The sequence below is a fragment of the Mobula hypostoma genome, chromosome 12 (genome assembly GCF_963921235.1).
Source record: "Mobula hypostoma chromosome 12, sMobHyp1.1, whole genome shotgun sequence".
Lineage (NCBI taxonomy): Eukaryota > Metazoa > Chordata > Chondrichthyes > Myliobatiformes > Myliobatidae > Mobula > Mobula hypostoma.
The window spans coordinates 74,178,201-74,250,289 of NC_086108.1; the positions used below are offsets into that span (position 1 = coordinate 74,178,201).

Below are 72,089 nucleotides of genomic sequence, written 5' to 3' on the forward strand. Positions count from 1 at the left end.
GGCAAATTCATGGCAGATGCAATTTAATGTGGATAAATGTGAGGTTATCTACTTTGGTGGCAAGAACAGGAAAACAGATTATTTTCTGAATGGTGGCCGATTAGGAAAAGGGGAGGTGCAACGAGACCTGGGTGTCATTGTACACCAGTCATTGAAAGTGGGCATGCAGGTGCAGCAGGCAGTGAAAAAGGCGAATGGTATGCTGGCATTCATAGCAAGAGGATTTGAGTACAGGAGCAGGGAGGTACTACTGCAGTTGTACAAGGCCTTGGTGAGACCACACCTGGAGTATTGTGTGCAGTTTTGGTCCCCTAATCTGAGGAAAGACATTCTTGCCATAGAGGGAGTACAAAGAAGGTTCACCAGGTTGATTCCTGGGATGGCAGGACTTTCATATGATGAAAGACTGGATCGGCTGGGCTTATATTCTCTGGAATTTAGAAGATTGAGGGGGGATCTGATTGAAACGTATAAAATTCTAAAGGGATTGGACAGGCTAGTTGCAGGAAAATTGTTCCCGATGTTGGGGAAGTCCAGAACGAGGGGTCACAGTTTGAGGATAAAGGGGAAGCCTTTTAGGACCGAGATGAGGAAAAACTTCTTCACACAGAGAGTGGTGAATCTGTGGAATTCTCTGCCACAGGAAACAGTTGAGGCCAGTTCATTGGCTATATTTAAGAGGGAGTTAGATATGGCCTTTGTGGCTAAAGGGATCATTGGGTGTGGAGAGAAGACAGGTACAGGGTTTTGAGTTGGATGATCAGCCATGATCATACTGAATGGCGGAGCAGGCTCGAAGGGCCGAATGGCCTACTCCTGCACCTATTTTCTATGTTTCTATGTGAGGAATCATTAACAATGCTAAGAGGTCTGTGTACACAGCGCTCTTAATAAATTATTTTGGTAGGGGAAAGAGAGACCCCAGTAATCCTCTCAGAAATCCTATGTAGGGTCTTGCAGTCAGATGCTTTGCAATTCCCATACCAGACGGTGTTGCAGCTGGTCAGGACACTCTTGATGGTGCTCCTGTAAAAATTGGCTAGAAAAGGGGAGGCAAGGGAGAGGAGTCTCCCTTGCCTCAATCTTCTCAGCACGTGGAGACACTGCTGTGGTTTCTTGACTAAAGAGGTGCTGTTGAGGGACAAGGTGAGATCATTCGCTATATGCAGTCCCAGAAACTTGCTGCTTCGAACTCCTAACTCTCTCCACGGAGGAGCCATTTATGTATAGTGAGGAGTGGTCAGCCTGCACCTTCCTAAAGTCCATAATCAGTTTGTGAAATATCCGCCACAAGAGGGACTTCCTAGTGGCCAAACATTTTAATTCCGATTCCCATTCCTGTTTCGACGTGTCAGTCCATGGCCTCCTCTTGTACCTTCCAGCTGGCCTCCTTCCCCTCCTCCTTTTTATTCTAGCATCTTCTGCCTTCCTTCTCAGTCCTGAAGAAGGGTCACAACCTGAAATGTCACTGTTTAACCCTTTTCCATTAACGCTGCCTGCCCTGCTAAGTTCCTCCAGTGTTTAGAGTCTGTTGCTTTCGATTTCCAGCATCTGCAGACTTTCTCGTGTATTATTATTCCCGTCCGCGATGTGACTCAAGTTGTTGTGCTCACACCATTCCACCAGCCACTCCCCCTCCTCTATGTATCATTGTTATTGTTGATGAGGCCAGCCACTGCTGTTTCATTGGTGAACCTGATGATTCGGTTTGAACTGCGAACTGCGTATAGGTCAGTCAGGCTTCAGCAGCACACAGCTCTGGGGAATGCGCGGTGCTCAGCATGCTGAAGCTAGAGATGCTTCTGCCAACATGGACTGACAGTGGTCTGTCTTTACTTTATCGTCGCCAAACAATTGATACTAGAACGTACAATCATCACAGCGATATTTGATTCTGCGCTTCCCGCTCCCTGGAGTACAAATCAATAGTAAATATTAAAAATTTAAATTATAAATCATAAATAGAAAATAGAAAAGGGAAAGTAAGGTACTGCAAAAAACCAAGAGGCAGGTCCAGATATTTGGAGGGTACGGCCCAGATCCAGGTCAGGATCCATTCGGCAGTCTTATCACAGTTGGAAAGAAGCTGCTCCCAAATCTGGCTGTATGAGTCTTCAAGCTCCTGAGCCTTCTCCCGGAGGGAAGAGGGACGAAGAGTGTGTTGGCTGGGTGGGTCGTGTCCTTGATTATCCTGGCAGCACTGCTCCAACAGCGTGCGGTGTAAAGTGAGTTCAAGGACGGAAGATGGGTTTGTGTGATGGGCTGGGCTGTGTTCACGATCTTCTGCAGCTTCTTCCGGTCTTGGACAGGACAACTTCCATACCAGGTTGTGATGCACACTAGAAGAATGCTTTCTACAGTGCACCTATAAAAATTAGTGAGGGTTTCTTGACTTCTGTCAAGAAGTCCAAAATCCAATTACAGAGAAAGGAGATGAGACCCAAATGAGGACAGAATTTCTATTTTCCATCCTGATCACTTTCCTTTCTAATTTATCTCCTCCCATTCCCACAGGCAGTTATCCTTTTTCCAGTCCAGAAAAAGGGTTTTGACCCAAAATGTCACTCTCCATTTGATCTCCCACACTCTTTGCAGATGCTGCCAGACCCTCCAGCAGTTTGTTTTTGCTCCAGACTCCAACATTTTCAGTCTCTTTTGTCCGTCTTTTCTCTTCACCCTTCAGTTCTGTCTCCTCTTCACCCCTTTTGATATCCTTCCTACCCCCAACCCATTTTCCTTCAGATACAGAGCGTACACGTAGTTGAGACACTCCGAACATTTGTTTACTTTGTTTGAGTGTCGTTCGGTTCGGCCAGCCACAGCGCCACCTGCTGCCTTGGAAGGCACGGTACCTCCGGCCATTTGTTCGATTGCTCTTCCTGCCAGGGAGAGTGAGCTGATGGTTGGTAGGTAACTGGATTGATCGCTTTTGGTACCAAGAGGAAGGGCTCGGTGCGAGCAGCGGTCGGCCCGAGGGCCCTGCCGGCCAGGTGACAGGATCATGGCATCCTGCGCGTACCCGCGGCCGGGGTCGGGATCGAGCCCAGTGTCGGAGCAGGGTCGGTGGGCGAGTGACACACACGCGCGGACCCTGCTGGCCCAGATGAATCGCTTGAGGGCCCGCGCCGACTTCTGCGACGTGCAGCTGCAGGTTGAGCAGCAGGTCTTCAGCGTCCATAGACTGGTGCTGGCTGCTAGCAGCCCCTACTTCGCCGTGCTGTTCGCAGGAGGTCTGCAGGAAGCCGGCATGAGCTTAATCCAGATCCACGGCATCGAGGCAGAAATCTTCAAGCTGCTGCTTGACTTTATTTACACTGGTTGGTACTTGAAGAGATGGTGTTCAGTCGCTTCACAGATGAAAGCTGTTGGCAATGTTCATTGGTTTGGGGAAGGAAAACAGTAGCGCTGTCAGCATGGGAAAGAGAAGATTCGAGCGCAAATTGTAGGAGAATTTCAAACTTAAAATCCTTCTGTTTAATCAAACTTCTGGTCACATTCTTTATTTTCATATCTTTGGTTGTTTGGATTAGTAGTCCGTTGCAGGCAGCTGTGTGGTATTAACTCAATAAAGTTACAACACAGGACTCCCTTTAATGTCAAACATTGACCAACATGATCAAAATCTGTGTTGCAAAAGGGCAATTATTTGTGGAGTGTACGTTTAAGAGATGTGGATGAATTAGTAAACTAAAGTGTGAGTGGGTTTCAAGTTTCCCATAATCGTGACCTGTTTATTCTCTAGTCAATGATTTCAGTGCAGTCAACAATAGAAATTAAAATCCGGCATTGGATCCCAACAACAGGTCAAGTAGTGATCAAGGGCTGTACTGCCATCATCAGTGTAATGAGTAATAGTATGCACTATTCAAAGGATATTCCTCAACAATGTGCTGGCTTACTTTGACACGCTTCCCTTTCCGGTCATCTGTATTAACAGGAATAACGACTAGCAGTATCATTAGAGTTATCTCCAAGTTGTCATTCTTATTGGACATATTGATCAGCATTCACTTTTAATCTAAATTCCTTCTGGTGATAACATTCTGGGAGCCCACCACCACTTTAGGTCAGATAAGATAGATAGATGGATAGATAACTTATTGACCCCAATGGAAATTGCAGTGTCACAGTAGCATTACAAATGCACAGATATACAAATATTAGAAGGGAAATAAGAAAGAATAGAAAATATGTTTACCTCAAACAGTCTAACAGGAGGGGTCATCAACTTGGCTGTAGGTTGACTCATTATAGAGCCTAATGGCCGAGGGTAAGAATGACCTCATAGAGCACTCTTTGGAGCAGCACCTTTGCTCAGAAATGATTAAAATCAAATCTTTGATTGTTCCACTGAACTGTTAATTATTATTTTTCACTAATATACCAATAAACATGAGGGATATATTAACTGATACACAATGAATTTCAATAAGCGCAGTATATGCTAATGTCTGTCCATTCAATGTCTACAATTAAAACAAAGTGATTTACAGTAGAGCAACTGGATTTGCATCCTTCCATTTGGAAGGCCTATCAGAGTGAACCTGGAGTAGAGTCTTCTATTTTGCAAAGAAGAGAAAATCTGCAGATGCTGGAAATCCAAGCAACATACACAAAATGCTGGAGGAACTCAGCAAGCCAGACAGTATCTATTGAAAAGGGTAAACAATGGACACTTTGGGTGGGTCTCGGCCCAAAATATCAATTTTTTTTTACTTTTTTTTACATTGATGCTGCCTGAGCTGCTGAGTTTCTCCAGCATTTTGTGTGTGTTTGTTCTATGAGTATTGACATCGAAACTTTACCCTCACAACAGACTATTGTAAGCTTCAAATACAAGACCTTAATTTGCACTTTCTTTTGTTTACTTTGTCCGCAGGTGTCATCAATGTCAGCATAAAAAATGTACAAGAATTGATCCTTGCTGCAGATATGTTACAGTTGACTGAGATTGTGAACATGTGTAGTGAATTTTTAAAAGGACAAATTGATCCCTCGAACTGTGTTGGAATTTACCAATTTGCTGAGCAAATTGCCTGCCATGACCTTGTGGAATTCAGTGAAAGTTACATTTATGTCCACTTCTTGGAGGTCTGTAAAACTGAAGAGTTTATGGGATTAGCAAAAGATCAATTGGTTAAAATTTTAAAAAGTGAAGAACTCCAGATTGAAGATGAATATCAAGTTTTCACAGCTGCAATGGAATGGGTTCTCCAGGACATGGTGAAAAGGAAAAAATATGTGATTGAAGTTCTGGATCCTGTTCGATTCCCTTTGCTTTCTTCGCGGAGATTATTCAAATATATTGAAGGTATTGTATGAATTTGAGTATTTTGTATTTCCTAGCTGATGTTGCTGATCTTTTCACAATAACATTCAGAAAAGAAACATGATAAATGTGGAAGTTGTTGTGCACAAATTGTTTGCTGTATTACCCAAAACATAATTAGAGATTATGTCTAATGTGTGGATTCTTCACATTTAAATTTACACAGATTTCAAAGGAATATATTTTTCTAGAGCTCTTCACACACTGGTGCTTTGGAAAATTATGGTTTGTTGCAGACCACAGAGCTCTTAATCATATGATACGATTATTAAATAAATAGTTTTCCTATAGAAATAATTATTGTTCACAATCTACATTGCATACTACTTTCCACTTTCATTTTGGATCTTCTTACTGGTATGGTTTCCATTACACTGAACTTGCAAATTCCCCACGTGTTGTTAGAATGGGTTGAACTCCAGACCCATGATATTCTCTCATCATTGCTATTGTCAACAATATCACAGGTTGACTTCTCTTAACCCTTTGTTGTTAAATTATGCTACTATACCACACCTTGCTGGGAAATTTAAGTTCTTGTGTGAGCTCAAATACCATCTATAAATTTGCTGATGATATAACCATTGTTGGTAGAACCTCAAATGGAGACAAGAGGGGCTACAGGAGTGAGATATACCAACTAGTGGAGTGATGTCACAGCAACAACCTTGCATTCAATGTCAGTAAGACGAAAGAGCTGATTGTGGACTTCAGGAAGGGTAAGGCAAAGGAACACATACCAATCATCATAGAGGAATCAGAAGTGGAGAGTGTGAGCAATTTCAAATTCCTGGGTGTCAGGATCTCTGAGGACCTAACCTGGTCTGGTCCCAGCATATAGATGCAGCTATAAAAAAGGCAAGACAGCAACTATACTTCATTAGGAGCTTGAAAAGATTTGGTATGTCAACAAAAACACTCTGAAACTTATATAGGTGTACCGTGGAGAGCTTTCTGACAGGCTGCAACACTGTCTGGTATGGAGGGGTGGGGCTACTGCACAGGACCGAAAGAAGCTGCAGAGGGTTATAAATTTAGTCGGCTCCATCTTGGGTACTAGCCTACAAAATACCCAGGACATCTTCAAGGAGTGGTGTCTCAAAAAGGCAGCGTCCATTATTAAGGACGCCCAGCACCCAGGAGCATGCCCTTTTCACATTGTTACCATCAGGTAGGAGGTACAGAAGCCTGAAGGCACACACTCAGCGATTCAGGAACAGCTTCTTCCCTTCTGCCATCCGATTCTTAAATGGACATTGATCCGAACACTACCTCACTTTTTCAATATATATTATTTCTGTTTTTGCACAATTTTTAATTTCTGATACACATACACTGTAATTTATTTAATTATTTATTCTTCTTCTATGTTTTGTATTACATTAAACTGCTGCTGCTAAGTTAACAAATTTCACGACACATGCCAGTGATAATAAACCTGATTCTGATTCCGAGTTATGACACCTTATCCTGTTTCTATTTTGTCTTTTAAGTTTTCCCTTCAAGTTATATTCAACAAGGTTCCATCTCATTCTGAGTCTCCCGTTCATTAACATTTCCAAAGGAATATCATAAACACAAGAAAGTCTGCAGATGCTGGAAATCCAAAGCAACACACATAAAATGCTGGAAGAACTCAGCAGGTCAGGCAGTATCTATGGAAATGAATAAACAGTTGACGTTTTGGGCTGAGACCTTTCTTCAAGCCATAATAGGTCTACGACGGATGCAATCTTACTGGCTCTCCACTCAGCCTTAAATCACCTGTATAATAGTAATACCTGTGTCAGCCTTCAACAGAATCATACTTTCAGTTGTAATCAACAAGCTCTATAATCTGAGCCTCTGTACCTCCCTCTGCAACTGGATCCTTGACTTCCTCACCAGGAGATCAGAGCCTGAGTGGATTGGAAATAACATCTCCTTGCTGCTTGGCATACTGCTCTACTCTGGATACCCAAAAATCTGTGTGGCTGGGCACAGCTCAAACACCATCTATAAATTTGTGAATGTCACAATATTGTTGGCAGAATTTCAGGTGGTGACAAAAAGGCACAGAGGAGCGAAATAGATCAGCTGGTTGAGTGGTGTCGCAACAATAACCTTGCACACGACATCAGTAAATCCAAGGAATTGATTGTGGACTTCAGGAAGGAGAAATTGAGGGAAGATACATAAGTCCTCATCAAGGCGTTAGCAGTGGAAAGGGTGAGCAGTTTCAAGTTTCTGGGTGTCAATATCTCTGAAGATTTATCCTGGGCCCAACATACAAGGAAGACATGACAGTGGTTATATTTAATCAGGAATTTGAGGAGATTTGATATGTCACCAAAGACACTTGCAAATTTCTGCCGATGTACTGTGGAGAATATTCTAACTGGTTACATCACAGTCAGATATGGAGGGGCCACTGCATAGGATTGGAAAAAGCTGCAGAAAGTTGTAAACTCATCCAGCTCCATTATGGGCACTAGGCTCCCCAGATCGGGGACTCCTTCAAAAGGCGATGCCATTATTAAGGACCTCCCTTGCCCAGGACATGCCCCCTTCTCATTGCTACCATCAAGGCGGAGGCACAGGAGCTTGATGACACACGCTCAGCGCTTCAGGAAGAGCTTCTTCTTCCCCCACCACCAGGTTCCTGAATGGACAGTGAACCCATAAACACCACCTCACTTTTCCCCTTTTTTTTGTACTAATTATTTAATTTAATTAAACTTTTACATACTTATTGTAATTTATAGTTGTTTTATTATTACATATTGCAATGTACTGCTCCCGCAAAACAAGAAATTTCACAACATATGCCAGTGATATTAAACCTGATTCTGATTCAGAGGTAATGTTGCAGCTCTATAAAACCCTGGTTAGACCACACTTGGAGTATTGTGTTCAGTTCTGGTCACTTCATTAAAGGAAGAATGTGGAAGCTTAAGAGAGAGTGCACCAGCATACTGCCTGGGTTTGAGAGCATTCCTGATAAGGATAGGTTGAACAAACTAGGGTTTTTCTCTTTGAAGCGGATGAGGGTGAGAGACAAATTGATAGAGGTGTACAAGATGATAAAAGGCATGGATTGAGTGGAAAGGCAAAGACTTTTCCCCAGGGCAGAAATAGTTAATACGATGGGGCGTAATTTTAAAATGATTGGAGGAATGTACAGGGGCAATGTCCGAAGTCAGTTTTTTTTACACAGACTGGTGGCTGTGTGGAAAGTGCTGCCATACATAGAAACATAGAAACATAGAAAATAGGTGCAGGAGTAGGCCATTCGGCCCTTCGAGCCTGCACCGCCATTTATTATGATCATGGCTGATCATCCAACTCAGAACCCAGCCTTCCCTCCATACCCCCTGACCCCTGTAGCCACAAGGGCCATATCTAACTTCCTTTTAAACATAGCTAATGAACTGGCCTCAACAGTTTGCTGTGGCAGAGAATTCCACAGATTCACCACTCTCTGTGTGAAGAAGTTTTTCCTAACCTCGGTCCTAAAAGGCTTCCCCTCTATCCTCAAACTGGTGGTAAAGGCTGATACATTAAGGAAATCTTTATACAGGCACATGGATGACGAACAAAAATTGAGGGTGAAGTGGGAGAATAGAATTAGATTGACCTTAAGAGCAGGTTAAAGGTTGGCACAATATTGTGGGTCATAGGGCCTGTACTGTGCCGTAATGTTCTATGTTCTATGAGTTTTTCAGACAGATCGTGTTGCGCTAAGATAGATCTTAATTCAATCATAAAGTCCACTGCCATGCAAGATCCGACTTATTTGACTTTGAGCTACTTCAGATAACTATCATTTAGTCCCAACAATTGACCCAGCATTCGGACCTTGTGGTAATGAAGTAAGATGGTGCATTTCTGTGTTAAAAACAGAAATGCCGGTCAAGTAATATCTGTGGAAAACTTTTTTTTGCCTGTTAAGCTGCTGCTGTTTAGAGCAGCAATGGAAGTCCACAACTCTGTCTGTCCTTAACTAATTCTGGTCTTGGTTTTGGTCTTGCAATGTTCATGGTCCCCTTCATCATGACAGTAGCTTTCTCTCAGTTGTCCCTGCTGTCAGCTATGCAAGCACCTGGTGGAGACTTGGGAATACTATCGCATGCAGATCTAGAAGGATTTTTCATTGCTGTTTGACCAGTCAGTGTTGTTAGCCCTGAGCTAAACCCTGAACCTGGAGGACTGGTGGACCACCCTTAGTCTGGCACTACCCTTTGACCTGTTTGGCATGAGTGACCCTACCAAGAGCCAAAGCATAAAGCCTTGACTCCAACCAACATAGCTCTTTAAGGTGTACAAGCCTCCAAACCACAACAGGGGTATGGTCCTCTTGGAGGATCTGTAGAAAGAGAACCCAATCAATATTTCAGGTCGAAGATCCTTCATCAAGAAGCAAGGAAGAGAGAAAGCAAGTTAGTTTAAGTAACAGAGAAAGTGGAAGGCATCGGGTGGAATAAAGGTGTCAGTAATACAGTGAAATGACAGTTTAGCTCCTTTGTGTAACATTTTGCTAATGTTGTGAAGTCTGGGTGATGCTTTCTGGTCTGGCTTACTAGTATATTCAGGGCAGACGAGAATATGCAAAAAAAAGGAGAGAGGAATGGCCAGTACTCTGTTTCATTAGGAGTTTGAAGAGATTTAGTTTGTCACCTAAAACACTCGAAAACTTCTACAGATGTAACATTGAGAGGCTGCATCATTGTGTGGTATGGGGGTGGGTAGGGGGTGCTACTGCACAGGATTGAAAGAAGCTACAAAAAATTGTAAAACTAGTCAGCTCCATCATGGGTATGAATCTCCGTAGTAACCAAGACATGTTCAAGGAGCAGTGCGTCAGAAAGGCGACATCCATTATTAAGAACCCCCATCACCCAGGACATGCCCTCTTCTCATTGTTACCATCAGGAATGAGGTGCAGAAGCCTGAAGGCATACACTCAGAATTCAGTAACAGCTTCTTCCCCTCTGCCATCTGATTTCTAAATGAACATTGAACCTATGAACACTACCTCACTTATTTTTTATTTGTTTTTTTTGCACTATTTTTAATTTAGCTATTTAATATGCATGTAGTACTGTAATTGATTTATCTATTTATTTGTTTCTATATTTATCATGTATTGGTTTGTACTGCTGCCACTAAGTTAACAAATTTCACGACATATGCTGGTGATATTTAACTTGATTCTGAAATGAAAAGTAAGAGCAAGTTATCTAAGTTGAGAAATTCGCTAGTGAGCCCTGCAGACTGCGACATGCTCAGACAAAAGCTGAGTCATAGAGCAATACAGCATGGGTTCAGGCCCTTCAGCCTAATGGGCTTCGGCTCACTCAGCTCATCCCAGTTTCCTGCATTCAGCCCAAACTGCCCAAAATGAGATCAAGTTCGTCGAGCTTGTAGTAGCCCATACATGAGCCAGAGAAGTCAGAGTGGAATGGTGAATAAAAATGGCAGCTTTCCATCTGTAGTGGGGTTGGGTCCAAAATTCACTGTCTGAAAGAGTGGCAAAGGCAGGATTGCTTACCATGTAAGGTCACATTTGGCTGTGTTGTTTAAAAGCTGTGACATGGAGGTTGAGATAAGGTTGGGCAACTCCCCTGTGATCTACAGAACTGTGCAAAAGTCTTAGGCACATATACAGTATATAGCTAGGGTGCCTAAGACATTTGCACAATACTGTATTTGTCAACATGGAGCGGAGAGCGAGTGTAAATCTGGCAGGAGCAAAGGATGTTGGAAATGGCGAGGGTGGATTGCTGCAGGAGTAGTGTGGGACAGGTGGCAGAGAAGGACTGCAATGGGCGAAGAATGGCACTTGTGCCTAAGCGCACAGCCCTAAGACACCAGTCAAGGTCATTTGATTCCAAACAATTGGTTTATTGATCATTAGAGAATGTCTCTTTGATACCTCCCTCTTCCTTCCCCCTTTCTCTGGCCCCTTTCAGTCCACAATAGAGACCCATTATCAGAATCACGTTTATCATCACTCATATATGACCTAATTTTTTTTGCAGCAGGACAGTGCAATACATAAAATTACTACAGTACTGTGCAGAAGTCTTAGGCACCCTAGCAATGTGTTTGTGCCTGAGACTTTCGCACAGTTCTGTTCACAGTTCATAATGTTAACATGCTTCTGTAGTCAATACACTTGTACATTTTTGGATGACAGAAATTTAGTTATCCTGTAAGCCTGTTTGAATATGGTATTTTGCATATTAGCAAATTTGATTGGATAATTCCATCCATAAGTCCACATTTGAATCTTTCTGTCAGCGTGTGATCCAAGAATTACAATGTTGTGATGTTTTTCATTACAATTACTCCATCGCTGATCAATTCCCCTGACTTCTGATAGTGGTCCTGCACTTGCATCACTACATAATTTCTGATGGCTAAGGGTTTGAAGTGATTTTGCAGCTTTTCTGCTATTTTGTTAAATGAGACATTGAATGTAGTAGAAGATTCAGTTGATTTGCGAGCATCAGAAATTATTGGGCTCTCTTTCTTCTAAAAGGATCACATTGCATTCATGTATGGCCTTATGGGAGAATCTCTATTGATGTCTTCAATTTCAGTAATGTTTTTGGCCTAGGAAAATAACTCAGTCTTTTTACTATATGAACTGCAAGGCAGTACTTTGTTGTAGGCTCTGAAATAGATATTGCCTTCAGGGACTGGTTTGCTATATTGTATTGTCAACTGCTCTGACAGTTCTGAAGCAAGTATTTTACGAGCAATCAATTTTGTGTTTGTTACTATGTTTTTGCATGCTCACCTCACCACTTTAACTTGGCATGAGTGAGTTTTTCATATGTGAGAAGATAATTCTTATTGAGATTTAACTTGTCACTTGATGTTCATTGTCCTTTATTTTGAAATCCGTATTACCAATGCAGAACATGCATTCTCTGTGGTTTTCTATTATCAAACTAAATCCAGTTTCAGAATGGGCGGAAAATACATAAGAATTTCATGGAGGTTAAAGCAAACTATATTCTTTTTCGAGAGCTTTTCACCAACTATCACTGAAATATTCTATGAAACCTAGTTGTACTGCAGTTAGTTGTGACACAATCTAAAAGAAAAAAAGCCTCAAAAGCAAAAGTAGCAGTTATTGTTTGTAAAAAATAGTGTACGTACTAAAGCTGTGAAGAAATTTGAATTTCCTTAAGTTGCAAAAATTGCCTTGTAAGTGAAGGCCATTCCTTCACTGTGCACAGGCAGGAATGCTAACATTTACAGCAGAGATACAGCGTGAAAGAGTTCCTTCCAGCCCAAATAGCCACACCATCACACAGACCACCCATTTAGCACTAGCCTAATCACAGGACAATTTACAATGGCCAATTAGTTTACTAACCAGTACCTCTTTGAAACTAGAGCACCTGGAGAAACCCACGTGACGTGGTTAGCAAGGTGAATGTATGCGGCAGAACTCTGAAATGCCTCGAGCTGTAATAACAACGCGCTAACTCCTATGCTACCATGGCACCCTATCTTCCCATCAGATATCAAATCAAAGTGCTAACTAAAATAGTCGTGTTTTTACTGTTAGATATTTTTTATCAAATACTATTATTAATGCATTTGAATTGCTTCTTTTGTTTCAGTTTGCTCTACTGGTGCACTGTAAGTGCATTTTAGACACAAGGTCTCTCATCTTCCCCACCCAACTACCTTCTCCTTCATCCTCAGCCAATGTCTGCTGTTAATGTGAAACTGGAATCTGTCTTTGGTAATTGGCAACATTACTATTATTCCGCCATTTATGTGTAAGGCCTGGTGCCAGGCAAATAACCTCTTCCTCAATGTCAACAAGACAAAGGAGGTGGTTATCAACTTCAGAAAAACTCATACTACTCACACCTTTCTTCACATTGGCAGCACAGCAGTGGAAACTCCTGGGAGTGCGCATCTCACACAACCTCTTACAGTCCCAGAACACACCCTCCTCAGTCAAGAAAGTTCACCAACACCCCTACTTTGTGAGGAACCTGAAGAGTGCTGAACTCTGCATATCAGTACTCAGGACCTTCTATGGATGCTCAGTTGAGAGCATTCTGAAATGCTGCGTCACTGTGTGGTATGAAAACTGCGCTGCAACAGTTAGGAGGGCTCTACAGTGGGTAGTTAAATCTGCCCAACGCATCATTGGCAACAGTCTACCCACCACCAAGGGCATATATATAGAAAGGTGCTGGGAAAAAAGGTAGCAATATCATGAAGGATCCCAATCACCCAGCTCATCGACTGTTGGTCCCACTCCCACCAGGGGAGAGGCTACTCAGAATCCATGCCAGGATCATCAGATTCAAAAACAGTTACTTCCCCAAGCCAATCAACATGTCCAATCATTAACCCACCAAATATTGCTGACCTACCACCATTTTATCAATTCCTTTCAGAGTCACCTTACATACAGATACTTCTGAACCTAGAGTCACTTTATTTACATACAATATATGTATATAAAAAAAGATGGTATTATTTATTTTTTGTGTTTTCATTGCATTCTTTATCTGGAGTAACAATCATTTCATTCTTATTTACCCTTCTATATTGTCATTCTTAAGTATACAACTTTGGATCTTGAATCTGAAATTATTGTAATATCCCTGTAAAAGAATTGACATAAGAACATAAAAAATAGGAGCAGGAGTAGGCCATCCGGCCCATCGAGCCTGCCCCGCCATTCAATAAGATCATGGCTGATCTGTCCGTAAACTCAGCTCCATCTACCTGCCTTTTCCCCATAACCCTTAATTCCCTTACTAGTAAAAACCTATCTAACTGTTTCTTAAATATATCTAGTGAGGAAGCCTCAACTACTTCCCTGGGCAGAGAATTTCACAGATTCACTGCTCTCTGGGAAAAACAGTTTCTCCTCATCTCTGTCCTAAACCTTCTCCCCTGAATCTTGAGGCAATGTGCCCTAGTTCTAGTCTCACTCACCAATGGAAACAACTTTCCTACTTCTATCTTATCTATCTCTTTCAAAATAGAACATAGAACATAGAATAGTACAGCACATTACAGGCCCTTTGGCCCACAATGTTGTGCCGACCCTCAAACAAAAATTTTGTATGTTTCTATTCATTCTTCTGAACTCCAGAGAGTATAGTCCCAGGTAACTCAATCTCTCCTCATAGGTTAACCCCTTCATCCCTGGAATCAACTCCTCTGCACTGCCTCCAAAGCCAGTATATCCTTCTTCTAGTATGGAGACCAGAACTGCACGCAGTACTCCAGGTGCGGCCTCACCAATATCCTGTGTAGTTGCAGCATGACCTCCCTGCTCTTGAATTCAATCTCTCTAGCAATGAAGGCCAACATTCTGTTTGCCTTCTTAATAACCTGTTGACCAGCAAGCCAACTTTTTGCGATGAACAAGCACTCCCATGTCCCTCTGCACAACAGCATTGCTGCAATCTTTCACCATTTAAGTAATACTCTGCTCTTCTATTATTCCTTCCAAAGTGGATAATCTCACATTTAATAACTCCTAATACAGGAATATTGAATCCAATTGGAAAGTATCCCATGGATACTTCAGAGCAGTGTCTCAAAAAGGCAGCGTCCATTATTAAGGACCTCCAGCACCCAGGGTTTGCTCTTTTCTCACTGTTACCATCAAGTAGGAGGTACAGAAGCCTGAAGGCACACACTCAGCGATTCAGGAACAGCTTCTTCCCTTCTGCCATCCGATTCCTAAAATGGACACTACCTCACTTTTTTTAAGATATAGTATTTCTGTTTTTTGCATGTTTTTAAAAAATCTATTCAATATGCATATACTGAAATTGATTTACTTGTGTATTTATTATTATTTTTGTTTTCTTTTCCTTCTATATTATGTATTGCATTGAACTGCTGCTAAGTTAACAAATTTCACATCACATGCTGCTGATAATAGACCTGATTCATACCTAAATCATTCCTTTGATCTTGTGGTCTCTAGGATGTGATGCATTTACCAGTTGAGTGAAATGAGCCTCAATTCAATTAAATTTATTAATTTTATTAATTATTAAAATAAAAACTTTATGCATTAGAACTTGGTTGCTTTCCTGTCCTATTCCATCCAACTACAAGTTTATTATTCTTCATGAGGTCTCTCTTTAGCATACCCACCCACTCCTTGTGCAACATATTTAATTAAAGATGATGATGTAACTATCTGTGTACAATTTGAATTGCCTTGAAAATGTTGTAACCCAACTTTAGGCAATTCGGATCATGTGTGGATGGTTACATTTTGGTTCTTGGATTTACGCTGTTACTTACATTAGGGTATTTAATTAGTTAGAAACAGCCCAATTTTAGGCCGCTTGTACTTAATTAAATATCCAAATCTGAGTAATGAAAAAAACAAGAAACAAATGTCTTTAACATTGACATCAATGAACTCATTACCGACTGGTTTAATCTGTCTGGGTTTACAAGTTGCAACATGCATGCCTGAACTAGTTTTGAGTATGCGTTGAAGGCTTTAGTATTATATTTAATGCAAATTTTTTTTCACACCACCAGGCATTTCTGATTTTAGTCTACGAGTTGCTCTGCAAAAGTTGCTGGAGGAATACAGGGAAGTCACTAAACCTCAGAAAGAGATCAAGTTTGGAAAAATGCCTCCTGCATCAAAGATTCGTCCTCGGAGGAAAGCCCGGAAGTTCCTCTATGCCATAGGTTACCAGCTTTACTATCATTTCTGTAGTCAAATGTAAAAACATTTCAATGGCCAATGTCACATCATGCCAGGGTGCAATTGATAAATTGCCACACTTACAATGTTAGAGGGAGAAGTGTTGATGGTATTTGGAGATCAGGCCCGAATGAACAATTACATGTGTCAAAGACATATACAGCCCTTTACCCACCAAATCCATGTGGAACTTCAACCACTCTTTTGATTTTAATGTGACTAGAAGTAGGATACCTGAAAATGCAGCAGCTGAAAATTGATTCATCAGGATTATATATAGTAACCATTTAATTGAACTTTTGTTTGTACACTTCTCAGGCTGGGTTGCATCTGTAGGAATATTGGCTTTGTTTTTCTTCTTACAGATGGGGCCTGGTTTGCAGTGCATTTCCAGAATTTTCTAGGTTATTTTGGTTAAGATTACCAATATTTGCAGTTTTTTTGAAATTTTCACTTGTACATTGATGTTGTGCATTCATCATTAAACACAACCAAATATTCTTTTTTTTCCTGAAATTTCTTAAATTGTCTTATGATAAGTGATCTGCTCTATTATTTGATTTCTCAGATCTGGAAACAGCATTTCCAACAATAATTACTTTTAAAGTCATGGAGCACACAAACTGGCCTTTTGGCCTATATGGTCTATGCCAAGCTGTGATTCTGCATCATTCTTATCAACCTGTACTTGGACCATAGCCCTCCATTCCCTTCCCATCCACGTACTTACCCAAATTTCTCTTAAATATTGCTATCGAACTGCATCTACCATTTCCACTTGCAACTCCTTCCACATTTCACCTTTCACCCTTAACCTGTGATCTCCAGTTCTGGTCTCATCCAACCTTAGTGAAAAAGGTCTTCATGCATTTACCTATCTATACCCCTCATAATTTTGTATACCTTTGTTAATTCTCACCTTATTCTTCTATGCTCTAGGGAATAGAGTCCTAACCATTTCAACCTTTCCCTTGAACTCTGGTCCTCAAGTCCCAGCAACATATTATAAATTTTCTCTGTACTCTTTCACTCTTATTGATATCTTTCCTGTAGATAGGTGACCAGAACAGTAAACAATATTTCAAATTTGGCCTCACCAACATCTTATTCAACTTCAACGTAACATGCCAGCTCCTGTACTTTGACTTAGGAAGGCCGCTATGCAAAATGCTCTCCTTTCGACCTTATCTACCTGTGATGGCACCTTCAAGGAATTATGGATCTGTATTGCCAGATTCCTTTGTTCTACCGCACTGCTCAGTGCCCCACCGTTCACTGTGCAAAGCATATCCTCATTTGTCCTCCCGAAGTGCAAACACCTTACACTTAACTGCATTAAAGTCTGTCTTGCTTTTTTCATCCCATTTTTCCAGCTGATCTAGATCCAACTTCAAACCTTGATAGCTTTCCTCAAAGTCCACTACACCCCTTATCTTAGTGCCATCTGCAAATTTGCTGATCCAGTTTACCAATTATCAGATCAATTATCATCTGATCCCTGAGGCACATTGCTAGTTACAGGCCTCCAGTCAGAGAGGCAACCATCTACTACTACACCGTTGCTTCTCCTGCAAAGCCAATGTTGAATCCAGTTTACTATTTCATCCTATACGCCAAGCAACTGAACCTTCTGGAGTGGTTCCTGGGAGGCCTTTGTCAAAGGCCTTGCTGAAGTCTATGTAGACAACATCGGCTACCTTTTCTCTATCTACTTTCCTGATAACCATAAGACCATAAGACAAAGGAGCAGAAGTCAGCCATTTGGCCCATCGAATCTGCTCTGCCATTTTATCATGAGCTGATCCATTCTCCCATTTAGTCCCACTCCCCCACCTTCTCACCATAACCTTTGATGCCCTGGCTACTCAGATACCCATCAATCTCTGCCTTAAGTACACCCAGTGACTTGGCCTCCACTGCTGCCCGTGGCAACAAATTCCATAGATTCACCACCCTCTGACTAAAAAAATTTCTTCGCATTTCTGTTCTGAATGAGCGCCCTTCAATCCTTAAGTCATGCCCTCTTGTACTAGACTCCCCCATCATGGGAAACAACTTTACCACATCCACTCTGTCCATGCCTTGCCTTTCAACATTCAAAATGTTTCTCATTCTTCTAAACTCCAAGGAATACAGTCCAAGAGCGGACAAACGTTCCTCATATATTAACCCTCTCATTCCCGGAATCATTCTGGTGAATTTTCTCTGTACCCTCTCCAACGTCAGCACATCCTTTCTTAAATAAGGAGACCAAAACTGCCTATGGTACTCCAAGTGAGGTCTCACCAGTGCCTTATAGAGCCTCAACATCATATCCCTGCTCCTATACTCTATTCCTCTAGAAATAAATGCCAACATTGCATTCACCTTCTTCACCACCGACTCAACCTGGAGGTTAACCTTCAGGGTATCCTGTATGATGACTCCCAAGTCCTGTTGCCCCTCAGAACTTTGAATTCTTTCCCCATTTAAATAATAGTCTGCCCATTTATTTCTTCTGCCAAAGTGCATAACCATACACTTTACAACATTGTATTTCATTTGCCACTTCTTTGCCCATTCTTCCAATCTATCCAAGTCTCTCTGCAGACTCTCCGTTTCCTCAGCACTACCGGCCCCTCCACCTATCTTCGTATCGTCAGCAAACTTAGCCACAAAGCCATCTATTCCATAATCCAAATCATTGATGTACAATGTAAAAAGAAGCGGCCCCAACCCGGACCCCTGTGGAACACCACTGGTAACCGGCAGCCAACCAGAATAGGATCCCTTTATTCCCACTCTCTGTTTCTTGCCAATCAGCCAACCCTCTACCCACGTATGTAACTTTCCCGTAATAACCTCCTTGAAAATCTCTATAAGATTGGTTAAACATGACCTACCATGCACAAAACTACGTGGATGATCCCTAATCTAGCCCTGTCTATGCAAATACTTATATATCCTGTCATTTAGCATAGCTTCCAATAATTTACCCACTGCTGATGTCAGATTCATTTTCTGGCTTATTTTTAGAACCTTTCTTGAACAATGGAACAACATTAGCTATCCTCTAGTCCTCTTGTCACCTCACCCGTAGCTAAGGATATTTTAAATAGCTCTGCTAGGGCTTCTGTAATTTCTGTAGTAGCCTCCCACAAGGTCCAAGCGGACATCTCATCAGGTCCTGGGAAATTATCCACTTTATTTTGCGTCAGGACATTAAGCACCTCTCTTCTGTAATCCTGTTACAGTCCATAACGTCACCGCTGTTTTAACTGTTCCAGACTCCGTGTCCATCTTAGTTCAAAATGTCCATTCAAGGTCTCCCCTTTCCCTTTCCACTCCATGCCTGGATGAACTAAAATATGAATCAAGTTTCAACAAAGCACCTTTGTTTGATCTTTAATTTTTTAGTGGGGAAGAGCTCAGGAATTGGGTAAGTTTTAGTAATATTCAGTTGTTTTTTTTTATCTAGTAGTTATGTATGTAGAATAATTAAATGATGATCAAAAGCATTCTCCCCATCCCCCTCAACTAAGACCAGTGTCTTATTTCTGTGAAGGTGCAAACAAAAATGGAGTTCCAATCCTCATTAACCTGACATAACTGTCAGATATTAATCTAGAAATCTCATCCTTTTGTTGATATGAATCCTTCCATTTTGTAGTAGTATTATTCACATTTCAAATGAGTCATCTCCAGAAGCAAATACTTTTTCACAAGTTTGTGTCAGATTTTCACATTTTATTGTCTTGAAGAGTAGTGATGTCTGAACAAAATTACTGGTACTTGCCATATAAACCATGAAAAACAAGAAATTATAACTTGCTTTTTGCTTCTCTTTTAATTCACTGAATGAGGTGTTTTATTTATAAATGTATATTTGGAAAATGATATTGTCATGAAAAGTAATTGCAATAACATCTTGTTTCAGTAACATCAAGGTGCAGTCAGAAGTTTGAAACATTAGATTCAGATTTTCAGATTAATATACACCGGGGTGCAATGAAATTCTTTGCTCACGTGAAGCTTACAGAGTAAACAGAAAACATAGTAATAATTATACAACAATTTATGGCAAAAGTGCACAACAACACAATGGTGCAATAGTTTTAGTGAAATCTGAAGTACTGCAGAAAGAAATTCTGAAGTAACATAACCAAGGGAGGTAGAGTTAGTTTGAGAACATGGCAACAGATCGGTGGTGTGAAAGAGATGATTGGTTCAGAAGCCCTTTTGTTATTTTGCAACTAGTCATGATCAACACACCTTGTCACTAACATACTGTGTTTTATCACGAGAATCTAAGCCACTGACTTTCATTTGAGAATTTAAACTTAACATGACAGTTTTCATGGTATTTTTTAAAGTTTCATTTGATTATTAAATAGAATAATTTAAATATTGAATATGTTTCTGGGTCTTTAAAAAAATAGTCTAGTTGTCCAGTTAGTACATAGAAATTGGTTTTAAAACACTTACAGAAGTGAAACTCTGTAAAGAATCTGACTGGGATTTGTTTATATGTTTAATTTCTTTCTTTGATTTTGCAAGGTGGTTACACACGGCTTCAGGGAGGTCGGTGGAGTGATAGCAGAACTCTTAGCTGTGTGGAACGTTTTGATTCGTTCAGTCAATATTGGACCACAGTGTCATCACTCCACCAAGCTAGAAGTGGGCTGGGTGTTGCAGTACTCGAAGGAATGATCTATGTAATAGGTGGTAAGTACCGTTATAATGTTCCCTTTGGAACAACAACAACAACAATATTTCCACATGTAGAATATGGTTTCTATAAAGTTTCTATGTACGTGCTCAAATTGTGAGATGTCAGCAGGGTACTCTATTTCTGACCTGTGGCAGAAATGCATTTTCTTCTTTCTTGCCATAGCTGATATTTCAAGGAGTTTGAACAGATAATACCTAAAAATCTTCTGTACTCTGTTTTTTTTTCATATAGTCATTGATTTTTCCAGCTAATTCGTTGTTTCTGGTAATTGTGATGTCCATGTTTCACAGGTTGGTGGGGGAAATTAGTCTTTTAGAAAGTTTCCAGTGAGTACCAGAACCACTAAAATCACTTGTCAGAAAATGGGTACTTGGGGGAATTTGAGGTGCTGTGGGCAAAAAATTAAGTTACTTTGGTACTGTTTTAATTTCTGTTCCATCAAAGATTAAAAGCAATATTGTTTATATTTTTGATTGGTCAAAATTCTGTTATTTCATAAAAATGGACATTTTAAATAGTTGCTTAACTTTACCATAAAGTCAAAAGAAACAGATTACATTTTTAATTATATTGAAGAGGATAGGCTATAAAAAGCAGTGTGATTAGCTATACTAGGTATGTTTAAAGGTTCAAAGGTTCATCTATTATCAAGTTATACAACTCTGAAATTCTTCTTCTCCAGATAGCCATAAAGAAAAGAAAGGCAGCACAATCATCAACTCCTAAATCCCTTCTCCCCGCACAAAAAAAAACAAAATTGGAACAGACATATCGACCCCCCAAACTCCCCTCCCCCGCACATAGAAAATAAATGAGAAAGCTCAGGTGAAAAGACAAAGAATACAAAAAAAATTATAAGACTAAAAAAAGTCCACATCCAAAATGCAAAAAACTTGGGCAACATTCTCCCTCTCTGTTGCACAGCAATCTCACCAGCGATAAAAACACAGTCTGCTCTCTTTGTAGCGGAGTGATCTCACCAATGATAAAAGGCAGTCTCCTTTCTCCATATCAGAGCGATCTCACCAGCACTAAAAAGGCAGTCTCCACTCTTTGTGCAGGAATGGGCCTTCTCACCACGAGGTTTCTGCACACTGCCTCTGCCTCCCGGAATCCTCTTGGAGACTGCAGAGCGCTGAAACATCTAAGCAATCTCCAAACTGCAAATCACTGGCTCTAACAGTTCCAGAATCACATTCAATATGAAAAACAAATGTAAATGACATAAAAGACGTGAAATATATGGCTTCATGATTTATCTGAATGTGATGCATTAATAATTTTTTAAGGTGAAAGTGATTCCATGATTTTCGACTGTACTGAGCGATATGATCCAGTTACTAAGCAATGGGCAGCAGTGGCCTCAATGAATTTTCCTCGATGTGGACTTGCTGTATGTGCCTGTCATGCTACTATTTATGCGCTAGGTAAGAATGCAAACTCATGTTTTACAGTTACTTTATAAAACTACAATAAAAGTAAATCATTGATAATGCAGAACTAGTGCAATGAAATATCCTTTCATTGTGATTAAAAATATCTTTATTCAGTTTTGTTTACTGCCATAAGTTACAATATAACCATGTCAACTTTGTAAATTGCATAGATTGGCAAGTAATCGCACTGGCTAATATTAGATGGCATATATGGGATCTTCAGTGATAATTTGTTTCAAATTTTCAGCTAAACCACAGCCAAATTGAAATGACCTGACATTTTCTGTTGTAAATATTTTCTCTTAATTGCAGGAATATGTAATTTAACACTGTTTCTTTTGTGAGTCTAACTTAATAAAAAAAGCTAATAGGGAGTCAGATGAACACTGAGGTGCAAATACCATTCAGACCTCAAGACTGATATGATCAAAAGGGGTGCAGGCTGTCCACAATAAACAATGAAGTTGTGAATTGAAAACATTAAAAATCACATGAAGACTTTATTAAGAAAATTTAAAAATGTAATATTTTAATTCTGCTAATTAACAAGTGTTTTGAGTGAGGTGTGTTAACAATGTAACATTTTTAAGAAATCTCCAAATCTTTTCACGCAGTGTGCATCTATTAATTATTTACAGGAGGTTGGGTTGGAGCAGATATTGGGAAGACTATGGAAAGATTTGATCCTTCTGAGAATAAGTGGGAAGTTGTTGGCGAAATGGTTATCCCTCGATACTTCTTTGGTTGTTGTGAAATGCAAGGTATGGTATGATCTCCCAGGATATAATTTCTTGTGGGTGTGAACAAATGGGTTTTAATGGCATTTTCTGCTTAGGTACAATAGATTTTTACTGATTTTTAAAAATTTTCCTCCCTTCCTTCCAGCCACCTTTTACCTAAGCTAAAATACAAACAGGTCCTTCTTGATTCTGAGGGATTGGGTATGAAGTGAAGATAAAACTCACTTAAATGTAAAAATAATTAGAACAATCCTCCATCACGTTCGCATTCGAGCAAACTACATTTCATGAATGCAAAGCCTATTTCATTAGGATTGATGATTAATTTCATAAAAATAAATGGAAACAAATGATCAACATGCTAGAAATATCTGTAATTGCTCCACAGGCTTCATTTATATTGTTGGAGGTTTAAGTGACGCGGGGTCAGAGCTCTCTTCAGCTGAAATGTTTGATCCTATTACAAAACGCTGGACAACATTAGACAGTATGAAAACAAGAAGAGCTTATGTTGGAGTAGCTGCTCTGAATGACTGTATTTACGCTGTTGGAGGGTGGAATGAGACTCAAAATGCTTTGCGTACAGTTGAAAAGTATTCCCTTCAGGAGGTGAGTGTGATTTGCTTATTATTAAGTATGATAACATTGTATTCCCAAAGAAGAAAGATAAAATTATGTTACATATTGTTTGGTAAGATCACAGTAAGTAAATACAGTATTTAGTGCAGTACTGTTAGGATTCACTAAGGCTGTTTTTTTAATGTCTCTGGCCCCATTCTAGCAGAAGCCATTTTGTGAGTATGAAAACAGGGCCTAATAGCAGAAATAGGAAGCCCCAGTTTAAAATATTAATTGGCGTTAGAGGGTGCTCTCAAGTTGTGCTTCTGCTTTGCTATCTTGCTTTGTTAGCTGCCCTCAAAATCTCTTCATCTTGTCAAGTCCTTCAAGGACCAGCATCATCGTCTACTTTGATGGGTTGAAATTAAGGCAGGTGCTCAAGAATGTTCCCTTGGTCTCCGTAATGTACCTACTGAACGTACAACTATTGAGGGATTAAAACTACTTTCCATGCATTACAAGTTCTGCAGGTATCTTTTTGTGGCTCAGCAAGTGCATTGGACAGAGCAATTCAGCATTTGCTGTATATATGGATATAGGAAGAAAGAGAAGAGAAATTGCCTTTAAACTCACAAGAGAGCATAGGCCATCAACTTTTTGCTGTTGATGTCTCTGTAGCAGGCAATTTATTTTTTACGAGGTCGAGTTGCTAGCTCGACACTCAACCCAGCACGGATGGAAAACCGTGCCTGGGGGGCCGGCTGGGTTCGAACTTGGGAGTCTTTGCTCCGAAGTCCGGTGCTGATGCCACTACGCCACCAGCCGGCTAATATGGATAAAGGAGTCCATTCATTTCATGAGATCCATGCCAGGTGAGCAATCCCAGTAGTACGAATCTCCCCCTTATTTCCTTGTACATTATTGTTTCTTCCACAAGCCCATCAACTTTCTTTTGATTCTTTCTGTCATTAACCTACACTGAGGTAATCTATAGTAACCAATCAATTTACCAGCATGTCTTTGCAATATTGGAGGAAACTGAACGAATCCCACATGGTCACATGAAAAACACACAAAGCACACTGAGGTCATGATGGATCCTGAGCCCTTGGAACTGACAAAAAGTAGCAGTGACTACACCACTGTGCCAGCCTCATACATGATAAAGACCAGAGTTCAATCCGTTGTTACTTTACTGTATTGAATGGCATCAGCAGGAGATTGGAATGGTCAGTACTGCGCATTTTATGCCCCAGCTATTGTAAAATGACCTTCCTGCCCATTGTAGACAATATGCTGCTTGGTTAAGTATTTGGGGTTTGTTAGAGATTTTACTTATTGCACTCAAATAAACATATGTTTTAGTTTTATGAATGGGGTTGTGTTTTCATCTACACTCCTTGTTCTTTTGAACAGAACGACTAGGGGGATTTGATGGTCAAGCATAACATTTTTGGCTGTAATCAATTTGACACTGGGATTTTTTTCCTGTATGTAGGATGAATGCATTTAGATATTCACCTAATCTTAAAAATGATGGCAGGGGAATACCCATACAAACCTAACCTGGCACTCCACTTACTTAGACTGAAAGCAATGGGTGTGAAATGTTGAACCATCTGACTCACTTGGGAGCATTGCCAGTAAACGCACTGCCTTTATGTTCTTCCATTCACCTGGCATTTTGAACTGCTAATGATTTTGCATGCAGGAAGTCTAGATAGAATTTTGATTTTTCCTTTTGCCTTAATGACTAATTTCAAAATGAAAAACAATTATCAATATAATTGAAAAAATGAAACCTTTCTGAAAATTAGAAATGTGATTACTGTTGTAAATTTCTAAAGTAACACCATGACAATATCTGATAAAATACATACATGCAGGAAATTTGCCTAACTTTATGAATTCAGATTTCCCTTTTTTTGTTCTCTTTTCCCATTTCTTTTTCAGGAGAAGTGGTTTGAGGTTTCTTCTATGAAAGTAGCAAGAGCAGGTGTTTCAGCCATTGCTGTTAACGGGCTGCTTTATGCAGCGGGTGGTCGAACGTCAGGCCGAGATTCCTCAGCTCCTGTTACTCTGGACTCCGTAGAAGTGTATGATCCTCATACTGACACTTGGATGGAAATCGGGAACATGATAACCAGCCGCTGTGATGGGGGTGTAGCAGTGCTTTGACTATTGATGACTTCCTAAGATTCTAAGAAAACTGTCACAGAATGCAAAAGATTGTGACATCTTGAATTGTCATCGTCTTTCTCTATGGAGACGAAGGAAATTTTCATGAGTTTACATAGCTACTTAACGCAGTCTTGAGTCAGTGTCGTAAAACCTAAAATGTAGGCACTGTAGGCGAGCTCCTCCTTCAATTGAGTTGTGGCTGCTCTACTACCTCACCTGTTCTCTATTCCTAATTACTTCAGTATTTATAAGTATTTCGATTCCTGTCTTAAATATTATCAGTGATTGAACTTACACTGCTCACAAGAATGAGAGAATGGCATTTATTTAAAACCATTTGGAGGGAGAAGTTATATTTGCTGCAATGTAAAATAAAGCTGCCACTCACTACTTGCACAAATATACATGAGACAATGTCATCATCTGTTTCAGAGAAACTAAATGCAGGATGAATGTTGGCCAGAAAAATTTTCTTTGAAATGGTGTCATAAAGGAACTTCAAAAAATGAAGCAATGGAATAGCAGCCTGGATTGATATAATCCAGAATTTGGAGTGGAATTTAAATGCTTTAGTCTCCCGAATGAGGCACACATTGGCAATCAACTAACACAGTTGCCGCAAATCGAACTTTGATCAAACAATTAATTCTAATTTAATACTAGAAGTTGAAGTACAGGAAAAACTTGAAGCATTATTCTTTGTACAACCTTTAATTTATAGCGTATTGTTATGTTAATGTTTTGAGTGAAGTTTTCAGAAGATCACAGATGCAGCACATAAACACGCCCTTCAATCCACTGAGTCTGTGCAGACTGTCAACCACTCACTTGCACTAATCCTACATTAAGCCCCACGCATCTGAGTGCATTTTTTAAAAAGTCGGGGCACATTCAGTGATCTAACTGAGCCAGTGCCTTATAGTGATTTCCTGTATCCACATTATATTTGGAGATGATTTTGATGTTTATTATAACCTTACTGTACACAGCTGCATTGTGAATTTAATGGATGGATTAGTATTAACTGGCAGTCTTTTGTATTTTTTTTTAATAAATGTATTAAACCGTATTTATTTGCTTTGCATTTATAGGTCTAGAAGTACAAAGTAGTGCTGTTTGATTGTATTGAAAACTATTGAATTGAAGGAAATTTATAGATTGTGGGACTATATTTCATGATTGTTTTTCAATCATCCTATAAGCCAAACCTCTCTATCCTTGCCATCCTGTGGTCTTGTAACCCCAAATGGTACCTCTGATGTTCCAGTTCTGGCTTCTTCATCACTCCTGAATTTAAGTGGTCTATCAGTACTTGCTACGTCTTCATCTAACTTAGTTAATTCCATTTGTGACAACAATTGACAAGACTGAGGAGGTTCAGTTTATGTAGCTGACAGTGCCACGGCAAACTGAAAATCATTGCATATTATTGAAAATCTTCTGCGTTACTGTTTGTACAAACACCCCAAATGAGGAGGCAATGGCCTTACTTTGATATTTAACTTCTATGTCAAAGAAACTGCACTTTTCTAAACAACTGAAGAACAGTTTTACACTTGTTAAACATTTTGAATTTACTCTCATCGATCACCTTAATAAACGTACTTGTGTCCATGACAAAATGGCACATAGAACAGTACAGTACAGCACAGGGCAGGCTGTTCAGCCCACAAGGCCAATCTAAACCTCTCCTACCTGTTTCCACAGGCTCTTTCTCCCTCTATTTCCTGGCTGTTTGTATATCTCTCTAAATTTTCATTTAACATTATGATATCTGTTTCTACCACTTTCCTTGGTATTGTGTTCCAGGTACCTACTACCTCTTTATGTATAAAAAAAAGGAACCTGGCTCCCAAATGTCAATTAAACTTTCCCCCTCTCACCAAAATATCTGGCATTTCCATCCTGGGAAAGACTTATCTACCCAATCTACATCCCGTAGTCACTATAAGGTACACCTGCTCATTAATGCAAATATCTAATCAGTCAATCGTGGCAGAACTCAAATCATAAAAGGATGCATACATAGTTAAGCAGTTCAGTTGGTGTCCAGATCAAACATCATAGTGGGGACGAAATTTGATCTAAATGACTAACCGTGGAATGATTGTCCATGCCAGACAGGGTGAATTGAGTATCTCAGAAACTGCTGACCTCCTGAGATTTTCATGCACAACAGTCTCTGGAGCAGGGATTCCCAAACTGGGGTCCACAGACTCCTCAGTTAATGGTAGGGGTCCATGGCATAAAATAATGCTTGGGAACCCCTGCCCGAAAGCTTGCAGAGAGTGATGCAAAATACAAAAAAAAACAGCCAGTGAGCTGCAGTTCTGTGGGTGAAAATGCCTTGTTAGCCAGAGAGATCAATGGAAGACTGGTTCAAGCTGACTGGAAAGTGAGAATAACTCCAATAACCACGTGTTACAACAGTGGTTTGCAGAAGAGCATTTTCCAAATCTACAACATGTTGATTCTTTAAGTGGATGAGCAACAGCAGCAGAAGACCACAAACTCACACTCAATGGATTTAAATACCATATCAGACTGAGGCTCAGCCTAAATGAACAGACAAATCTGGTTAGAAATAAACTAGTATACATATGGTTTTGTGAACAAAAATTATTTGGAGTAAATACAAGCTTTGAAATGCAAAACACACAAGAACGTTTATGGGTTGTAGTCCTGTGCTTTGCTGGTAGGATGATGTTTCCTGGCACATGATTTCCCAGTTGACAAGTGGAAAATCTTGCAGAAGCAGGAGCATCTCATTTATCTGCCATCATCTCTCAACATGAACAATTATGCTAAATTTATAGGTTTCTGACTGCAAAACTGCTTTTAAACTATCAGCAAGATTATAGCATTGTATGTCTTTAATGTATCTTTAGATACTGATATACAAATATTGGCCAAACCTTAATGTTATATATAGTTTGCATAAATAATTGGCTTTAACCCAACATATGGATTGTGGCCAGTAAAAGACACCAATGGATGCTCTTAAACAACAAAAATTTCTTTAACCTAAAGACTTAAAGTTGATTTCCTATTTAAATTATCACCAATACTTGTAACAATGTCAGAAAAAGGACTCAAACTAAAAAAAGGGATATAATGAATGTTAATCAAAAGACTCTTACAAATAATATAACTGAATTAATTGTTAATCATCACATTTGGTTTTCTCCACACACAATCAGTTTGAATTAAAATGACGATGTTGTCCACTGTTACGCAATTTGAAGAGCTCATAAAATCGCTTTCCTTTAACATCGTTTTCCCATTTAAACTAACTTTTTCTCAGGATATGTACTTTTTATTATTATTGAAGCAACCAAAGAGAACGTTGCTATCACAGTCAACAGAGTTCGAAGTGCTCTGAGCCAACTGGGATAACCTGGGAGTAAATTTAAGTCATAATGTAATGCTATACCAAGACCCATGATAATCATAATTGCAGCCTCACTGAAATTGTCATGAAAGAGTAGGGCTATCCAGGCAAATAAGGAAGGAACCACACTATTTCCCAGATTCAGCCAGTCAGGTTTTGCAGGGCTGTTTTCTGGAATTGAAAATCCCCATCGTGCTCCTCCAAGGAATGAGAGTATTGCTGCTCCGTATGCCATTTGGGCAAAAGCTAGTTCAGGGAAATACGTTTCTGAAATAGCCATGAAAAGAGGAGCAGAGACAAAAGGAATTAATCCACCAAAACCAAGATAGAGAGCAGGTTTGGGAGTGTTCTTCAGTTCTTTAAAGTCATACCTTAACAAGTCTAATTCACGTTTCTCTGGTTCCTCTACTTTCTTCATCTTGGATGCTGGAGAGGACAGATAAAACGAGCTGGTCTGAATCAAAAAAGGTGCAGATTTTTGCAGGTATTTCATGCTTTGCTGCAAGGTAATTCTTTGCATATAAGGGATCGATAAACAATGAGAAGTAAATTTTCGTGATTCATGTAGAAACAGTGATGTCAATTTCTGAATCTGGAATACAAAGTATAAATGATTAAAGAAATAGTATGTGTGGTCGATTTAGCATCAGAGTTTGTTTTAGTTACAACATGCATAAAAACATTTCTAAAATTCGAAGCATATTGTTATCACTATATATTTTTTTAAATCCCACTCTTTCTCAAACTCAGTTTGCAAAAATACCATTCTTTTCTGAATGAGAAATACAAAGAACTTTACAAAATTAAAAACCACTTAAAATCATTTCCCCACATGAAATAGTTCAGGACTATTTCGGCAGTTGGCTGTAATTTAATTAAATTTCATAGGACTGAATTAAAAGATATATTCAGTTTTGGTTTGGTCTGTTGGATAATTCATAAACATAAAAAAGTTATTAAACTACATAGGAAGTGTTGTTTCTATGAACTTCAAAATCGTAAGTTTAGATTGCTGTATATACTGGCCACATCCATTTGCAAACGTGGAACAGGTATTTCCTTCAGTCCAACAATGAACAATTTGTTTCCAATGATTGCACTTCTACAGCCACATCTGCCAAATCAAATGGCAAATTACACCTCTGGAACATAGTTCCAAAGTTAGGCAACTTTGCCAACGATCCTACTGTCCAGTATATTTATTCAGCAACTTACATTTTCTGTAGTTTCAATTCTGTTGATATTTCTCCCAGCTAGTCTCATCCTAGCATATTTTATTGGTTAGTAAATGCCTTAATATTATATTAAATTTGAATAAGTATTTCAGGTTCTTATCTTTCAATAATACCCTTACCAATAATGATAAATTACAGAATTCCAAATATTCTCAATTATGCCTCTGCAATTGTATAATTACCACCATCTTTTTCTACTGCATTATTACTGGAAAAATAACATGTTTTAACATTCCTCTGAAATCTAGTCAGTGTAGTGGTGAAATTTCCATGCTTGAAATGCTTAACACTTACCTTCTTGTTAGTTTGAAAGCAACTCCGCATCAAAAAAGCATACATATTGAGTCCTGGATGCCTGCAGAAATGAAATCAAATCTTCATCTGTCTCTGCATTTGAATATTATTATTCTCCAGTTAAAAAGAAAGATGGTTAGAAAATTAAATGGAGTGGGTTCATAATTATTGGTAATAAGAATTAACTCGATGGATTCCTGTAGCTTTAAACACTTTGATTTTGGATTACTGATGTTACTGTATGTTTCTATAAATAAAACTTAGCTTCCTTTGGCCCAATGGCTCCTGAGCTCACCCTATTTGCCTGCATTTGGTCTGTATTCTTCTAAACCAGTGGTTCCAAAAGGGGGCGATATCACCCTGCTTGGGGGGGGGGGGCAGGGATTGATAAAGATAAAGGGTCCAGTGAGGGGGGCACTCGTAGCAAGGAGGGTAGCTAATTTAATTTAAGAAATTAGTTCCTTATTTTAAGTATTTGATCCTCAGTGCCTCATAAATAACTACAATGTTCATGTAATCATCTCATCTCTTGCTAACCCACTGTTCTCTGAGACTTTGCTCAAAACGCATTATAGTTGTTGAAAAGCAATGTGACACTTCTGTATTTGGCATATCATGGGAAATCTGGACCGAAGAAATCATTCTACTTCTGGGCTGGGCCCGCACATTATTGCTGTTCACCACTGTAGTACAGTGTCAACTAGAACGATTTCCATACCAAATCACACAGTGACATAACTCCTGTAATTTAGGGTATGGCATTCAATGGGATAAAGTTCAGAATCTGTCCTTTCAGTTGGTCTTGACCACATCTGAAGGCTTCTTGAATATTTGAAGAGAATACACTCTGATAAAGCAAACAAAAACTTGGCTTATTTTCAGTCACTTTGTGAAAACTTTCAGATTCAGAAGTCACTTCAAAACATAACAATGATGATTTGTGTGCTTCATACAACATTTCAATTTCGTTGCTAAATATGGAAAATCCCATACAATTGAAGAACCGATTCTACCGGCAGTAAGGGAGGTTCTGAGTATGGTTTTGCAAAAGTCACCAGACCAAATAATTAAAGCGATTCCACTCAGCGACAACTCTGTTCAACGATGAATAATGAAATACCTGAGAATGTGGAAAACACATTGTGCACCATATTTAGGACAACAGAATTTGCTCTGCAGTTGGATGAGCCAACTTTGCCAGGGAACAAATCTTCACTTCTTGGTTACTCTTGCTTCATAAAAGATGAAAGCATGATTCAAGAGTTGTTATTTGCAAGGAGACAAGAAACTGATACAGAGGGGGAGTCAAGATTTCGGGTTGTTAAACAAATTTTCAAAGAGGAGGATATTCCTCTCACCAGCATTCTTATCATTAATGGTTTCTCATTGGTTGCACAAACAAGACACCACCGTGGGGTTATTACTTTCTTGAAAACAGTTGTATCTAACATATTTACCATTCCGTGTAATTCACAGACTACACTGTGTCGCAAAAATCCTAAGTGATCAGTTACACAAATCATTAAATACTGTTATCACAGTGGTAATTAGAATCAAGACCTATGCTCTCATTCTTGACTATTTTGAGAGCTTTGTACTGAAAATGATGAACTGTTTGCATGCTTGCTGTGGCACACGGAAGTCAGATGGCTCTCAAAAAGGAAAAGGAGCTGCATTTTTTGAAACTATAATAAAATTCTTTGAAGACTTGAATGAATTCAGTCTTCAATTGCAAGGATACAATGTGAATTTTATCAAAGTCAAATCAGTTGTCTCCACATTTCTGTCTCAGTTAACCCTATTTAAGTGCAACATTGGTCATTGCAACCCTTGCCAATTTCTGAGCCTCTCTGAGTTGTAAGAGAAAAAAAATACCAAATGATGATCTTGAAGTATACTGTGCCCGCCTGGGTGAGCTGCATAAAGACAAATAAGAGAGATATCAGGATCTTCTCTCAATCTAAATTCCAGATTGAGTAAAAAAAATCCCATTCTCAACACTTGAAATGAAAAATTAACAGGAAGGAATGAGGGAGAACCAATCTCACTACAAAATGACATTGAGCTGAATCAGAGGTTCAAAAACTCATCTCAAGACTTTTGGTTGCAGAAAGAAATCTCTGAACTATCCTACACTGTGGAAAAAGGTCAAAATGTTTCCTATTGCCTTTCTAACAACGTATTTAGTTGAACCCAGTTCCAGTGCAGTCACTCAACTTCTTGCAAAGCAACAAAACAAACCACAAATTACTGAACATAGGGATATGAGACTCTTGGGTAGCATTGCACCTGATGTTAAAACATAGAAACATAGAAAATAGGTGCAGGAGTAGGCCATTTGGCCCTCTGAGCCTGCACCACCATTTATTATGATCATGGCTGATCATCCAACTCAGAATCCTACACCAGCCTTCCCTCCATACCCCCTGATCCCCGTAGCCACAAGGGCCATATCTAACTCCCTCTTAAATATAGCCAATGAACCGGCCTCAACTGTTTCCTGTGGCAGAGAATTCCACAGATTCACCACTCTCTGTGTGAAGAAGTTTTTCCCAATCTCAGTCCTAAAAGGCTTCCCCTTTATCCTCAAACTGTGACCCCTCGTTCTGGACTTCCCCAACATCGGGGACAATCTTCCTGCATCTAGCCTGTCCAATCCCTTTAGGATTTTATATGTTTCAATCAGATCCCCCCCCTCAATCTTCTAAATTCCAACAAGTACAAGCCTAGTTCATCCAGTCTTTCTTCATATGAAAGTCCTGCCATCCCAGGAATCAATCTGGTGAACCTTCTTTGTACTCCCTCTATGGCAAGGATGTCTTTCCTCAGATTAGGGGACCAAAATTGCACACAATACTCCAGGTGTGGTCTCACCAAGGCCTTGTACAACTGCAGTAGTACCTCCCTGCTCCTGTACTCGAATCCTCTCGCTATAAATGCCAGCATACCATTCGCCTTTTTCACCGCCTGCTCTACCTGCATGCCCGCTTTCAATGACTGGTGTATAATGACACCCAGGTCTCGTTGCACCTCCCCTTTTCCTAATCGGCCACCATTCAGATAATAATCTGTTTTCCTATTTTTGCCACCAAAGTGGATAACTTCACATTTATCCACATTAAATTGCATCTGCCATGAATTTGCCCACTCACCCAACCTATCCAAGTCACCCTGCATCCTCTTAGCATCCTCCTCACAGCTAACACTGCCGCCCAGCTTCGTGTCATCCGCAAACTTGGAGATGCTGCATTTAATTCCCTCATCCAAGTCATTAGTATATATTGTAAACAACTGGGGTCCCAGCACTGAGCCTTGCGGTACCCCACTAGTCACTGCCTGCCATTCTGAAAAGGTCCCGTTTATTCCCACTCTTTGCTTCCTGTCTGCTAACCAATTCTCTATCCACATCAATACCTTACCCCCAATACCGTGTGCTTTAAGTTTGCACACTAATCTCCTGTGTGGGAACTTGTCAAAAGCCTTTTGAAAATCCAAATATACCACATCCACTGGTTCTCCCCTATCCACTCTACTAGTTACATCCTCAAAAAATTCTATGAGATTCGTCAGACATGATTTTCCTTTCACAAATCCATGCTGACTTTGTCCGATCATTTCACCGCTTTCCAAATGTGCTGTTATCACATCTTTGATAACTGACTCCAGCAGTTTCCCCACCACCGACGTTAGGCTAACCAGTCTATAATTCCCCGGTTTCTCTCTCCCTCCTTTTTTAAAAAGTGGGGTTACATTAGCCACCCTCCAATCCTCAGGAACTAGTCCAGAATCTAACGAGTTTTGAAAAATTATCACTAATGCATCCACTATTTCTTGGGCTACTTCCTTAAGCACTCTGGGATGCAGACCATCTGGCCCTGGGGATTTATCTGCCTTTAATCCCTTCAATTTACCTAACACCACTTCCCTACTAACATGTATTTCGCTCAGTTCCTCCATCTCACTGGACCCTCTGTCCCCTACTATTTCTGGAAGATTATTTATGTCCTCCTTAGTGAAGACAGAACCAAAGTAATTATTCAATTGGTCTGCCATGTCCTTGCTCCCCATAATCAATTCACCTGTTTCTGTCTGTAGGGGACCTACATTTGTCTTTACCAGTCTTTTCCTTTTTACATATCTATAAAAGCTTTTACAGTCAGTTTTTATGTTCCCTGCCAGTTTTCTCTCATAATCTTTTTTCCCCTTCCTAATTAAGCCCTTTGTCCTCCTCTGCTGAACTCTGAATTTCTCCCAGTCCTCAGGTGAGCCACTTTTTCTGGCTAATTTGTATGCTTCTTCTTTGGAATTGATACTATCCCTAATTTCTCTTGTCAGCCACGGGTGCACTACCTTCCTTGATTTATTCTTTTGCCAAACTGGGATGAACAATTGTTGTAGTTCATCCATGCAATCTTTAAATGCTTGCCATTGCATATCCACCGTCAATCCTTTAAGTGTCATTTGCCACTCCATCTGAGCTAATTCACGACTCATACCTTCAAAGTTACCCCTCTTCAAGTTCAGAATCTTTGTTTCTGAATTAACTATGTCACTCTCCATCTTAATGAAGAATTCCACCATATTATGGTCACTCTTACCCAAGGGGCCTCTCACGACAAGATTGCTAATTAACCCTTCCTCATTGCTCAAAACCCAGTCCAGAATAGCCTGCTCTCTAGTTGGTTCCTCGACATGTTGGTTCAAAAAACCATCCCGCATACATTCCAAGAAATCCTCTTCCTCAGCACCTTTACCAATTTGGTTCACCCAGTCTACATGTAGATTGAAGTCACCCATTATAACTGCTGTTCCTTTATTGCACACATTTCTAATTTCCTGTTTAATACCATCTCCGACCTCACTACTACTGTTAGGTGGCCTGTACACAACTCCCACCAGCGTTTTCTGCCCCTTACTGTTATGCAGCTCTACCCATATCGATTCCACATCTTCCCGGCTTATGTCCTTCCTTTCTATTGCGTTAATCTCATCTTTAACCAGCAACACCACCCCACCTCCTTTTCTTTCATGTCTATCCCTCCTGAATATTGAATATCCCTGAATGTTGAGCTCCCATCCTTGGTCACCCTGGAGCCACGTCTCTGTGATCCCAACTATATCATAATCATTAATAACAATCTGCACTTTCAATTCATCCACCTTGTTACGAATGTTCCTTGCATTGACACACAAAGCCTTCAGGCGCTCTTTTACAACTCTCTTAGCCCTTATACAATTATGTTGAAAAGTGACCCTTTTTGATGCTTGCCCTGGATTTGTCAGCCTGCCACTTTTACTTTTCTCCTTACTACTTTTTGCTTCTACCCTCACTTTACACCCCTCTGTCTCTCTGCACTGGTTCCCATCCCCCTGTTGTGAACTAACCTCCTCTCGCCTAGCCTCTTTAATTTGATTCCCACCCCCCAACCATTCTAGTTTAAAGTCACCTCAGTAGCCCTCGCTAATCTCCCTGCCAGGATATTGGTCCCCCTAGGATTCAAGTGTAACCCGTCCTTTTTGTACAGGTCACACCTGCGCCAAAAGAGGTCCCAATGATCCAAAAACTTGAATCCCTGCCTCCTGCTCCAATCCCTCAGCCACGCATTTATCCTCCACCTCATCGCATTCCTATTCTCACTGTCGCGTGGCACAGGCAGTAATCCCGAGATTACTACCTTTGCAGTCCTTTTTCTCAACTCCCTTCCTAGCTCCCTATATTCTCCTTTCAGGACCTCTTCCCTTTTCCTACCTATGTCATTGGTACCTATATGTACCACGACCTCTGGCTCCTCACCCTCCCACTTCAGGATATCTTGAACATGATCAGAAATATCCCGGACCCTGGCACCAGGGAGGCAAACTACCATCCGGGTCTCTGGACTGCATCCACAGAATCACCTATCTGACCCCCTTACTATCGAGTCCCCTATCACAACTGCCCTCCTCTTCCTTCCCCTACCCTTCTGAGAAGCTGATATCACAACACCAAGCCCATCCATCTCATTGAAAGGTGAAAAAGCAATGAACTGGTGAATAGTTGGTCTAATAATGCACTCTGTAGCATTGATGATAAAAATTGTTTTACTGTAATTCAAGAAATAATTGTATTTGTAGCTTTAAACAGATTTGAATATTTTTTGCAAATGATTTGTCACTGCTTTAAATTTGCAATTCCTATTTTCTTTCACTGCGCATCGTAAATCAAAATTCTTTACAGTTTTTACGTAATGTCCGGAAAGGGAGGGGGCACTGGGGATGTGGTCTGGGAGTCAATAGGGCAACAATCCAAAGAGGTTTGGGAACCATTGTTAGAAACCTTTCCAATTCATGTGTTTGTCTAAATGCCTTTTAAACATTGTAACTGTACCCACCTTTACAGTATCCTATGGTAGCTTGTTTTACATATTCACTATGAAAAAGTTGCACCTCAGGTCTGTTCTGAATCTTTTCCCTCTCACCTTTCATCCCTGACCTCTAGTTTTAGACTCACCCACCCTGGGAAAAAGACTATGACCATTCACTTTATCTATCCCCCCTCATGATTGTATAAATAAAGTCACCCCTCACTTTCCTCCACTCTGTTGATTTCACAGTTCTGAAACACAAAGCTGTTCCGAATAGCAGAGTGCTCCATGTTACAAATAACTACTAGCTTCCTACATGGCTATCATCCATATTGTAATTTTACATAGCAGCATGAAACCTATTATGGCACTTTGTATACATTTTCTACTCCCACTCCTAATCTCATTGGCCCACTTAAATAGCCTCTCTTGAACTATCATAGTCATAAGCAGGGCACAGAAACTGGCCCTTCAGCACAGCTGGTCCGTGCCGAAACCATTTAAACTGCCTCCTCCCAACGACCTGCACTGGGACCATAGCCCTTCATATCCCGACTATCCATGTACCTATCCAAACTTCTCTAAATGTTGAAATCGAGCTCGCATGGTCCACTTGTGCTGGCACCTCATTCCTTCCACATTCTTTCGACACTCTGAGTGAAGTTTCCCCTTAAACTTCTCATCTTTCACCCTTAACACATGACCCAACTTCAGTGGAAAAAGCCTGCTTGCATTTACCCTATCTATACCCCTCATAATATTGTAAACCTCCATCAACTATCCTCTCAATCTTCTACATACTGAAGAATACAGTCCTAACCTATTCAATCTTTCCTTATAACTCAGGTCCTCCAGACCTGGCAACATCCTTGTAAGTTTTCTCTGTACTCTTTAAACCTTGTTTACAGTTTTCCTGCAGGTTGGCAGCCAAAACTGCAAACACTACTCCAAATTAGGCCTCACCAACGACGTATACAACTTCAACATAACATCCCATCTCCTGTACTCAATACATTGATTTATGAAGGCCAATGTGCCAAACACTTTCTTTACAACCCTGTCTACCTGTGACACTGCTTTCGATGAATTATGGACTTGTATTCCTGGATCCCTTTGTTCTACCACATTCCTCAGTGACCTACTGTTCACTGTGTAGGACCTACCCTGCTTGGACCGACTGAAGTGCAAAACTTTGCACTTGTCTGCATTAAATTTCATCTGCCATTTTCAGCCCATTTTTACAGCTGATACAGACCCTTCTGCAAGTCATGATCGCCTTCCTCACTGTCCACTACACACCAATCTACGTTTCATCTGCAAATTTGCTGACCCAGTTCACAACAATATCATCCAGATCATTGATAAAGATGACAAACAACAAATGACCCAGTACTGATCCCTGCAGCGCAGCACTGGTCACAGGCCTCCAGTCAGAGAGGCAACCATCTACTACCACTCTCTGGCTTCTACAAAGCTAATGTCTCATCCAATTTACTACCTCATCCTGAGTGCCAAGCCACTGAACCTTCTTGACCAGCCTCCCACGTAGGATCTTGTCAAATGCCTTACTAAAGTCTATGGAGACAACGTCCACTGTCTTGCCTTCATCCACTTTCCTGGTAACCTCCTTGTAAAACCTTACAAGATTGGTTTGACATGATCGAATGCACACAGAGCTACGCTGACTATCCTTAATCAATCCATGTCTATTCAAATACTTGTATATCCAGTCCCTTAGAATACCTTCCAATAACTTTCCCACAACTGATGTCAGACTCACTGGCCTATAATATCCTTGTTTATGTTTAGAGTCTTTTTAAACATTGGAACAACATTGGTTATCCTCCATTCCTCTCTCCTGTCGCTAAGGATGTTTTAAATATTTCTGCTAGGACCCAGCAATTTCTGCATTTGCCTCCCGTAGGGTCCGTGGGAACACCTTGTCAGACCCTGGGGATTTATCCGCCATGATTTGCCTCAAGGTAGCAAACACCTCCTCCTCTAATCTGTACAGGGTCCATGAAGTTGATTTCACTTTGCCTCACTCTATAAACTCTGTGTCCTTCTCCAAAGTAAATACAGATGCAAAGAATTCATTTAAGATATCCCCAATCTATTTTGTCTCCACATGGCCACTCTGGTTTTCCAGAGAACCAATTTTGTCCCTTGCAATCCTTTTGCTCATAACATATCTGTAGAATCCCTTAGGATTCTCCTTCAGTTTGTCTGCTAGAGCAACTTCATACCTTCTTTTAGCCTTCCTGATTTCTTTCTTAAGTGTTCCTTATACTCGATAAGCACCTCATTTGTTCCTCCTTGCCTATACCTACTATGCAGCTCCTTTTTTCTCTTAAACAGGGCCTCAATATCTTTTGAAAACCAAGGTTTCCTCCACTTGTCATCTTTACCTTTTATTCTGCAGCACATTCAAGCATTGTACTCTCAAACTTTCATTTTTGAAGGCCTCCCACTTTCCAAGTGCAGTTTTGCCAGAAAACAGCCTGTCCCAGTCCACACTTGCCAGATCATTTCTGATACCATTAAAATTGGCCTTTCTCCAAATTGAAATCTCAACTTGCAGACTAGACCTATCTTTTTTCATACTTACTTTGAAATTAATGGCATTGTAGTCACTAGATGCAAAATGTTTCCCCTACACAAACTTCTGTCACCTGCCCTGTCTCATTCCCTAATAGCAGGACCAGCACCGCACGCTCTCTCATTGGGACTTCTACGTATTGATGAAGGAAACTTTCCTGAACACATTTGACAAACTCTATCCCATCTAGTCCTTTTACATTAGGGGATTCCCAGTCAATATGTGGAAAGTTAAAATCGCCTTATGTTTCTTGCAACAGTTTGCGATCTCTTTACAAATTTGTTCCACTAAGTCCCTTGGACCGTTGGGTGGTCTGTAATATAGCCCCATTAATTTGGTCATACCTTTCTTATTTCTCAGTTCTATCTATAGCGCCTCGTGTCAAGTTCTCCAGTCTGTCCTGACAAAGCACTGCTGTGACATTTTCCCTGGCTAGTAACGCCACCCCTCTTCCTTTAATCCCTGCCGCTCTGTAATGTCTAAAACAATTGAACCCCAGAATACTGAGCTACCAGCCCTGCCCCTCTTGCAACCAAGTCTCACTAATAGCTACAACATCATAATTCCACGTGTTGATCCATGCCCTGAGCTCATCCACCTTTTCTGTGATACTTCTTGCACTGAAATATACGCAGCCCAGGATACTAGTTGCAGCATGATCAACCTTTTGATTCGTGACTTTGAGGTCTTACCAGCTTCTGCTTTCACAACCTCTCCATTAAATGTTCTAGCAATCTGGTTCCCATCCCCCTGCAACTCTCGTTTAAACCCCACCATGCAGCATTAACAAACCTTCCCGTTAGGATATTAGTCCCCCTCCCGTTCAGGTGCAAATCGTCTCTTCTCTTCAGGTCCCACTTTCCCTGGAAGAGAGCCCAATGATCCAAAAATTTTATGCCCTCCCTCCTACGCCAGCTCCTTGGCCACATGTTAAAACTGTATCATCTTCCTAATTCTGGCCTCACTAGCACATGGTACGGGTAGCAATCTTGAGATCACAACCCAGCAGATGCTGCCCTTTAACTTGGCACCCAACTCCCTCTGGAGAACCTCATCACTTGTCCTACCCATGTCATTGGTACCTACATGGACCATGACCTCTGGCTGTTCAAGAATGCGGAGGACTTAATCCAAACGTCCCGGGCCCTTGCACCCGGGAAGCAACATAATATCTGGGAATCTTGTTCTCGCCCACAGAACCTCATGTCCATTTCCACAATTAGCCTAGAGCTTTTCTTTGATTTCTCTGACAGGAGTCTGTCTTTGCTGAACCCGCGAAGAGCTAAAGCCTCAAGATCACCACTCTGATTCTGTCCACTCAGATGACAGCTGCCGAGCTTGCCCCTGCCTTCCTTTAATTTGCTCTCACTAATCAATCTCAAACATGATTAGTCGCAGTCAAAGCTCTATTATGCTGCTGCAACCCACTGCTCCTTCGTTTCTACTCAGGCAATGAAATCCCCTCCTCTGAATCTTCTGATGTCTGGATCGGACGCTGGTCAAAGCTCTATTACTGTCACTTCTACTTGGCTAACTGCTGCCACCAATATTTCTAGAAGAATCAAATACACTTAACCAAAACTGACACCTCAAAGGAGTCCCAAGAGAATTTTGTCTTTTGAATTAAATGTTGAATTTTTACCTTTTCTATATTGTTACATAGCAGATCATGTAACTATTCTCATATTAAAGCAATAAAGTTTATTTGGTATTGTGTTTAATATTTATGCTTCAAATATTGCTACAACCAATTATCCAATCATCTGAAACCTCTGTACCTCATCTAGTTGCCAAACAGAAGCCAGAGTCAGAATCCTTTAACAAGAGGACAACAGTGCCCCTCTTTCCCCTTCTCCCATGGTCCACTCTCTTATCAGATTCTTTCTTCTCCAAGTCCCTTACCTTTCCCATCCACCTGACTTCACCTACTACCTCCTAACTAGTCTTCCTTTCCCCTCCCCCCACCTTTTTATTTTGATGTTTTCTCCCTTTCTTTCCAGTCCCGAAGAAGGGTCTCGATCTGAAACATCAACTGTTTATTCTTTTCCATAGATGGCGCCTAAATTGCTCAGTTCCTCCAGCATTTTGTGTGTGTCGTTCTAAGTGTGTCAAATTTGGATCTGAGATATAGGAACAGAATTAGGCCATTTGGACCATTGATGCTGCTCCATCATTCCATCATTGCTGACCTGTTACCCCTCTCAAACCCATTCTCCTGCCTTCTCCCCATATAACCCTGGACCTCCCGACTAATCAAGAACCTATCGACCTCCACCTTAAATATACTTGATGCCTGGACCTCCACAGCTGCCTGTGGCAATGAATTCCACAGATTCACTGGTAAATGATCCTCATCTCTGATCTAAATGGACGTTTCTTTAATCTGAGGCTATGCCCTCTGGTCCTCCTGGACTCACCCACTATAGAAAACATCTATCCCACATCCATTCTAGCCAGACCCTTCAATATCTGATAGGTTAAAATAAGATTCCCCTCCCAATCTCCTAAACTCCAGTGAGTACAGGTCCAGAGTCATCAAATGCTCATGTTAACACTTTTGTTCCCAGAATCATTCTCATGAATTTCCTCTCGACCCTCTCTCTCCAATGCCAGCACATCTTTTCTTAGATAAGGGGCCCCAAACTTTTCACAACACTTAGAGTATGGTCTGACCAACACCTCATAAAACCTCAGCATTACACCCTTGCTCTTATACGCTAGTCTGCCCAAAAAAGATGTTAACATTGCATTTGCCTTCCTACCACTGACTCAACCTGCAAGTTAACCTTTAGGGAATCCTGCACAAGGACTCTCAAGCCCTATGCACCCGATTTTTGAATTTCCTCCCTGCTTAAAAACTAGTCTACTCCTTTATTCCATCTACAAGTCACTTCCCAGCACTATACTCCATCTGCTACTTCTTTGCCCATTGTCCCAATCTGTCTCTCCTCTGCAGTCTCCCTGTTTCCTCAGCACTACTCGCGCCTCCACCTATCTTTCCACAAAGTCATCAATTCCATCATCCAAATCATTGACATATAGCATGAAAAGAGTGCTCCCAACACCGACCCCTGCAGAACACCACAAGTCATCAGCAGCCAACAAGAAAAGTCCCCCTTTATTCCCACTTTTTGCCTTTTGCCAGTCAGCCAATCTTCTATCCATCCTAGTACCTTTCCTGTAATATCATGGGCTCTTATCTTGTTAAGCACCCTCATGTACCATACAATGTCAAAGGCCTTCTGAAAATCAAAGTAAATAACGTCCACTAACTCTTCTTTTTCTAGCTTGTCTGTTATCTCCTCAAAGAATTCCAACAGATTTATCAGGCAAGATTTCTCCTTAAGGAAACCTTGCTGATTTAGGACTATTTTATCATGTGCTTCCGAGTTTCTCGAAACCTCATCCTTAAAACTGCTCTCCAATATCTTCCCAACCACTGAAGTCAGGCTAACTGGCTTATAATTTCCATTCTTCTGCCTCCTTCCCCTCTGAAAAAACAAAGTAACATTTACAATTTTCTAGTCCTCCGGAATCATTCTAGAATGTACTGATTATTGAAAGATCATTACTACCTCTTTTAAAACCTGGGGTGTCGTCCATCTGGTCTAGGTGACTTCAGACCTTTCAATTTCCCCAAAGACCTTCTCCTTATTAATAGCAATAACATTCACTTCTGCTCCAAGACACTCGGACCTCTGGCATACTGCTCGTGTCTTCCACAGTGAAGACTGACACAAAATACATATTAAGTTCTTCCACCATTTTTTGTCCCCCATTACTAATTCTCCAGAGTCATTTTCCAGCAGTCTGAAATCTATTTTTCCCTCCCTTTTATTCTTTATCTATTTGTAAAAACTTTTAGGTTTCTCTTCTATATTACTGTCTAGCTTACCTTCATATTTCATCTTTTCTCTCCTTATGGGTTTTTTTTAAAATCTTCTGTTGGTTCATAAAAGCTTCCCAATCCTCCAACTTTTCACTAATTTTTGCACTATCCCATGTCCCCTCTTTTGCTTTTATGCTGTCTTTGACTTCCCTGGACAGCCACAATTGCATCATCCTCCCTTCAGAATACTTCGTCATCTCTGGGATATATCTATCCTGCGCCTTCCAAATTACCACCAGAAATTTCTGCTGTCATCTCTGCTGTTGTCTCCTTCCAATCAACTTTGGCCTGCTCCTTTGTCATGCCTCTGTAATTCCCTTTACTTCACTGTAATACTGATTAATCGGACTTTATCTTCTCTCTCTCAAATTGCAGGGTGAGTCCTATATTATGATCACTGCCTTCTAAGGGTTCCTTTAACTGAAGCTCCCTAATGAAATCTGTTTCACTACACAACACCCAACCCAGAATTGCCTTTCGCCTACTGGGCTCAACCACAAGCTATTCTGGAAAGCCATCTTGTAAGTATTTTCCAAATTCCCTCTTTTGGGATCCATCACCAAACCGATTTTCGCAATCTCCCTGAATATTAAAATCCCCCATGACTATTGTAACATTGCCCTCTTTACATTCTTTTTTATCTCCCATTGTAATTTATATCCCACATCCTGGCTGCTATTCAGAGGCCTTTCTATAACTTCCATCAGGGTCTTCTTACCCTTGCAGTTTCTTAACTCTACCCACAAAGATTCTACATCGTCTGATCCTATGTCACCTCTTTCTAAGAATTTGATTTCATTTTTTACCAAGAGAGCCATCTCACCCCCTTTGCCTTCCAGCCTGTCCTATAAATACAATGTGTATCCTTGGATGTTAAGCTCCCAACTATGATCTTCTTTCAGCCATTACTTAGCGATGCCTCAGCATCATACCTGCCAGACTGTAACCGCGCAACATCATCTACATTGTTCTGTACACTGCGTGAATTCAAAAAACACCTTCAGTCCTGCATTCATTACCCTCTTCAATTTTGCCCCCGAGTTACACTTCAACTCATCCCACTTGACTGCAGTTTTGCTCTCTCATCTGCCTATCCTTCCTCACAGTCTCACTATACACTGCATCTACTTGTATAGCAATGGCCCCATCCTCAGCCCTATCATTCTGGTTCCCCATCTCCCTGCCAAAATAGTTTAAATCTCCCCAAAAGCTCTAGAAAACCTGCCTGCAAGGATATTGCTTTCCTTTTGGTTCAGGTGTAACCTGTCCTGTTTGTACAGGTCATACCCTCCCCAGAAGAAATTCTAATAATCCAGAAATCTGAAACCCTGCTCCCTTCACCAATTCCTCAGCCATGCATTCATCTGCCAAATCATACCATTCTTACCCCCTCTGCATGTGAGATTCAAATTACTACCCCGGAGGTCCTGTCTTTCAGCTTTCTACACAACTCCCTATATTCTCTCTTCAGGATCTCCTCCCATTCCCTATCTATATCATTGTTACCAATATGTACCACCTCCTCTGGCTTCTCACCCTCTCATTTTAAAATGCTGTGGACCCAGTCCGAGACATCCTTGACCCTGGCATTGGAAGGCAAAATACCATCCAGGTTTCCTTTCCACATCTACAGAATCTCGTGTCTACTCCTTTAACTATGGAATTCCCTATCACTACTACAGTGCTCTCTCCCCTCTTCCCATCTGAGCCACAGAGCCAGACTCAGTGCCACAGACCTGCTTGCTGCAGCTTCTCTCTGGTAACTGTATCCTAAGCAGTATAATTATTGAGGGGAACAGCCACAGAAGTAATCTGCACTGGCTGTCTATTGCCTTTCTCTCTCCTGACAGTCACCCAGGTACCTGCTTCCTGCATCTTAGGGGTGACTACCTCCCTGTAGCTGCAATCTATTACATTCTCATTCTCCTGTATGGCGCCAAAGGTCATCAAGCTGCAGCTGCAGTTCCTTAACATGGTCTATAAGAGTCTGCAGCTCGATGAACTTCGTATAAATGTAGTTATCAGGGAAATTGGAGGTCTCCCAGAGTTCCCACATCTCACACAAAGAACATACCACAAACTCAGGATCAACACTCAGTGCACAGCTATGTACGAACAGAGAATAGAAAGCAAAAAAAAACCCATAAATTTACTTAGAACCTCTTCCTGTCTTTGCCTGTTGATCCAAAGCCAGACCATTCTAATACTGCCCCACTCCAATAATGACCAACAATTTAACAATACCATGAAAGTTGGCCTCTACTGTGTGAAGAAAAGATTTAGCTTCCACAGTGACTATACAACGGTCACTCCCTCAGTTCCGAAAAGGGTCACTGGCATAAAACATTGACTTTGTTTCTCTTCCTGCTGATATAGACTGACCTGCTGAGTATCCCCAGCATTGTAGACTTACAGTATTCGCAGTTCATTTGATTTTTCACAAAATTGAAAAATAAACAGGATGACTTGGCACATGCATTGAGATAGACAAACAATAATAGCATGAAGCAAAAGCGGCAGGACAAGTGGAATTATAGTCATACATTATTAGAGAGTGTATAAATGAGTCATTAGAATCAAAGTTCTTTAAAAACTCTGTATGAAGGCTCTGTTTGCCAGTGGCTGAAAAGAGCACTTGCGATGAGTTTTATAATGAGATGACTCAACCTAAACACCAACCTATATTTATTAATGTGTGGTCAGATACATCACTTTTCATGATTTCAGTCAGTTGAATAAATATTTCCAAACACAGCAGATTATGGACTTGTCAACACTGGTAATAAGTGAGGACGACAATGATTTCAGACAGGAAAAGTTCTCAGGGAAACAGCTACCTACGACCATCACATTAATATCCAAAACCTGTGACTGGCTGCATAGAGAACTGCATTGCGGATGTCACTGTTATTAAACACATCTATATTCAGGAAAATCAGAAGCTATGGCTAACAGCAGAGGTTCGGGCATGGCTGAGAGATTGGGAATCTGACTTTAGATTGGGGGATAAGGCAATTCTCAGGTCAGCAAGAACTGTGCAGCACCAGGAAGGCAAAACCGGATTATTCACAGAGAACATACAGCCATTTCTGTGAGATGAGGCGCATTTGGTGGGGTATTCAGACCATAACAGACTACAAGTCCACTTTGCATGTCAACTTCAGTGATGCTTCTCTTCCTGATAGGCTGAATGCCTTTTATGCTTCATTTCATGCACAGCATAATGTGCTGGCGAGGAAGATCCCCCTCCTCTGGAGGAGCGGGCACTCTGTCTGGCCGCAGCTGATGCTCTGCTCAAAGACCCTTGCTCTGGTCAGTCCACATTGAGCTGCGGAGCCTGATAAAGTACCTGGTCGGGTGCTAAGCCCAGTTAACGAGGTTGTAACAGACATCTTCACATTGCTCTGGCACAGTCCACTGTCCCCTCAAGGGCTTCAAAGCACCCAGTGTCCAAGAGGCTGACAGTAACCTGTCTCAACAACTACTGTCGAGTGGCACTGACCTCAATAATAACTACATTCTTCTGCTACATTGGACCCCTTCCAATTTGCTTATTGCTCAGGTCAGTCCACTTGATAATGCTATTGCCTCTGCACTCCATTCCATCCTGTCCCGCCTGGAAAATGGTGCCTTATATGCCAGGATGCTGTCTCTCGACTTCAGCTTCGCATATAATATCATCATCCCTCAGAAGCTGGTGGACAAACTGTCCTCAGATTCCAACACCTCTCTCTGCCACTGGATCCTGGACTTCTTGACAGAAAGGCTACATTCCGTCTGCTCCAGCACACAGCGCCAGCGCTCCCCAGGGCTGCACGCTTAGCCCACTGCTGTTCAAGCTGCAGACACATAACTGCATCTCTAGATCTAGTTCAAACCAAATCAAGTTCACTGATGACACAACAGTGGTTGGCCTCATTAACGATGACATTGAGACAGAAAGAAGGTAAGGTTCAAAGTAAATTTTCTATAAAAGTACCTATACATCACCTTTTCAACCCTGAGATACATTTTCTTGCGGGCATACTCATTAAATGCAGTAACTGTTATAGAATCAATGAAAGACCCCACCAACTGGGCATACAACCAGTGTGCAAAAGACAACAAACTATGCAAATACAAAAAGGAAATAATAATATTAATAATAAATAAACAAACAATAAATATCCAGAACACGAGATGAAGACAGTCCTTGAAAGTAAGTCCATAGATTGAGTCCTGAGGCTACTGTACCTTCCTCCAGATAGCAGCAGCAAGAAGAGAGCACAACGTGGGTGGTGAGGGGTCCCTGATGATGGATGCTGCTGTGGCTGGTGGAATGGTGTGAACACCACTTGTTTCAGTGTGGACAAGACCAAAGAGATGATTGTGGACTTTAGGAAGGTGCAGGCTGGCCACTCCTCACTGCACATACATGTCTCTTCCGTGGAGAGTTAGGAACACCAAGTTTCTGGGAGTGCACATATCAAACTATCTCACCTGGTCTCTCAACATCTCCTCTTTGGCCAAGAAGGCACACCAGTGTCTCCACTTCCTGAGGAGATTGTGGTGAGTGAGGCTCCTACCCCTCCATTTTAACCAATGTTTCCAGGAGCACAATCGAGTGTCCTGATCAGCTGCCTCATCGACAGGCATATGATCTCCATTCCCTTCAGAGGATTGTGAGGACAGCTGAGAGGATCATTGGAGCCTTTCTTCCACCCATCAGAGATATTTATCAGTAGTGCTACATACACAAGGCCCTTAACATTGTCAATGACCTTTCCCAACCATCCAACAATCTGATTGACCCACTACCATCAGGCAGACGGTACGACAGCACGAGCACAAGAACCAGGATGGAAAATAGCTTCTTCTGCAAGAACAGAGAGAAAGACAAAACAAGTTAGTTTAAAGTTACAGAGTGGGTGAGGAGGGACAATGGTGCAAAGGAAACATCCTGGAGGTACGTTATCTGCTGAAGGCTAGATCTGTGGCATTCAAGTCTGGCAACCCAGGCCTGTACCAGAAGACCAGGTATGATTTGCAGAGAACTATTTCAAGGGCGAAGAGACAATTTAGAACGAGGTTGGAGGTGACCTCGGATGCACGGCAACTCTGGCAGGGTTTGCAAGACATTACTTCCGACAAAGCAAAACCCAATAGCATGAATGGCAGCGATGTTTCACTACCAGATGAACTCAACAACTTCTATGCCGCTTTGAAAGGGAGAACACAACTACAGCTGTGAAGAACCCTGCTGCACCCGATGACCCTGTGATCTCTGTCTCAGAGGCCGATGTTAGGCTGTCTTTAAAGAGAGTGAACCCTCTCAAGGCAGAAGGTCCCGATGGAGTGCCTGGTAAGGCTCTGAAAACCTGTGCCAACCAACTAGCAGCAGTATTCAAGGACATTTTCAACCACTCACCGCTACAGGTGGAAGTTCCCATTTGCTTCAAAAAGACAGTTATACCAGTGCCTAAGAAGAATAATGACATAGATATACTTTATTGATCCCGAGGGAAATTGAGTTTCATTACAGCTGCACCAACCAAGAATAGAGCATAAACATAAAAATACAAAAACCACAAACAATCAAACAACAATATGCAAACTATGCCAGATGAAAATAAGTCCAGGACCAGCCTATTGGCTCAGGGTGTCTGACCCTCCATGGGAGGAGCTGCAAAGTTCGATGGCCACAGGCAGGAACAATCTCCCATGACGCCCAGTGTTGTATCTTGATGGAATATGGCCGGTGTCCAACAGCAAAAAGTTCAATATCCGGGCTACAAACACGTTCCTCGATCGTAATATGACCAGGACTGCACCATCCGTTTGTTAACCAGAACAGCAAGCCCCAACTCCTTTACACTTACCGCTCTCAGTGCAATTCCGGTCAGCCCGAACGGTCTGGAAGCCCTCCATGGAAAAGTTTTGGTCGGGTATGTCCTCGTGCAGTCCAAGTGGAGAACTCCTCTTCTCCATGAGTCTGTTGTCTTGACCCGGTCCTCTTTCCTCACCTTTTCGATCTCCCTCTGCATCCTCTGTGTGTTTTCCTCCAGATTTCAGCAGGGGTGTCCGCCGCTCTGTTCGCTAAACCGGCCGGCATAAGCGCAATCAGCTGGTCCCTGGAATAAACAATGCGACCATACTGCTGCCCTGCTAATGAGACATGTCCGGATGTAACTATTTCCAGCGCTAAAAACCCAAATAAAACCCTCTCCACCAGCATGTTAGAAAGGGTGCAGCTTCAACGTGTTACCGTAAAAAAAAACAAGCTGAGCTGCCTTAATGACTATCGCCCAGTAGCACTCACATGTACAGTGATGAAATGCTTTGCAAGGTTGGTCATGACTAGACTGAACTCCTGCCTCAGCAAGGACCTGGACCCACTGCAATTTGCCTCGCCACAACAGATTAACGGCAGACGCAATCTCAGTGGCTCTCCACACAGCTTTAGACCACCTGGACAACACAAACCACCTATGTCAGTATGCTGTTCATCGACTATAGCTCAGCATTTAATACTGTCATTCCCACAATCCGGATTGAGAAGTTGCAGAACCTGGGCCTCTGTATCTCCCTCTGCAACTGGATCCTCGACCTCCCAACCAGAAGACCACAGTCTGTGAGGATTGGTGATAAAATATCCTCCTTGCTGACAATCAACACTGGTGCACCTCAGGGGTGTGTGCTTAGCCCACTGCTGTACTCTCTATATACACATGACTGTGTGGCTAGGCATAGCTCAAATACCATCTGTAAATTTACTGAGGGTACATCCATTGTAGGTGGTGACGAGAGGGCGTACAGGAGTGAGATATGCCAACTAGCAGAGTGGTGCTGCAGCAACAACGTGGCACTCAACATCGGTAAGATGAAAGAGCTGATTGTGGACTTCAGGAAGGGTAAGACGAAGGATCATACCAATCCTCATAGAAGGATCAGAAGTGGAGAGAGTGAGCGGTTTCCTGGGTGTCAAGATCTCTGAGGGTCTAACCTGGTCCCAATATAGCGATGTAGTTATAAAGAAGACAAGACAGCAACTATACTTCAATAGGAATTTGAAGAGATTTGGCATGTCAACAAATACACTCAAAAACTTCTATAGATGTATGGTGGAGAGCATTCTGACAGGCTGCATCACTGTCTAGTATGGGGGGGGGGGGGCTACTGCACAGGACCGAAAGAAGCTGCAGAGGGTTGTAAATCTAGTTAGCTCCATCCTGGGTACTAGCCTACAAGGTACCCAGGACATCTTCAGGGAGCTGCGTCTCAGAAAGGCAGCGTCCATTATTAAGGATCTTCAGCACTCAGGACATACCCTTTTCTCACTGTTACCATCAGATAGGAGGTACAGAAGCCTGAAGGCACACACTCAGTGATTCAGGAACAGCTTCTTCCCCTCTGCCATCTGATCCCTAAATGGACATTGAACCCTTGGACACTACCTCCCTTTTTTTAATATACAGTAGTTCTGGTTTTTGCACTTTTTTAATCTATTCAAGATATGTATGCTGTAATTGAGCTACTTATTATTTTTTTTCTCTTCTATATTATGTTTTGCATTGAACTGCTGCTGCTAAGTTAATAAATTTCACGTCAAATGCAGGTGATAATAAACCTGATTCTGATATGGCCAGGCGATAACTGTGTGGCGTTTAGCCACTGTGGAAGCCACGGGATGGCTAATGTGGCGTTCAATGAGGGAAGTTAGAAGAGTGAAAGCAAACCTAGTGATATGCAGAAGCTGTGAAATGCAGGTTAGAGTTGTAGGAAATACCCAGCAAATCAGGCAGTACAAGTGATGAGAAAATATTGTAATAAACTTCAGAAGGATAATCTACAGCAGAACTTGATCCTTTATCACAATGACAATCCTGGGGTTTTCTCACCATAGTACCCCACCAGGCTGCATCTACAACCCTCTACTCTACTCCACCGACAAACATGACTGTGTGGCCAGATTCTGCTTTAACTCCATCTACAAATTTGCAGTTGACACCAGCACATTGGGTGGAATCTTAAATAACAAGTCAGAATACAGGAAAGAGGTGGAGAGTCAAGTGAGATGATGTCACAACAACTACCTTTCCTTCAATATCAACAACAAAACAAAAGAGCTGGCCACTGATTCAAGAAGGCGGGCAGTGTCCATGCTCCTTTTTACATCAACAGTGCTGAGGTCAAGAGGGTTGAAAGTTTCAAATTCCTAGGAATGAACATTACCGATAGCTAGACTTGATCCAACCAAGTGAACACCATGGCCACGAAAGCACATCAGCACCTCTACTTTCTTAGAAAGCATCCTATCCCAGTGCACCACAGCTTGGTATGGCAACTGCTCTGCCTGAAACTGCAAAAAAAAAATGCAGAGTTGTGAACATAGCTCAGGGCATCATGAAAACCAACCTTCTATTCCATGAACTCTGTCCACACTTCTCGTTGCCTTGGACAAACAGCCAGCCTGGACATTCTCCCTTCTCCACCATTCCATTTGGTCAAAAGTCAGAAAGGCCTAAAACCATGTATCACCAGACATCATAAGACTATTGAACAATAAGTCTTGACCTCATAACCTAACTTGTTATGGATTTACACATTATTATCTGCCTGCACTGCATTTATGCTACATCCTGTTATTGCTTTTTTCCTTGAAGTGTGAAAAATAACCTGTATGGATGACATGCAAAACATACTGTTTCAGTGTACCTTGGAACATGCAACAATAATAAGCAATTTACCAGTTTTATTTCCAACAGATGTTCAGTTTGTCCTGCCACCACTTTTTCTCATCTTCTCATGCAACCCAAGTCTAGTTTGTTTTCTCTTCTTAACAGTTCTATGTTAACTGTATTTCACCAGTGTGCCTTCCAGATACTTGCAGACTATTCTTCAAAGAGTTGATATGGCTGATTCAGCCCAAAAGGCCAAACTGCCTACTGCTGTTTCTAAATCTAGCAAATTGCCACCTATGTATAGTGGAGAGCATACTGACAGGTCACATCATGGCCTGATACAGAGGCTCCAATGTTCAGGATCAAAAGTGACTGCAGAGGCTTATTGACTCCCTCACGGACAAAACCCTCCCCTACAAGGGCATTCTTCAAGAGAGGGCTCCTCAAGAAGGTGGCATCCATCATTAAGGACCCTCACGATCTGGGACATACTCTCTCCTCAATACTACCACTGGGGAGGAGTTCGAGGCACCTGAAGACCCACTTTCAACATTTTAGGACCAGCTTCAACCCCTCTGCCATTTCTGAATGAAATACCTTGCTATTTCTCTTTTGCAATATCCTTTTATTGTAACTTAGTGATTTTTATGTCTTGCACTGTACTACTGCCACAAAACCACAGATTTCACGATACGTCACGGAAAATGAACCTGATTCTGATTCTTTCCCTAACCATATATTGCATTCTCTGGTACTCAACCAGTCGACGAGACGTAATCCTTCCAAGCCAAGGTCTCCTTTCTTTCACCCAGCAAGTCACTCTCTGGCCGTTACTGTGCTCACCTAGTGAACATAACTGATCCGTCCTGGGTCACCCAATTGCTTGTGTTAATTCCCTCCTTGGTCATGGAAGGTGATTACTGATCCCTTATTGGCCATGAGCAGCGCTCACCCGATGGGTGTCTTGGTCGGCATCGAGATTTTAGTAAAATGCACATCCTTACCTCCGCCGACAAAGAGACACGATCAATTATCCAAAGCACAGAATTAAATAATATGCAAAATGAAAACACCAATCCGACCCACGCGAAAACCAGAGCAAGCTATGAGTTCCCGTCCACATCAAGCAACCGGCCAACGGCAGCAGCATCAGTGTTCCGTTCCGGACGTGCGGGAATCGGCAGTGAACTGTTTAAATCTGATAAAGAATTGTTCATAAATTGAATGACAGGGAATTTCAATTCTACTTCTTCGTGGATGGGAAAAGTACTTTAAAAGTGCCGGTGGTTTTATCCTTGCGTTGAAATATAATAAAATAAAAACAGTAACACAAACGCATGTCTTTCAGTTCAATATTCTCCGATTAATATTTATTCTGCTGATTCCTGTCACAAAATTCATGACTACTGGAAAATTGTAACCCATGTTCTTTGTACCCCTTTTTAGACAGGCACGACAGACAGTGAATATTTCTAAGGTACCGCCAACAGTTTCTTGACAAAAAACACCGAATCCTCTGGAAGCACGTATGAATAAACATCTGTGTCTCATTCTGGACCACATCGTCAGCAATGAGGCCTAAATTACACTTAGTCATTTCTCATGAGCATGCAACATTGTTCATCTTCCCATAACCAACATTCTGAAATTGATAGCTCCAACCTGACAGGAAATTAACAGGTTTTCAAGGGTGATCTGGGAACTTCATTTAATTACTTTCTTTGTCCACCTGATAATCTCATGGGTTCAAGATGACTTTGTTTTCACTGCAGTTCTGTGTATGCTGAGAAATCTGACGAGGCAAATGTGGAACCCACTGACTTCTTTTAACCCCTGGGCTGTAAACAGGAGAAGCTTCACGGGATAGCTGGGTGGGTCACTTGGGAGGTGGCTGACTCCTGCCAATTACTTTGGTTTTAAATAGGGTTGAGGTTCTCGAGTGTGAATGTTCCTTCTTTGAGCTGTCTATCAAGCCATCATTGATCACATGTGATTGGCTAAGAAAAAAAATACTCTGTTGGACATTGCTGCAATATTTCTTCAGTTTTCATTTTGTTAAGTCCAGTTTCAGATTGTCTGTGGGGCATGTACTTAAGTAATAGGTTACTAAGAACAAGCCCCACAGCATATCAATTTTAACTGTTGATGCCTACATGGATCTGTGTGTAAAGTACACAATTAGGACCGAAGTTTCTTTACACTTCTGAAGGTAACAGCACAAAAAGATCTCAGAACAAAAGAAAACATGCTACCTTGCATGTCAATCTGTTTCAATTCTGTTTTTAAATGAGGAAAAGTTTTGGTTTATATAATTCACTTTACTTTTGAAAAATATGAATGTGCAATTTGTTTTGCCACTCCGATTTCTACAAAATCTGGATCAACAAAGTGCCAAATTGCCTATTTTGATACTGGGTCACTTACTGTATCATCTGTCTTATCTCTTCTGTTGTTGCTGAGTGCCGTCGAGTCGCTGTCGACTCATGGTGGCCTTACGGATAGTGTAGTTGTCCACAGGGTTTTTGCAGCAAGATATGGAAGGAGATTGCCAGGCCTTTCTTCCACACAGATACTGCTGCTGCCCAGGTTGGGACCCAGCCAGATTCGAACTCAGGACCATCTGCCTTGAAGTCTAGTGCTGATGCCATTACACCACCAGCCAGCCCATCTCTCCTATTCTGGAGATCTATTTTGGAACAAAGTAAAGCAAAATCCCTTTCAGCAGCTCATAGCTGCCGAGGTCAATCACCAGAAACAAGGGCTCAAAATTCCAGTGAAGGATTTCGAACCAGAAACAGTATCTTTGTTTAACTTCACAAAGACGCTTCCTGACTTGTTTGGTTCTTCTAGCATTTTCTACTTTCATTTTGCCTCACATGATACAGTTCAAATAAAAGCAACACAAATAATTGATGTACAACCCTGTTGTTCTGCACTGTAACAGTGACAGAAAGCCAGCAGAATGTATTGGAATACAGTATAGTAATTGGAGCAAACAGCTGGTATCTACCACCACCCTCAGAGAAACTTTAGCTTCAGTCCAACTCACAGTAGAAAAGTGAACACCATGGAAATGGGTAATTTTGCAAGGTGGAAGTAGTCATGTCAGTTTATAGGGTACCAAGTTAGAAGCATAAATATGAATCTAGGGAAAAAAAAACGTTCACCATCAGAAGAGGAGTGGGATGAAATGTAGTAATTGCACTGGATCAAAACAAATCACGCAAGAGATTCTGCAGATGCTGGAAATCCAGAGTAACACATACAAAATGTTGGAGGAACTCAGCAAGTTGGACAGCATCTATGGAGAGGAATAAAGAGCTGACGTTTTGGCCAAGACCCTTCAGCAGAACTCAGAACAATGACTTCTTTTCAACATTAAATCAGAGAAAATATTAGGTAATTCACTGTTGAACAAGCATTTGGAAAGGAATAGGAACAGCTCAACTTATCAAGAGATGCTGCAGACTCATTACCACTCCCTTGTCCCCCACCACTTCCACTAAACTGGAAGGACAAAAAAGGGGAGGAAATTAAGCAGGTTTAACTGTGTAAGGGGTGACTATCCCAAATGCATTGCACTTTTTTTAATATTTTATTTTTGTTCATTCCTGTTTCCATACAGTCTGATTAATTTTTAGTACAACTGAGAAGGCAAGTCATATGGCTGGTCCTGCATGCCTTGCAAGGAAGATGGTTTAATGGTTGGAGAGTGAGGGAACATCTGGGTGGGCTTGTGGGATTCGGTTTGGAGCAAAGGACTGATCCTGCTGTAGGGAGTTGCTCTCGGGCAAGAAGGTAGGTAGAGAGAGCAGGAAGTGACAGAGTTTGTGAATGGGAGGTTGTATGTGGTGATAAGAGTTGTATGGAGGAAGGCGAGTGGCAGGTTTCCAGGAAACAGAAAAATAAGTGGCTGATTGAGTGGCTTATCATCGGTGATGAAGGCAGTAAAAAGGATTTAAATAAAAGAAGGAAGGAAGAGATTAAGGCAGGGGTGGCCAACCTTTTACATTCCATGCGACAATTTTTTCACTCACGAGTTCAGATGCGCCAAACAACTCTTGTACCCCCATTGAATTCTTGTAAAAATATGTTAATACAGAACTCATGTGTGAAAAAAATCACATCTGAACTCGTGCGTGAAAAACTTGACGCATGGAATATAAATAGTTGGCCGCCTCTGGTTTAAGGTATTGTTAAGTTTTGAATGCGGACCTGTTTCTGACATCAATCCAACGGGACTAACTAGAGAGATATTGTGGATGCAAGCCCTTTTAAAAGATGGGCATTTTGTGAAGATGGTAAGCAATGCAGGAAAGCTTTGGGTTTTAAATCTGTGGAAGGAAGGAAAGTAACACCAAGGAATTATATTGGTTTTGGGGAGTAGTTTCTGGAGTTCTTCTAGATGTATCCATGTAAAAATAATTTCGTCGGGGGAAAAGTTGTTGCGCTAAACACTTAAAATGGTTTTGTAATGGAGTAAGAACAGACCCTTAAATTTGATGGAAAGAAGTTGCAAGCTAGGGTTAATTTACATTATATGAATAATAGGGTTTAAGTCTTGTTGCCGTCCCCTCGGAGATGTTTTCAATGCCAGAAGTTTGGCCACGTGGCAGCTGAATGTAAGAGTAAAAAGCACTGTGGTAGATGTGGTGGAGGACCATGATCATGGCAATTGTGTTGGAAGTGTTAGACTAAAATACAGCAATTGTTGAGGAGAATGTAGCTCTGTTTATGCAGGGTATCCTGTATATAAGAAAATTGTGTCAGTGCTACCTGTTGACATGGAAATGGGGATATAATATGGAGAGGCTCTGCAGAAAGTAAAGAAGACAGGGACCTATTAATATTCAGAACACAGATAAAGACAGTGTGTAAAGTACATTATTGTATAACAAAGGATTTGTTGATTGTTGATAAACTAATGCTTGAGACTTTCATGGTAAATGTGGTGAATAGTATAGCACAAGATAAAAGTCGAAAAGAAAAAATAAAATTATATTAAAAGCTGCAGAAAAAACATCTTGAGATAAAAGACTTAACTCTAGAAGTTATTAATGATGCCTTATAAGGAGGAGTAAATAATGTTCGGACTTCAAAGTAGGGATATTAATGTTTTTCCTCATCTTAAAATGGAATGCCAGAAGTCTGTTAGCTAATGGTCAAGAATTTAAGAAATTTATAGAAGATTTACCCAATAAGCCTGAAGTTATATGTGTACAGAAAACCTGGTTGAAATCTTGTCTAAGTTTTAATATACAAGTTTATGTTGATACTTAATAATACACAATCGAGTAATTGAGGAGGGGTGGCTACCTTAGTCAAAAATGGTGTAGCACATATAGTGTTATGGAAACTGGGGTTGTTTGTGAGTCAATTGTGGTTGAAATTTGGGGAAAGAATAGTAAGGTATAGATAATAACTTTTATAACCCTTGTGAAAGGTTAATACCTGATATATTGGAAAGTGAGGGAGGAAATGGAAAAATAAGTCCATATAGCATGTGTGTTTTAATGCTCATCGTACCAAGTGGGGTTGTAGTGACATAAATGTGAATGGGACAGTGGTGGAAGACTTTCTGCAAGAAAAATGATGCTTGAATGTGCTTGAATGATGGTAGGAGTACAAAGATAAATCTATTTGATAACATTGTTTCTGCTATCGACCTTATGCTGTTATTTGAGGATGCAGCAAGTATGTGTAAACAGGAAGTGTATAATGATACAACAGTGGTGAGTTATCATTTCCCCATTATCTGCACAATGGGAATGGATGTATGTCAGCAGAAAGGTTCTCATATCCCCAAATGGAATTTTAAAAAGACAAATAGGGATGTATTTGATGAATTATGTGATTTCCTGATCACTCGATGTTATAGAATATTAGTTAAGTAATAATACCTTGTGCTTTGTACTCATTGGGAGATAATAAAAGGAAAGCTGTTTCCTGCTGTCAGATGAATGTCACAGAGCTGTGAAGGAATGAACAGTGCTTTTTGGAAAGTTAGGCAGTTATATTTTTCCTATTATATTAAAGAGCTATAGTTAGAAAGGTAGTAAGAAGGGCAAAGAAAATGAATTGGAGGATGTACTATGATAGCATTGGGAAAGGGATCTAGGGAAAGTTTGGGCTATGATACAGAAAACTGGGGGGGGGGGCTGGTTAGAAAATTTGATGCATTACCAGTTTTCTATGGTGGGGAGAAGGTTGCAGTTACCGACTCTGAAAAAGCAGAATTTTTAGGAAAAGCAGAGGTTAGTGTACATAGTTCAGCCATGTAAATGAAGAACAAAGGTCTAAGAGAGAAACAGTCTTGATAAGCAATACACACAAAAAATGCTGGTGGAATGCAGCAGGCCAGGCAGCATCTATAGGAAGAGGTACAGTCGACGTTTCAGGCCGAGACCCTTCGTCAGGACAAACTGAAAGAAGAGCTAGTAAGAGATTTGAAAGTAGGAGGGGAAGGGACGATCCTTTATCCTTTATCGCCCCCCCCCTACTTTCAAATCTCTTACTATCTCTTCTTTCAGTTAGTCCTGATGAAGGGTCTCGGCCTGAAATGTCGACTGTACCTCTTCCTATAGATGCTGCCTGGCCTGCTGTGTTCCACCAGCATATTTTGTGTGTGTTGCTTGAATTTCCAGCATCTGCAGCTTTCTTCGTGTCTTGATAAGCAATCCTTAGATTGTTGAGAAAAAAAACGTTCCAGTTCCTATTTGAATGTTGAACTTACAATGTCTGAACTTAAAAGGGCTATTAATAGTGCTGGTTACACATCACCTGGGAAAGATGATATTTGTTATAATATGTTTACATGGTTATCAAATTGGAAGCTTATGTTGGTTTTGAAATTCTTTAATACAATATGGGTTGAAGGATGAACTTCTTGCTTCCTGGAAATTAGTGGTTGTTATCCCTGTGCAGACGTGGGCAGTGACCATGACCTTGTCATGATGAACATCAGAGTGTGCTTGAGGAGAGTCAACAAGCCAAAAAACAGCCGGCTGAGATTCGACCTTGAAAAACTGAAAGACCCCGTCATCTCTGAAGAATTTCAGGCAGCAATTGGAGGGATGTTTGCACCAATACTCCTCCTTGATGAAGACCTGGAGACCACCACAAATAACTTTAACACAGTGATGACGGAAACAGCAAGCAAGATTCTGGGGAAAAGCCACCGCAAGTCATTAAGAAGATACTGGATATGTGTGACACAAGAAGGAAATTAAAGAAAGATAAAAACACAGCAGAGGGAAGAACAGAATACAGGAAAATCAACAAGAAATCAGGAGGGAAGTGAGGGAAGCAAAGCAAAGATGGATAGTCAAACAATGTGTGGACATTGAAGGCAGCCTCTCCAACAACAACACAAGAAGGCATTCCAACTGGTGAAAGATCTTACCAAAGAAAAACAAACCAAAGTGAACACCATCCAAGACAAAAATGACAAAAGTCTCACAGAAGGAAAGGAAATAATGAAAAGGTGGACAGAGTACTGTTCTGAACTGTACAACTACCAGAGCAAAGGGGATCCAAGCGTGCTGAACGTGCAGGAATCTTCCAATGAGGATGACTATCCAATCATGCGTGAAGATGTTGAAGCCGCAATACAGTCACTGAAGTGAGGGAAGTCAGCAGGAGTTGACAACATCCCTGCTGAACTGCTGAAGCATGGAGGAGAGGCCACGATAGACATGCTTACCACCATTTGCAATAAGATCTGGCAGACAGGTGAATGGCTGACACCTTGGACTCAGTCGCTGATCACTGTGCTTCCCAAGAAAGGCAATCTCCAACTTTGCCAGAATTACCGTACCATCAGTTTGATCAGCCATGTAAACAAGGTAATGCTCAGAATCATCTTGAACAGACTGAGACCTCGGGCAGAAGACATCATTGCTGAGGAACAAGCAGGCTTCCGTAAGGGCAGATGCACCACCAAGCAGATTTTCAACCTCTGCACCCTCTGTGAGAAACACCTTCAGCACCAGAGAGAGTTCTACCATGTCTTCAAAGACTTCAAGAAGGTGTTTGACAGAGCCTGGCATGATGCCTTATGGGCCACCATGAAGAAATTCAACATGGGGCAGAAGCTGATTCACACAATCCATCAGCTTTATGCCAAGGCAACCAGTGCAGTACTGGCTCAGGGCACCATTGGGGAGTGGTTCCATACCTCTGTAGGGGTCCGTCAGGGCTGCCTCCTCTCCCCCACTCTCTTCAACGTCTTCCTGGAACGAATCATGAGTGTTGCTCTTGAAGATTATGTGGGCACAGTCAGCATCAGAGGGAGGAACACCACAAACCTAAGATTTGCTGACGACATTGATGGACTTGCAGGAAAAGAGGACAGACTGGCCAACCTGGTCAGCCATCTTGACAGAGCCTCCACAAAGTTTGGAATGGAAATAAGTGCCGAGAAAACCAAGCTCATGGCAAACACCAATGGTGCCATCACAACAGACATGGTCAGAAACTTGAGGCAGCAGTTTAAATACCTGGGGGCAATCATCAGTGATGAAGGATCAAGACCAGAAGTCCTGGCAAGAACCACACAGACAATGACTGCACTATCCAAACTCAACACAACATGGAGGGACAGCAACATCACCATGAAGTACAAGATCAGACTCCTGCGTGCGTTGGTATTCTCCACTTTCCTGTACGCATGTGAGACATGGACCCTCACAGCAGAGCTACAAAGGAAGATACAGGCATTGGAAATGAGATGCTATCGCAACATCTTGGGCATCTCATACTTGAACCACATCACAAACGAGCAGGTCCGCAAGACCATCCAGCACCACATTGGCCACCATGAAGACCTTCTCACAACGGTGAAGAAAAGAAAGCTGAGATGGTACAGCCACGTAACAAGATCCGGTGACCTTGCAAAGATAGTTCTACAAGGAACTGTGGAGGGGAAAAGGAGAGGGAGACAGAGGAAAAGATGGATGGACAACATTAAAGAATGGACAGGGAAAACATTTGCGGTGACCCAGGCTCTGGTACACAACCATGACAGATGGAACAGACTGGTGCAAAGCTTGTCATGACGGCGCCCCGACGACTCCACCAGGAGTTAAGGGCGCAAGGCAATCCCTATACTGAAACTTGGTAAAGATCAATCAAATTTTTCCAGGTATAGTCCTATTTTGCTAACTTTACATTTATGTAAGATAATGGAATGAATGGTAGTAGCAAGGCTTTCTTATTTTGTGGAAAGTAGTGAATAATTCGCCGTATACCAATCTGGATTTCGTAAAGGGAGAATGACCATGGACTCGGTGTTAAATTTGGAATCTGATATTCGTGAGGCCCAAGTTAATAAAGAATCAGTGGTAGCAGATTTCTTGACGTAGAGAAAACTTATGATATGTTATGGACACAAGGGTTACTGCATAAACTGGAAACGACGGGAATCAGTGGTAGAATGATCAATTAGATTCAAGATTTTCTTTTATGTGAGAGGAAGATACAAGTGATGGTGGGAACAACATTTTCATAGACAGTGGCTGTACTTTATTACAAGTTTGAAGAGATTTGGCATGTCAACAAACATACTCAAAAACTTATATAATTGTACTGTGGAGAACATTCTGACAGGCTGCATCACTGTGTGATATGGAGGGGCTACTGCACAGGACTGAAAGAAACTGCGGAAGATTGTAAATCTAGTCAGCTCCATCCTGGGTACTAGCCTACAAAGTACCCAGGACATCTTTAGGGAGCGGTGTATCAGAAAGGCAGCGTCCATTATTAAGGACCTCCAGCACCCAGGGCATGCCCTTTTCTCACTGTCACCATCAGTTAGGAGGTACAGAAGCCCGAAGGCATACAATTCAGGAACAGCTTCTTCCCCTCTGCCATCTGATTCTTAAATGGAAATTGAATCTTTGGACACTACCTTACTTATTTCTGTTTTTGCACGCTTTAAAAAATCTATTCAATACATGTAATTGATTTACTTGTTTACTCATTATTTTTATTTTATTTATTATTATTATTTTTTTCTCTCTGCTCGATTATGTAGAGGTATTGCATTGAACTGCTGCTGCTAAGTTAACAAATTTCACATCACATGCTGGTGATAATAAACCTGATTCTGCTCCTAAGGAGTATGAGATAGAGAATGTGTATAGTCTACTCTGTTTTAATGATATTTTCTTAAAAATGTTGGCACAGACATTTCCAAATCATTATATGCTGATGATGGTGCAGTGTGGAAGAGAGGCAGGAATAGAAATTACATAGTTAGGAAAGTGCAGGCTGCTATTAATGAAGTAGAGGAATTGGAACATCGCTGGGGGGCTAAATTTTCCGGGCACAGACTCAAGCTAGTTGTTTTTTTCGAAAAGGAATATTACACCCACAATTGATCTCAACTTATATGGTAAATCTCTGAAACAAGAGTCAGTGGTAAGGTTTCCAGGTATGTGCATAGACACATGGCTAATATGGAAGGTGCATATGAATAGAATTCTTGGGAAATGTAAAAAATCCCTCAATGTGCTCAGGTGCTTAATTGGGTGTGATTGGGGTGCAAGTTGGAGGTCATTTAAACAAATGTATATTGCTTTGATCAGAACTATTTTTGATTTTGGATGTGTTGCCTCACCAGCACTAGCTTGAGCTGTACTTTGAACTTTAATTGACTTTAAAACCCCTAGTTAAACTCAATCCTTGAGATTATGTTGTGCTGCTATTAAATTATCCCCAATTTTGGCATTACTGGTAGAAAAGGGTGAAATACCTTTACATCTATGCAGGTTACTGTTGGGTTATCAGAAGAGGATATAAAGATATTCATCCAGTATTGGTAACATTTGAAGAGTGTTAGGAGCAATGCATTCATAAGGTCTTCAGTTTTGGATGGATGAGAAATAAATGGTCACAAAACCTTGGATTGCTCAATGTGGAATAAGGTTCCACTGTACTCCTTTCTGTCACTCCTCTGTGGTTTTTCCCTTTGTCTGAGGTTGGTTTGGTTCTTCAGGAAAAGATAATATGAGAGTGATTGTATATTAGTGGCACAGCAAGGCAGATATTATGGCTTCTTACTTATTAGATTATGAGGACACGCAGTCCTCTTTTATTGTCATTTAGTAATGCATGCATTAAGAAATGATTCAATGTTTTTCCAGAATGATATTAGAGAAACACATGATAAACCGACTTAAAAACTGACAAAAACCACATAATTATAACATATAGTTACAACAGTGCAAAGCAATACCGTAATTTGATAAGAACAGACCATGGGCACGGTAAAAGTCTCAAAGTCTCTCGAAAGTCCCATCATCTCACACAGACAGTGAACCTCCAGCGCCGCAAACTTGCCGATGCAGCATCCTGGAAGCATCTGACCACAGTCCAACTCCGAGCCTCCGACCAGCTCTCCAGCACTGAGCACTGAGCACCATCTCTGCCAAGCGCTTCGACCCCGGCCCCGGCAACAGGCAATAGGCAAAGCCGAGGATTTGGGGCCTATCTCCACAGATGGTTCAAACGATCCATTGACAGGTCACTTTGGTGTTTCTGTTTATATTCCAAAGTTTCATGTGACTATTAAGAAAAGATTATCAAACAAAGCATCAGTATTCATATCTGAGATTGCTATCATTTTACCCTTAGAATGGATCAAAGAAGTACGCCCTGATTATGTACAGGTTTCCCCCGCCATCCGAAGGTAGAGCGTTCCTATGAAACGGTTCGTAAGCTGAAATGTCGTAAAGCGAAGAAGCAATTACCATTTATTTATATGGGAAAATTTTGTGAGCATTCACAGACCCAAAAATAACCTACCAAATCATGCCAAATAACACATAAAACCTAAAATAACAGTAACATATAGTAAAAGCAGGAATGATATGATAAATACACAGCCTATATAAAGTAGAAATACTTTTCCACAATCATTACTGAACTGTTCTCCGGAGTGAAAATCTCACGCAAGCGCAGTCGGCAGAAAATCTCACGCAAGCGCTGTTGGCAAAAACACGCGCAAGTGCTCTCCAGTAACCTTTAAGCTATGAAGCTGCCAAATCATACCAAATAACATGTAAAAAATACACAGCCTATATAAAGTAGAATTAATGTATGTACAGTGTAGTATCACTTACGGGAATCGGGACAGTGCCGAGCACACTGATGATGGTGTGTTAAACTGAGTTGTTGGAGTTTGGGTGGTGCAGTGGCCCCCCACCCTCCAGGCCACTGAGCGATACATTGCCGCGAAGAACGCAGGGGTCCAGTGGTAGCCGGGAGGTACACAGCACATCCTTGAAAAAAGCCAAAACAAAAATGCTAATTAATTAGGTGCCGCCCGTAATTGTCAGCCCAGATCAGTGCCGATTTCCGATTGCGTCGTCTCTGATCTGGGCCGACAATTACGTGTCGGCGGCACCTAATTAATTAGTATGTTTATTTCGGCTTTTTTCTTAAAGATGTGCTGTGTGCCTCCCGGCTACCTTTGCATTCTCCGCGAATCGGTATTTGTCCGTGGCCTGGGGGTTGGGGTGGTGGGACACTGGGGTGTCATCTTGTCGCCTGTTTCCATTAGAGCAGGCAGTTCAGCTTCTGCTATGACTGCCCGCCTCAATGTTGAAGGTCGAGGTTCGTCGTCTGCTGTGGCTGATGTGGAAGGCTTGCTTGACTGCTGAGCCTCACGCATTTTTCTATCACACAGTTCTTTATAAGGACTCAAACCATCCTGCAAATATCCCCTAAACTGACGTACCCTTTCAAAATTAAAGTCATACTTTATCATTACTCATTCGGTTTCGATTGTTATCCTTTTTTCTTCCAATTGCATCAGCTCTTCATCGTCAGTTCTTGGTGATGGGATGCCAAAACCTCTTCAACATCATCTTCATCAACTTTCACAAGCCAAACTCACATTGTCCTTACTTTGTTCACCACGATCAAAATGCTTAATTATGTCTAGTTTTACTGTAAGTGTAACACCCTTACGAACTCTTTCAGGCTTTTCCGATACCATAGAACTCATCTTGCAAACGGCTGCTCACAGGCTCGTGTTTAAGCAATGCTGGCGAGAATCTGGGGGAGAGCGGCTGCTTGGGGTGCGCTGCCTTTTATCGCGCGCTGATTTTTTATCGCGTGCTGAATTTTTTTTTCGTAACGGTGAAAACACCTTCTGAAAGTGAAAATAGGGTACTAATGTAGGTCTTTCGTAACAGTGAGGTTTCGTAAAGCGAACGTTCGAAAAGCGGGGGACACCTGTACTTTAGTGCTCTGATCCATTCTTGGTTTTGACATCTAATAAAACAGCTATTTCAGATTATCGGGCAGATATTCTTCTTGAGATTGGTCAACATCTGTTGAGGCTGCAGGATCTAGGTGTGTGTTTATATTTCTTATGGGTCCCTGCCAATGTTGAGGTTGAGGGAAACGAGATGGCAGATATTCTAGCCAGCACTGTTCCCTGGGTGCATGGCCACGCAGTAACTGAAATGCTCCCACACACATAGCTTTTGTTGCCGCTGGAATAAACATAAATGAGAAAAAGCTTACGAAATGTGATTTTTCTCTGTTGTACGGTATTTCATTACACCCTTTCAATTAAGAAATAAAATCTTGGTATTTCTTACACCCTTGCAATTAAGAAATAAAATCTTAATTGAAGATTTTTCAATTTTCATTCTAAATATTCATAGTATGCACATTACCAAAAAAAAAAATTAAAGTGCTGTGTAATTTTCAGGCCAAGTAAAAATTTACTGCTCAGACAAATGGTTGGTCCATGCAGCTGTAAAAAAATAGTCAAGCAATCACTGAAAACTAAGGATATAAATGAAGTGGTGCCTTTGCATAAAGGGGAGGTTAACACCATAATTAAAAAGCCCATTTGATCATTGTGGCAACAAAGTAGGGATAAGGAAAAGAAAGGTGTCTGTTTGTCTGTCTGTCTGTCTGTCTGTCTCTGTCTCTATATATATATCTATATATAAAATTCAGAGGATGGTAGGAACTCAACAGGGAGATTAGTGTAAAAGGAGTGAAGAAGTTATACCAACGTGTTTATGTATTGGACATATTAGGTTGAATAATTTATTGTTCAGAATTAATATGCATGATACTGGCATTTGTAGGGAGCAGCATATACTGTTTGCAGCTCCTATGAGATGCAAAGGAAACAACTAATTGCTAAACTGAGCTCTTTGGGACAGACATAGTTCAACATGGAAAGTTTGTTAAGATATCATTGCCATGTAATGTATGTAAGTGTGTACTTAACTTTCTGAAAAGCATTAGACTTTTTGATTTTTTTTGGTGGGGGTGGATTTAGTGGACATACTTCCTGTCTCTGTTCCACACTCCAACTCAGTAGATGGCGGTAATGCACCTTATGTTGGTCTGCCAACCGCTAATAAACTTTCCAAGAAGAAGAAAAGTCATACGGCTGGGAAAACTGGCAACTGGATGCACCGTGCGTCGGGACCACCGACGTTCCCTGTACAGTTCAGTTGCCTGTGACGCCAGAGAAGCGAAGAAGCACGTGACCCCGCCGCACACGCTTCCTTCCGTGTTTTGGTGGAATCCCCGGTCGCGCGCGTGCACGCGGAGCGAGTGAGGGAAGACGGGAGCGAGCGAGCAGGCGGGCGGAGCGTCGAGCGCGAGCAGCCAGGGAGAGAAAAAAACTGCGGCGCAGAGCTGTGGGCAGCAACAAGAGCGGCAGTGGAGTCGTTGATATAAACAAAAATCAAACCCCTCGGAGATATCCCTGATTAGGGACGCAGGTAGACAGAGGGAGAGAAGACAAAAGCTCCAGGCCCTGAAGTGAGGGAACGACGCTAACCAATTGCCGTCTTCTCCTTCCCCGTGTAGGTAGGCAGCTAATGTTATTACCCTGCAAGCCTGCTTTGTCGCCATTTTGGCCCAGTGTTTGTTGTTATTATCATCGTGGGTTTCACCAGCCGCGTTACGCCGTCCTTCCCATCTATTGTCGTTGCATTTTATAATCAAACGTACACTGCTGATTCTTTTTTACCCCCCGTTGCGCCGAGCAACCCGTGCCCAATGGAAGGTTATTCCAGTGTCAGTTTATTCGTGTTTTGTTTCATTTGTTTTGTGGCCTAAACTTGCACCTTGTGTTTGTTAGTCCACAGTTCCTATTTGTGTACCGCAAAGTGGATTGTTGGAAATATACTTCAGAGCAATGTTTTTTTTTTGACGTGGAATGTGGTTGCAGCTTATCTGTTAGGACTGGATCAGTAAAGATGGAACCTTTGTTTTGAGTGTCTTCCACTTACAGGCATTAAACAACGCAAATAATGTTTGAACGAGCCTGTCCCGTGTGTGGGCTTAGCTGTCCACGGCTGCCATTTCTGACAATGTGGGATATTATCTCTTCACGGCTACACTCCACTCGTGTGAAGGATCCTAAACCATCTGTAATTTAATGTTGTATGTTTATATATCGTGTTCTTTACTGGCATTACAGACGTTATCATTTACTTTAGATCAGTTTCTAATAATGTTTACGATAACTCTTAAGTTCTTCCTGGAGGTTTTAGTTTACTTTCTTTATTACCCTCTTCAGTGTCATGGATATGTTAACTTCAGTAGAGCCCAAACTGAAATTATTTTCCTCGTGTTTGCGTTATTTTGTATTTTGTAATTTTTACCAATGTGAATGACAGTTTAGACACGAAGTTCATAAGCAGTTTTACACTTGAAATATTAGTCTAATAGTCCTTGACGTGTTAACATGAACAATTATGAATTTGCACATTCAAGTAGATGTGCTTTATCACTCCAGCATCATTTCATAAATTTAGCAAGAAAATTCAAATATTTTCAGTTTATAGGCAATACGTTATACTTCCTCAAAGACATTCTGGGTTGTATAGAGAGACAGGAGTCTGGAATTTGAACCAACAGACAATATGCTGGAGAAACTTAGTTCTTAAATCTGCTGAGATGTATTCTAACATCCCTTGATATTTAATGACCAAAACATTTATGGGGTTTGCCTTTTCTCCTTTAGCCCCTTTACCCAGCAGTGAAGAGTTTCAGTTCACTTAGTACACAACACTATTTCCAGCAGTTCTGTTTTGTATTCAATGCCTTCTATGCTCGCTTTGATTGTCAAAACATGGAGGAACCATCACAAACTGGTGATTTCAGTGTCTGAGGCCAACGTGCGAGCATTCTACAAGAGGGTGAAGCATCTGGCCCATATAGGGTACCTGGTCGAGTACTGAGGACCTGTGCAGATCAACTGGCTGTAGTGTTCACTGAGATCTTTAACCTCTCGCCTTGGCAGTCTGAGGTACCCACCTGTTTTAAGCAGGCTTCAATTACGCCAGTGCTTAAGAAGAACATGGTGACCTGCCTCAATGTCAAGCATCCAGTAGCACATATCCACAGTGATGAAGTGTTCTGAGAGGTTGCTGATGAAACATCAACTCCTGCCTGAGAAGCGACTTGGATCCGCTCCAACTAGACTACCAGCACAACAGAACCACAGCAGATGGCTTTTCACTCAACCTTGGCACATTTGGACAGCAAAGATGCATACATCAGGATGCTGTTTATCGACTACAGCTCCACATTCAATACAGCTCCTCCATCCCCTCAAAACTAATCAGTAAGTTTCAAGACCTTGGCTTCAGTACCTCCGTGTGCAGTTGGATCCTCGATTTTCTCACCTGCAGACCCCATTTGTGTTTGGATTGGAAAGAACATCTCTTGCACTATTTCCATCAGCACGGTTGCATCACATGGCTGTATGCTTAGCCCCCTCCTCTACTTGCTTTGCACTTATGACTGTGTGACTAAGCACAGCTCCAGTACCATATTTAAGTTTGCTGACAACACCATTGTCATTGGCTGAATCAAAGGTGGTGACGAATCAGCATATAGGAGGGAGATTGAAAATCTGGCTGATTGGTGCCACAACAACAACCTCTCACTTAAATGTGAGCAAGACCAAGGAGCTGATTATTGAATTAAGGAGGAGGAAACCGGAGATCTATAAATCATTTCTCATTGGAAGATCAGAAATGGAGAGGGTCAGCAATTTTAAACTCCTTCGTGTTATCATTTCGGAAGACTTGTCCTGGGCCCAGCATGAAGGTGCAATTACGAAGAAAGAATGATAGAGCCTCTACTTCCTTAGGAGTTTACAAAGATTCGACATGATACCTAAAACCTTAACAAATTTCTATAAATGTGTCGTGGGGAGTATATTGACTGGCTACATCACAGTATGGAAACACCAAAGTCCTTGAATAGGAAATTCTCTAAAAAAGTAGTGGATAAGGCCCAGTGCATCATGGGTAAATTCACCCCCCCCCCATGAGCATATCTACAGGGATCATTGTCGCAGGAAAACAGCGTCCATCATCGGGGACCTCCACCCAGCTCTTACTCTCTCCTTGCTGCTGCCATCAGGAAGAAGATACAGGAGCCTCAGGACTCACACCATCAGGTTCAGGAACAATTATTATCCCTCAACCAGCAGTCTCTTGAACCAAAGGGGATCACTTCCTTCAAATTCATATTCCCCATCACTGAACTGTTCCCACAACCTATGGACTCACTTTCAAGGACTCTTCTCATGTTCTCAACATTTATTGTTTGTTTATTATTTCTTTGTTGTCTTGCACACAGGTTGTTCACATTGTTGATGTGGTTTTTCATTAATTCTGTTATGGTTATTTGATTTACTGAGTATGACGAAAGAAAATGGATCTCAGGGTTGTATATGGTGACATATGTGCTTTGATAATAAATTTACTTTGAGCTTTACTTTGATTGCAATCATTGTGGGAGAATCGCTTCAGATTGCTTGTTAACTGTGGTTGGGATGTAGCGATATACTAAAGCAGATTGGTAAACATTTTATTTTTGCTTCTGAGGCATAAACATTTGGTTAGACTTCTGATTAATAAAGTAACTGTCAATGGGGGGGTGAAATTGCAAAACTGAATGGCTTAGAGAATTTCAGAAGGTAAAGTTCACAATTTACAAAAACGTTTGTTCAACTCAATGGAGGGAATAATGAAAAAGGACACAGTCAGAAGTGCGGAAGGTTACATGTTTCCTTGGCCAACCAAATCCCGTTAACATATCAAGACTATTTCTCCATTTATTTCCCTCTGTATTTATTGTCCATTGATCATCATCATTAATATATGCCATGTTGTATGATGTGGTAATCATGCGCTTTCATCTGTTATCTCTATCAATGACCATGATTGTTCTTGGTAAATTTTCTACCAAAGTGGTTTACTATTGCCTTCTTCTGGGTAGTGTCTTTACAAGGCAGGTGACCCCAGCCATTATCAATACTTTTCAGAGATTCCCTGCCTGGGGTCAGAAGTCATATAACCAGGACTTGTGAGCTGCTGGTACGACCATCCACCACCTGCTCCCATGGCTTCAAGTGACACTGATCAGGGGACTAAGCTGGTGCTACACTTTGCTGTGGTGTGACCTGCAGGGTAGTGGAGGGAAGAGTGCCTTACACCTCCTTTAGTACAAACATAGAAACGTATCTTCACCCCGCCACCCAAATTGTCCATTAACCACCCCTGATTCTTTGAAAAGGCAGATGTACCAATGGTAAGTTAGCATCACCATGTATCCTAACATCCAGCATATCTAAAAGTATGGGAGGAAACTGGAACACCTGGGCAAAATCCATGTGGTCATAAGAACAGCTTGCACACTTCATGAGACAGCAGCAGAGGTCAAAATCAAACCCTGGTTGCAGAAAATGAGAAACAGCTACTGTGCCTCCTGAAGTGGCAAAGGTAGCGTAAGATAGATTAGTAAAAGCATTTAGGAAATGAACTAGACAACGGGGTGACCCGTTGGGGCACCCTTTGAGAGAAGGGTAGTGCAGTCTGATCTGACCAGAATGAACATTAAATTTTCCTGAATGCTATTGGTATCACTTTGCTTTGGAAATTGAAGAAGAAAACCTCAGTTTATTAAAGAAGAACGATGTGTAGCAAGATAAATATAGCTCCTCCTCGTTTAACAAAGAGGTTGATCTGGTTGATCTGCCACCCTTGTGCCTGTTTTTGTCATTCTGGAGACGTGCAGTCCTTTCATCTGCCGTCTCTTCATCTCCTGCTGTTTATTCTTTGTCTCTGATCTTGGAGACGTGCATTTCTCTGCTCCTTTGTCTCTTCCTCTCTCCTCCTGTGCCTGTTTTTGTCATTCTGGAGACGTGCAGCCCTTTCATCCCCCATCTTTTCATCTCTGCTGTTTGTTGTTTGTCTCTGATCCTGGAGACGTGCACTTCTCAGCTCCTTTGTCTCTTCCTCTCTCCTTCTATGCCAATTGTTGTCATTTTGGAGACATGCATGCCTTTCCTCCTCTGTCTCCTCTTCTCTCATCTTTTTTGTCCTGACTCTTTGATCCTGGAGTCGTGTGGCCCTGGCCTCATCGGATTCTTGTTCTTTCCCTCTCCTTGCTGCTTCCCGACGACGTTTGGCACTATCTCTTGACTATAATGTCCCCCTTCTCTTTCCACACGGCATAATTAGGCTGACCATTTTTTTTTACTCTAATGCTGGATAGAAGAAACGAAGCAGTAACACCAAAGCCTCCAGGAAGATGATTATTCTTGATGATGTGGTTGGCACTCTTCTAAATGGACGTGATATAGTCACCGCTGTCCTTTGACTGCAGCAAAGGGTTTGATGGGTGTCTCGAAGTACATCATGACAATAAGATTTAATTATCTCTTATTGATGGGTCTGAATTTGATCTGTCCCAATCCTGCACATGCTGATGGTGATTAGCAGAAAGTGACCCCTCGAAATAGAGCTGCCCTGCCCTTTTGCTGCGGGTGATGTGGGTGGTGTCGCTGCTGAGGCTGGCCGTACGCATGTGTTGTGGTGTTGCATCACAATTTCTATCATGGTTTAAGTCAGGGATTCCCAACCTGGGGTGTATGGACCCCTCAATTAATGGTAGGGGTCCATGGCATAAAAAGGTTGGAAACCTTTGGATTAAGTCTTGAAAAGTTGGC

The 72,089-nt window shown here is 41.3% G+C and overlaps 3 protein-coding genes across 11 annotated transcripts in view; 2 read left to right on the forward strand and 1 right to left on the reverse strand.

The window, feature by feature from the left end:
- The first annotated feature begins 2,891 nt into the window (after nucleotides 1-2,891).
- ipp (intracisternal A particle-promoted polypeptide) lies at nucleotides 2,892-27,273 on the forward strand. Of its 2 annotated transcripts, none has more exons than XM_063064400.1 (8): nucleotides 2,892-3,317; nucleotides 4,880-5,311; nucleotides 15,869-16,024; nucleotides 20,577-20,744; nucleotides 22,041-22,178; nucleotides 22,826-22,948; nucleotides 23,316-23,536; nucleotides 25,439-27,268. In XM_063064400.1, the coding sequence occupies exons 1-8, from the start codon at nucleotides 3,002-3,004 to the stop codon at nucleotides 25,661-25,663; spliced, it is 1,779 nt and encodes a 592-aa protein (XP_062920470.1). In that variant the 5' UTR covers nucleotides 2,892-3,001; the 3' UTR covers nucleotides 25,664-27,268. The 2 variants fall into 2 exon arrangements, with proteins under 2 accessions (XP_062920470.1, XP_062920471.1); XM_063064401.1 differs by having other exon boundaries at nucleotides 3,195-3,442; nucleotides 25,439-27,273.
- Nucleotides 20,756-53,194, reverse strand: tmem69 (transmembrane protein 69). Of its 5 annotated transcripts, none has more exons than XM_063064407.1 (4): nucleotides 52,922-53,040; nucleotides 30,587-30,647; nucleotides 29,429-29,649; nucleotides 20,756-21,139 (listed from the first exon to the last, which is right to left on the reverse strand). In XM_063064407.1, exons 1-4 carry the CDS (start codon nucleotides 52,984-52,986, stop codon nucleotides 21,100-21,102), a joined length of 387 nt encoding a protein of 128 aa, XP_062920477.1. In that variant the 5' UTR covers nucleotides 52,987-53,040; the 3' UTR covers nucleotides 20,756-21,099. The 5 variants fall into 5 exon arrangements, with proteins under 5 accessions (XP_062920477.1, XP_062920475.1, XP_062920474.1 ...); XM_063064405.1 differs by lacking the exons at nucleotides 20,756-21,139; nucleotides 52,922-53,040 and adding exons at nucleotides 49,277-49,562; nucleotides 53,083-53,147 and having other exon boundaries at nucleotides 27,463-29,649; XM_063064404.1 differs by lacking the exons at nucleotides 20,756-21,139; nucleotides 52,922-53,040 and adding an exon at nucleotides 53,083-53,194 and having other exon boundaries at nucleotides 27,463-29,649.
- Nucleotides 53,195-66,679: 13,485 nt separating this feature from the next.
- Nucleotides 66,680-72,089, forward strand: part of gpbp1l1 (GC-rich promoter binding protein 1-like 1) — a 78,809-nt gene continuing 73,399 nt past the window's right edge. For 2 of the 4 annotated variants that reach the window (XM_063064408.1, XM_063064410.1), the window contains exon 1: nucleotides 66,682-66,925. The gene's annotated coding sequence lies outside the window, so the exon portion shown is untranslated. Of the gene's footprint in view, nucleotides 66,926-72,089 lie in introns of all 4 variants that reach the window. The other 2 variants (XM_063064411.1, XM_063064409.1) reach the window with 2 other exon arrangements.

Coding starts and splice junctions, on each gene's coding strand:
- ipp (XM_063064400.1), top strand. CDS start 3,002: ATGGCATCCTGCGCGTACCCGCGGCCGGGGTCGGGATCGAGCCCAGTG. Junction 3,318..4,879: donor GCTTGACTTTATTTACACTG/GTTGGTACTTGA, acceptor CTTTGTCCGCAG/GTGTCATCAATGTCAGCATA. Junction 23,537..25,438: donor AAAAGTATTCCCTTCAGGAG/GTGAGTGTGATT, acceptor TTTCTTTTTCAG/GAGAAGTGGTTTGAGGTTTC.
- tmem69 (XM_063064402.1), bottom strand. CDS start 52,986: ATGACCAAGGAGGGAATTAACACAAGCAATTGGGTGACCCAGGACGGA. Junction 30,648..52,921: donor GGATCAGTTATGTTCACTAG/GTGAGCACAGTA, acceptor TCATTTCTGCAG/GCATCCAGGACTCAATATGT. Junction 29,650..30,586: donor GCTTTCAAACTAACAAGAAG/GTAAGTGTTAAG, acceptor TTTGTATTCCAG/ATTCAGAAATTGACATCACT.